The sequence below is a fragment of the Cetorhinus maximus genome, chromosome 23, assembly GCF_964194155.1.
Source record: "Cetorhinus maximus chromosome 23, sCetMax3.hap1.1, whole genome shotgun sequence".
Lineage (NCBI taxonomy): Eukaryota > Metazoa > Chordata > Chondrichthyes > Lamniformes > Cetorhinidae > Cetorhinus > Cetorhinus maximus.
This window is the reverse complement of record NC_135901.1, coordinates 20,106,866-20,166,760: the sequence shown is the minus strand read 5'-3', so window position 1 is coordinate 20,166,760 and position 59,895 is coordinate 20,106,866. Positions and strand designations below refer to the sequence as shown.

The 59,895-nt window shown below is 44.6% G+C and overlaps 3 protein-coding genes across 3 annotated transcripts in view; 2 read left to right on the top strand and 1 right to left on the bottom strand.

The window, feature by feature from the left end:
* Positions 1–8,282: 8,282 nt before the first annotated feature.
* LOC144698413 (uncharacterized) lies at positions 8,283–26,784 on the bottom strand. Its single transcript, XM_078570354.1, has 4 exons — positions 26,727–26,784; positions 19,905–21,150; positions 13,704–14,283; positions 8,283–9,577 (listed from the first exon to the last, which is right to left on the bottom strand). The coding sequence occupies exons 2-4, from the start codon at positions 20,819–20,821 to the stop codon at positions 8,951–8,953; spliced, it is 2,124 nt and encodes a 707-aa protein (XP_078426480.1). The 5' UTR covers positions 20,822–21,150; positions 26,727–26,784; the 3' UTR covers positions 8,283–8,950.
* Positions 26,785–37,944: 11,160 nt separating this feature from the next.
* Positions 37,945–42,936, top strand: LOC144697110 (uncharacterized). The gene has a single exon (XM_078568933.1). The coding sequence runs from the start codon at positions 39,008–39,010 to the stop codon at positions 39,875–39,877; it is 870 nt and encodes a 289-aa protein (XP_078425059.1). The 5' UTR covers positions 37,945–39,007; the 3' UTR covers positions 39,878–42,936.
* A 6,031-nt stretch (positions 42,937–48,967) lies between these two features.
* Positions 48,968–59,895, top strand: part of LOC144698411 (uncharacterized) — a 33,913-nt gene continuing 22,985 nt past the window's right edge. The window contains 2 exon segments of the mRNA XM_078570353.1: positions 48,968–50,129; positions 53,831–54,799. Of these exon segments, the coding sequence (XP_078426479.1) occupies positions 49,411–50,129; positions 53,831–54,799 (1,688 nt within the window). The 5' untranslated portion in view covers positions 48,968–49,410.

The following is a 59,895-nucleotide window of genomic DNA, read 5'->3' as shown; positions in this document are numbered from 1 at the left end:
ATCTACAGGCTGCCAGTAGGTGACATCATCCAAAAGCACCGTGTTAGTTTTCACATGTACACTGACAACGCCCAGCTCTACCTCACCACCATCCCTCTCCATTCCTCCACTGTTACTAAATTATCAAACTGCTCATCCGACATCCAGTACTGGATGAGCAGAGATTTCCTGCAATTAAAAATTGGGAAGACCAAAGCCATTGTCGTCGGTCACCATGACAAATTCCGTTCCCCAACGACCAAGTCCGTCCCTCTTCCTGGGAACTGTCTGAGGCTGAACCACACTCTTCACAATCTTGGTGTCAGATTTAACTCCAAGATGAGTTTCTGATGACATATCCACACCATCACTAATACCAGATATTTCAATCGCCATAACATCGCCTGTCTCCATCCCACCCCAGCTCATCTGCTGCTGAAATCCTCATCCATGCCCGTGTTACCTTTAGATTTGACCATTCCAAAACATTCCTGACTAGCCTCTCACATTCTCTCTGTCCCTACACAGAAACACGATCTCATCCAAAACTCTGCTGCCCGTGTGTTTTCTCACACCAAGTCCCATTCGCCCATCAGCCCTATGCTCACTGATCTACATTGGTTCCAGATCAAGCAATGCCTCGATTTTAAAATTCACATTCTTGTTTTCACATCCCGCCATCTATCTCTCTAATCTCCAGTTTCACAGTCCTCTGAGATATCTGCGCTCCCCTCATTCTGGCCTCTTCGAACATCCCTGATTTTAATTACCACAGCATTGGTGGCGGGGCCTAGGCTTGAAGCTCTGAATTTTTTTGGAAAAATATACTTTATTCATAAAATTTCTGGAAGAATGTTACAAAACATTTTTAAATTGCCATCACAAAAAATGCAATCAGATTCAACTTTTACACATGGATCACGAGGTGCTTCAATACAATCAATTAATATTACAATCATTTCAATGTGGTCATTACAGACAGTCAGACAGTGCAATGGTACTGAAGTTATAAACATACATCATGTTGCACTCTGAGGTGCTTCAATACAATTAGTGCAATTCAATGCATACATTTATTGTGAGCCATACAGCCCGAGGGGTTTATACCTTTCCCAGCCCCTCGGTGCACTATGGCTGAAAGGTCTTAGCGACCTTTCCCCATTGCGCCTTTGCGATGGCTGCCCCAAGCTTTAGTGTGTCCCTCAGCACATAGTCCTGGACCTTGGAATGTGCCAGTCTGCAACACTCGGTCGGGGACAATTCTTTGCACTGGAAGACCAACAAGTTTCGGGCAGACCAAAGAGCGTCTTGCACCAAGTTGATGATCCTCCAGCTGCAGTTGATGTTTGTCCTGGTATGTGTCCCTGGGAACAGCACGTAGAGCATAGAGCTCTGTGTCACTGCGCTGCTTGGGATGAACCTCGACAGAAACCATTGCATTTCTCTCCAGACCTTCTTTGCAAAGGCACAATCCACAAGGAGGTGAACAACAGTCTTGTCCCCACCACAGCCACCTCAAGGGCAACGTGCAGAGGGGACGAGACTCCTGGCATGTTGGAAGGATCTGACAGGGAGGGCCTTTCTCACCACCAGCCAAGCTACATCTTGGTGCTTGTTGGAAAGTTCTGGTGATGAGGCATTCTGCCAAATGACTTTGCCAGTCTGCTCAGGGAACCATCTGACAGGATCCACCAACTCCTTTTCCCGCAGGGCCTCTAAGACGTTACGCGCCAACCACTGCCTGATGGACTTGTGGTCAAAGGTGTTTGTCTGCATAATTTTTTCAATGAGGGACAGGTGGTATGTCATGGTCCAACTGCTTGGAGCGTTCCACAGCAGCATGGCCAGACCCATCCTTCGCCACAACAGGGATAGATAGAACCTCAGCACGTAGTGATACTTGGTGTTTGCATACCCAGGGTCTACGCACAGCTTGATGCAGCCGCACACAAAGATGGCCATCAGGATGAGGGTGATGTTGGGCATGTTTTTTCCCCCCTTATCTAGAGGCTGTACATCACGTCCCTGCGAACACGAACTATTTTCGCCCTCCAGATAAAGCAAAAGATGGCTCGGGTGATCGCCATCACGCAGGAGTGTGGAATGGGCCAGACCTGCGCCACGTACAGCATGAAGCTCTGAAATTCCTTCCCTAAACCTCTCGGCCACTCTCCTGATTAAAGATGCTTGATACAATCTGCCTCTCAAATCCAGCTTTTGGCCATCGACCTTAATATCACCATTAGTGACTTGGTCTATAATTTTGCTTTATGAAACTCCTCTGAAGCACCTTGTGAAGTTTTATTACAACAAACGTGTTCTATAAATACAAGTTGTTTCTCTTTCACGACAGTCAGTTTGCACAAAGTAAGATTCTGAAAAAAGCAATTAGATGAATAACCAATAAGTCCAGTTTCTTTGGTAGTATCAGTTAAAACATGAATGTTGGCCCCACGGCACCTGGAGAACTCCCCTGCGGACAGTATGTGGAGTTATTAAGGTCTCCTGAGCTGAGAGTGGAGCTGATTGAGCTGTTGGGCTTGGAGTGTACCTTGAAGAACTTCTGTCTGGGATCTTTCCTCTTAATTCACTGACTCCTAACTGAAGTTCTTTCTACAGTAAACTAGTTAAGTTTGAATATCAATCTCAATTTCATCTTTGGAGCAAAATCTACAACTTTAAATTAGCTGTAAAAAAGAAAGGTCTCATGTTCATTTAGCCCCTTTCATGCCCTCAAAACATCCCAAAGCGATTCACAGTCAATGATGCATTTTGGAAGGAAGAATGAGGAGAGGCAGCATAAACTAAATGGTACAATTTTAAACAGAGTGCAGGAACACGGTGATCTGGGAGCTTATGTGAACTGATCCTAGAATACGACAGGACAAGTTGACCAAGCTGTTTGAAAAAAAGTAATGGGGACCTTGGATTTATCAATAGAGGCATGGAGTACAAAAGCAAATCAGTTATCCTCAAACTTTATAGATATGTGGCTAATTCTAAACTGAAATATTGTGTTTAATTCTGTGTACCACACTTTAGGAAAGATGTTAAGGCTTTGGAGAGGGTGCAGGGAAAGTTTACCAGAATAGGAACAGGGATGAGAGGTTTCAGCTATGTGGAGGGGCTGGAGAAGCTGGGATTGTTCTCTTTAGAGCAGAGAAGGTTAAGGAGTGATTTAACAGGTGTGGACATTTTTGAAGAGTTTTCATCTACATGGGGATAAATTGTTTCCATTAGCAGGATGGTTGGTAACCACAGGACACAGATTTAAAACAATTGGCAAAAATCCAGAGTGAAGATGAGTAGAGATTATTTTACTCAGTGAGTTACGATGATCTGGAACACATTGTCTGAATAACTGGTGGAAGCAGATTCTGTTGTAACTTTCAAAACTGATTTGGACCTTGATTTAATAAGGAAAGATTTGGAGGGCTCTCGGAAAAGAGCAGGCGAGTGGGGCGGATTGATCACATTTTCAGAGACAATGCAGGCACAATGGGCTTAATGGTCACCATCCGTGCTCTGTGATTCAATCGTATGATGTTTACTATGAATCATATTGTTATAGATCATAGAATCTCCTAATACAACAGCAGAGAAGGAGGCTCAATCCAATGACCTCTCACCTGACAGCTCACAATGCACGGGTAATTGACTGCAGCTCTAGACCAATAGGAAGAGGGTGCAGGACAGAAGGATCAAGTAGCAGCCCCTGCTACTCCAGCTAGGGGAGGCAATGGTGTAGTGGTATTATCGCTAGACTAGTACTCGAGACCCAGGCTAATGTTCTGGGGGTCTGGGATTGAATCCTGCCATGGTAGCTGGTGGAATTTGAATTCAATATGTGGGCGTTGCTGACAAGGTCAGAATTTGTTGCCCATCCCTAATTGCTCTTGAGAAGAGGCTGGTGTGAACCACGTTCTTGAATGCAACTGAGTAGCTTGTTCAGACAATTCAGAGGGCAGTCAAGAGCCAACTTCATTGCAGTGGGTCTGGAGTCACATGTAGGCCAGACCAGGTAAGGATGGCAGATTTCCTTCCCTGAAGGACATTAGTGAACCAGAGGGGTTTTTTAGAACAATTTTTGATAGTTATCATGGTCACCATTACTGAGACTAGCTTTATTATCCAGGTATATTAATTCAGAGCTGAGGAAGAAGAGTCACATTGGACTCGAAACATTAACTCTGTTTCTCTCTCCACTGATACTCCCAGACTACTGAGTTTTTCCTGCACTTTCTGTAGATGAGGCTGGATACACAATTGATGCAGGTGAACAGCAAGTCCCAGGCGTGAACTCGCTGGTGTATCCAGAGACTGGATAACTGAGTCAATGCATTCCCACACACACAGCATGTTTTATTGCTTCTCAGCAGTGTGAACTCGCTGGTGTTTCTGGAGTCTGGATGATTTGATGAATCATTTCCCACACATGAAGCTGATAAATGGCTTCTCCCCTGCGTGACAGTATCGATGTGGTTCTAGCAGGAACGGACAACTGAATCGCTTCCCAAAGTCCCCACATTTCCATGGTTTCTCCGTACAGCAGGTGTCCTTGTGTCTCTACAGGTTGGATGATCAGTTGAAGCCTTACATAGGCTCTACAGCACAGAAACAGGCCATTTGGCCCAACCAGTCCATATCGGTGTTTATGTTCCACTTGAGCCTCCTCCCATCTCTGTAGATCTAAAGCTACCATCATAACCCAGTATTCTCTTCTCTGTTAAATGCTTGTCCAGCTTCCCCTTAAACACATCCAAGCTATTCACTTCACCCACTCCCTGTGGAAGTGAGTTACACATTCTCACCACTCTCTGGGTGAAGTTTCTTCTGAATTCCCCATTGGATTTCTTGGTGACTCTCTTATATTGATGGTCTCTAGTTATGTTCTTCCCCACGAGAGGAAACATCCTCTCTATCAAAACCTTTAATCATTTTAAAGACCTCAATTAGGTCACCCCTGAGCATTCATTTCTCAAGAAAGAGACCCAGTCTGTTAATCCTTTCCTGATATGTAAACCTACACATTTCACAGAATTACAGTGCAGAAGAGGCCCTTCGGCCCATCGAGTCTGCACCAACACGTGAGAAACACCTGACCTATCTACCTAATCCCATTTACCAGCACTTGGCCCATAGCCTTGAATGTTATGACGTGCCAAGTGCTCATCCAGGTACTTTTTAAAGAATGTGAGGCAACCCGCCTCCACCACCCTCCCAGGCAGTGCATTCCAGACCGTCACGACCCTCTGGGTAAAAAAGTTTTTCCTCACATCCCCCCTAAACCTCCTGCCCCTCACCTTGAACTTATGTCCCCTCATGACTGACCCTTCAACTTAGGGGAACAGCTGCTCCCTATCCACCCTGTCCATGCCCCTCATAATCTTGTACACCTTGATCAGGCGTACCCCTCAGTCTTCTCTGCTCCAACAAAAACAACCCAAGTCTATCCAATCTCTCTTCATAACTTAAAATGTTTCATCCCAGGCAACAACCTGGTGAATCTCCTCTGCACCCCCTTCAGTGCAATCACATCCTTCCTATAATGTGGCGACCGGAACTGCACACAGTACTCCGGCTTTGGCCTCACCAAGGTTCTGCACAATTCCAACATGACCTCCCTACTTTTGTAATCTATGCCTTGATTGATAATGGCAAGTGTCGCATATGCCTTTTTCACCACCCCACTAACATGCCCCTCTGCCTTCAGAGATCTATGGACACACACACCAAGGTCCCTTTGTTCTCCAGAACTTCCTAGCGTCATGCCATTCATTGGATACTTCCTTGTCAAATCACTCCATCCAAAGTGTATCACCTCACACTTTTCAGGGTTAAATTCCATCTGCCACTTATCTGCCCATTTGACTATCCCGTCTATATCTTCCTGTAGCTCAAGACACTCGACCCCACTGTTAATCACCCAGCCAATCTTTGTGTCATCTGCAAATTTACTAATCCTACCCCCCACATAGTCATCTATGTCGTTTATAGAAATGACGAATAATAGGGGACCCAGCACAGATCCCTGTGGAACGCCACAGGACACGGTCACTAATGCAGCCTTCTGTCATCACCCTCTATCTCCGACAACTAAGCCAATTATGAATCCACCTTATCAAATTGCCCTGTGTCCCATGTGCATCTGCCTTCTTTATAAGTCTCCCATGTGGGACCTTGTCAAAGGCTTTGCTGAAATCCATGTAAACTACATCAACTGCACTACCCTCATCTACACATCTGGTCACCTCCTCAAAAAATTCAATCAAATTTATTAGGCATGACCTCCCTCTGACAAAGCCATGCTGACTATCCCTGATCAAACCTTGCCTTTCCAAGTGGAGATAGATTCTCTTCTTCAGAATTTTCTCCAATAGTTTCCCTACCACTGATGTGAGACTCACTGGTCTGTAGTTCCCTGGTTTATCTCTACAACCCTTCTAAAATAGCAGAACCACATTAGCTTTTCTCCAGTCCTCTTCTGGTATCATCTTTGTAAATATTCTCTGCTCCCTCTCCAGTTTCTCTATATCCATTTTGTAATACGGGGACCAGAGAAATGGAAAGCTCAGTTTGCTGAGAAGAGGGTCCAGAGAAAACAAAGACCAGTGAATCCTGCACCTTCTCAGCTCATGGTCTTCCACTGCAGCAATTACAACAGATACTGTCCTTGTAGAGTGAGGCTCCTGAACTATACCAAGTGATGTTTAAAACAGAGTTGAACACTTAGGCTTCAAACCAAATGAGACAGAAGGCTTCTATGCCAAATGGAACTGCACACAGTAGTGTGGTCTAACCACGGTCCGATAAAGATTTAGCATAATCTACTTTAAAACCTATTTCTTGGTTTCTTTATTTTTTACAGCCTTGCTAACCTGGGGGACAACTTTTAGTGATTAATGTATTTGTACTTCGAGTTCAATTTGTTTCTCTACCCCACCCAGGATCACACCTTCCATAGAATAACTGACCTCCTTACTCTTCCTACCATACTACCTCACATTTCTCTATGTTGAATTTCATTTGCCAATTATTTGTCCATTCTGCAAGTTTATTACTATCCTGCTATAATATATTGCAGTGCTCCCCAGTACTGACTAACCCCCCCCCCCAATTTGGTGCAATCCACAAATTTAGAGATTGTGTATTCGATTCCAAAGTCCAAATGGTTAATGTAAATTGTGTTCAGCTGTTGTCCCAGCACTGATCCCAGCACTGTTTAACATAGTGTTGAATGCTTAAGATGCAAACCATCTTCTCACAAGATAGAAGGATGAGGATGACAGAGATATACTGAACAGAATTGCACGCAGTACTGTAAGTGTAGTCTAACCAAAGTCCAATAAAAAATGTGCATAACTTCCCTGTGTTTCAATTTTGTCCCTCTAGAAATAAAGCCGAGTTCTTGGTTTATTTTATTTACGGCTCTGAGATCTTTCTGTTTCTCCCCCCATCTGTAATTGCAACTTCCAAGTGATCAGTGTCCTCCCTATTCTTCCTCCCAAAATGTACTGCCTCACAGTTCTCTGTGTTGAACGTAATTTGCCAATTCTGCATTTTATAAATATCCTGTAATTTATTGCAGTCCTCCACAATACTGACCACCCACCCCACCCCCCACCATCCCCATTTGGTGCCATCTGCAGATTTTGAGATTGTGTATTAGATTCCAAAGTCCAAATGGTTAATGTAAATTGTGAACAGACGTGGTTCCAGCACTGATACTTGTGGAACATCACTTCCCACCTTCTGTCACTCAGAATAACTCCCCTTTACTCTCACTCTCTGCTTTCTGTCTTGAAGCCAGCTGGCAATCCATTCTGTCCCTTGTCCCCTGACTCCACATTCTCTGACCCTTTTCATTAATCTATTATGGGGCATCTTATCGAAGGCCTTTGGAAAATCCAGATGAATTACATTGAGAGCACTGCCATTGTCTACTCTCTTCGTTATCTCCTCAAAACATTCAATAGGGTTGGTCGGACAAGACTTTCCCTTTTGAAATCTATTCTGAATATTCATTCTCATTTCTAGATGTTCTTCAATTCCTTCCTTTCATAAGGTTTACATTATCTTTCCTGTGTTAAGCTGATTGGCCTGACATTCCCTGGGCATGTTCTGTCCCCCTTCTTAAATATAGGAATAACATTAGCTATCCACCAGTCCTCTGGATGTATGTTCATATGTTCCTCTGGCGCTACACCTTTTGTGAATGAATTATGAGCAGTACTGCCTGCACTATCTCTTCCCTAGATTCTTTTAAACTTTCTAAATTCAATCCAACTGGACCACCGTATCTCCTTTGTATTTTATTAGTTTAATAAACACATCCTTTTTTGACTTTAAATGAACTTACGTCAATACTCATCTCATCACTAAAATTATCTTTCCCTGTTCTCTCTTCCTGGGAAACAACAAGGCAAAACAATGATTGAATATTTCTGCCATCTCTCTATCATCACCAGTGGTATTACCCTGCCTGTCCCTTAATGGTCCAATTCACATCATTGGCTTCCTCTTTTATTGATGTGCCTGTAAAATATTTTACTGTTTTGTTTCATGTTCCTTGATAATTTAATTTCAGAATGGAGGTGCCATTGTGAAGAATGTGTAAGTCAGTAAGAATTGTCAGCAAGGATTAATCAGCACTTTCTAATTGGGGGTGTTCATCGGTGGAACCTTTCAGACACTGAATTGTAGATTTTCCATCAAAGATCAATTTAGGATTGAAGTAAAAGTTCATAATTTTATTGTAAGTGAGTTCCTGGTGAAAGACAATGAATTAAGGGGAAAGATCACAGCTGGTGCTTTTGAAAAGAGACACTGCGACCCTGAAAATCAGGATATTAAACTCCAGCCAACTAGTGAGAGGGAATGTTAACATCAGCAGAAAAAATCTAATATTGTCAGATGATCAGTCCTGGATATGATTAACAGCAGCAATAACAGCAGAATCCAACCCTTGTAATCACTTGTGGACTCGCTGGTGTTTCATCAGGTTAGATGACTGAGTGAATCCCTTCCCACACACAGAGCAAGTGAATGGCCTCTCCCCAGTGTGAACACGCTGATGTGACTGCAAGTTGTTTGACTGAGCGAATCCTTTCCCACACCTGAAGCAGGTGAATGGCTTCTCCCCGGTGTGAACTCGCTGGTGTGTCAGTAGGTGGGATGAATTAATGAATCCCTTCCCACACTTGGAGCAGTTGAATGGCCTCTCCCCAGTGTGAACATGCTGGTGTGTCAGCAGGGCAGTTGACTGAATGAAACCCTTCCCACATGCAGGGCAGGAGAATGGCCGCTCCCCAGTATGAATTCTCTGGTGTACAGTGAGGTTAGATGAACACCTGAACCTCTTTCCACAGTCAGTGCAGCTGAATGGTCTCTCGTCAGTGTGAGCTTGCTGGTGTGACTGGAGGGCGGAGGACTGAGTGAATCCCTTCCCACACTGGGAGCAGGTGAATGGCCTCTCCTCAGTGTGTGTGCATCGATGACTTTCCAGCTTAGTTGGGCAAGTGAATCCCTTCCCACAGTGCCCGCATTTGCATGGTTTCTCCATGCTGTGGACGTCCTTGTGATTCTCCAGGTTGGATGATCAGCTGAATACACTCTAAATCGCTGTAAATACAGGACAGAAATTCAGAACAGACAATTCTCGTTTCTATGCAACATTTTTTCCTCTCTGGTTCCCCCAAATTTGTAAATCCCCGTCCCACACACTCTCGCTCCTCCCTGAGCTGAAATCCAAACCCATCTCACCATTCCTTTCCTCCACTCCCAGTTTTCTCCCTCCCTCTCCTCTGCCTGGGTTCACTTCAATCCTGCATTGAATGTGGGGACAAATTTAGTGCTTCTGTCACCGTGGGAATGTCTCGCAGCTCGGACCGGGAGCTCCTTATTCGGGGCTGCAGGCCTCCAGCGGGTGTTCTGGAAGCTCCCTGCCCAGCCCGCTGGCTCTATTCCTCCCACAGCCAGCGGCTCCATTACTCTGCAGCTCGCACCGCCTCCAGCCCTTCCGTCTGTCCCCGGGAACAGCCCCAACTGCGCATGCGCCAGTCATTGCCCCGCATTGCGCCGACTCCACTCACTGCCCGTGCTCCACTCACTGCGCCTGCTTCGCTCACTACCCGGTACTGCGCCTGCTCAGTGATAGGTACAGATAGCCAAAAGATGTCATAGACAAAAGGACAAAGAGGTGTTGAAGGTGGTGATATTATCTAAGGAACGTGATAATAGGTGACATTAAGGGTAGAAAGCAGGACGAGCAAGGTACAGATAGCCCTAGTGGGGGTTGGGTGGGGTGAAGGAATCGAAATAGGCTAAAAGGTAGAGATAAAACAATGGATGGAAATACATTTAAAAATAATGGAAATAGGTGGGAAAAGAAAAATCTATATAAATTATTGGGAAAAAGGGGGATCGGAAAGGGGGTGGGGATGGAGGAGAGAGTTCATGATCTAAAATTGTTGAACTCAATATTCAGTCCAGAAGGCTGTAAAGTGCCTAGTCGGAAGATGAGGTGCTGTTCCTCCAGTTTGCGTTGAGCTTCACTGGAACAATGCAGCAGGCCAAGGACGGACATGTGGGCATGAGAGCAGGGTGGAGTGTTGAAATGACAAGCGACAGGGAGGTCTGGGTCATGCTTGCGGACAGACCGAAGGTGTTCCGCAAAGCGGTCACCCAGTCTGCATTTGGTTTCTCCAATGTAGAGGAAACCGCATTGGAAGCAGCAAATGCAGTAGACTAAATTGAGGGAAGTGCAAGTGAGATGCTGCTTCACTTGAAAAGAATGTTTGGGAATAAAATCCATTGCTACAGCAACCAACGTGCACTACCCTCCAGCAAGATTTCAGTCCTGGCTGTATTAAACAACTGAGCAAACCTCTACAGTTAGGTGCGAACCTAACTCTCTACAGTTAGGAGCCTCAGCAGATGGAACGATCAAGTGATTTTTTTTCCCATCCATGGAACACTTAAACTGCATTAAGAATGCACTGATGGTGGATCAAATTCTTTGAACCTTTAAAGCTGGAATATTGGCAGGTGGGGAAACTGAGTAAATCCTTTCAGTGATCTCCAGTGTGACTGTGCTGCTCTGTTATTTCCACATTCAGCTGGCAAACAATCTTTTGCCAACCAAATGCCTGTATATTGGAAGGATCAGTTCTGCAGTGGGAGAGAGGTCTGTGTTTCCAGCTATTATTCAACATCCTCCATTTCAGACATTATCCCATTAGCTGAATTTTTTTATGCATTAATGTGGTGGGCCAGCATTTATTACCCATCCTTAATTGCCCTTGTTAAGAGAGCATTTAAGAATAAACCACATTGCTGTGGTCTGGAGTCACATGTAGGCCACACCAGGTCAGGGCAGCAGATTATCTTCTTAAAGGGCATGAGTGAACCAGATGGGTTTTTACAACAATCGACAATGGTTTCATGGTCATCATTAGGCTTTTAATTCCAATTCCAATTGAATTCAAATTCCACCATCTGCCATGGGTCCCCAAAGCCTTACCCTGGGTCCCTGGATTACTCATTCAGTGACAATACCACTATGCCATCGCCTCCAAGCTGGTCTGTAACACTATGGAGCATCTGCAAAGTTGTCTCTTGCCCTTACAGAGAAGGCCGGGGCAATCTTCACTCTTAATCCACCAATGCGACATTAAACATAACATGTTGGAGAATGACTGGATTTCAGTGCAGTGACACCAGGCCAGGCTACAGTTCCATTCATAAGATTGACAAGAGCAAGAGGACAGAATTTCAAACTGTGTGTGCCTCCTCTCTGCATTTTCTAGATTAAAACTTGACTTGAATCGATTACTTTTTGTCTTGAGTATATTCAAGATGGAAATCCAAGAATATTTGGATACTAGGGGAATCAATGGATTTGGGAATAGGGCAGGAAACTGGAGTTGAGGTGTAAGATCATTTAATGATGGAGCAGGCTCAAAAGCCGTATAGTATATCCCTGCTCCTATTTCTTGTGTTCTTATGAACATCACTGTGAATCATTTCCATGTGAGCACTGCAGATGCAGCACCTGCCCTTTCACCTCCTCCCTTCCCATGTTCCAGGGCCACAAACACACTTTCCAAGTGACTCAGTGATTTACCTGTACTCCTTTCAATTCGCTGTTTTGTATTCACCCTTCACAATTTGGTCTTCTCTAAACTGAACAGACTAAATCCAGATTGGGTGATTGCCTTGCAAAACATCATCATTCCATCTGCAAGTGTGATCCTGAGCTTTTGGTCTTTTACCCTTTTAATTCTCCACCTCACTCTGACCTCTCTCTCCTCAGCTTCTTGTGCTGTTCCAATGAAGCTCGATGGAAACTCAAGGAACAGCAGCTCATCTTTGATCAGGCACTTTACAATCTTCCAGACTCCACATTCATTTCACCAATTTCAGATCATAATCACCACTCCTATTTTTTCCGAGAGTAGGTGCTGGTATTGGTTCTGCTGTTTCCATTTATACCTCCTCTGGACCAGTCTATTGTTTCTTCACTTGTCCCATTAGTTTATTTACTTGTCTCCTTATCACCCAATTTTGCTTTGAATCATCATTCCCTTTGTCATTTAATCACTCCAGCCTTCAATGCTATCATGAGACTGTTTGTTCCTTCCTCCTCTCCACCTCTATTTTCCCTGACTCTGTACTTGCCTTGTAAACTATTAAATCTCTAAATTCTTCTGGTTTGGATAAAAGGTCATCAGCGGCTTTTCTATGGAAAGATAATGTGATAACCACGACACTACAGATATCAGTGTCATAAAGTCCAGACAGAGTCCATAAATCTCTCATTCTAATTCACAAATGGGAAACGCTGGGAATACTCTGTGGTCAGACCGAGTCTGTGGATAGTGAAACATTTAACGGTTCAGGTCGCTGAACTTTCATAGAACTGGAAAAAAGTTAGAGATGTTGCTGATTTTGAGAAAGTTCACAGACAGGGAAAGGGGGAGGGGAAAGAACTGAAGAGAAGGTTTATGATTTCGTGGAAGGCAGGAGAGATTAAATAACAAAAGGATGGTGATGCAAGGTAAAAAGTGATAGTAATGGAGATAGTGAAGAAACACAAGGTGGAAGAGCCATTCTGTATCTGTCATCTATTTCTACTCTGATTGGAAATGTGTTGCTTCTCCGTTGATCCATTTCACTTCTCTCCCACACTGAAAACTCTCAATATTTCTCCACTATTACCTTTTTACAAACATCTCATTAAACAAATCCACAGATCAACAAAGGAAGTTTTGTTTTTAAACATTGCAACAATGAAGCATAGAAATATTTATGTTCCAGAATGAGGTCATTGGATCCATCATGTCATTGGATCCATGAAGCAGGTTCAAGGCTCAGACAAGGGGGAAACTCTAGTTACCATTTGTGCCAGTGGACTAATGGAAGAGTTGGAAGCAGCAGAGGCAGCTGATCGGATTGTCTCAATCTTAGTGACAAAGAAGCTCCATGAGATGAGGATGGAGAAGAAAAGGGAGAGCACTTCAAAAGGAACTAACTTGTGTCAGAGATATTAAAATGACCCGATGCACTGTGTTTTACAGAAGGCTGATTTATTTGACTTTATCTGGAATATTATCACCTATAACTGGTCTGGAGTTTATTAACATCAGCAGAAACAGACCCCAATGAACAGGGTGGATGTAATTAGCAGCAAAATCCAATCACTGTGGTTACTTGTGAACCTGCTGGTGCTTCAGCAAGTGGGATGACTGAGTGAATCCCTTCCCACACTCTGAGCAGGTGAACGGTTTCTCCCCAGTATGAATTCGCTGGTGTACAGTGAGGATAGATGATCGCCTGAACCCAGTCCCACAGTGAGAGCACCTGAATGGTCTCTCGTCAGTGTGAACACGTTGATGGTACATCAGTCCACTGGAATTTTTATAACACTTCCCACACTCTGGGCATTGAAAAGGTCTCTCGTCAGTGTGGACTCGCTGGTGTTTCAACAAATTTGATGACTGAGTGAATCTCTTCCCACAGTTGGAGCAGGTGAACGGCCTCTCTCCAGTGTGAACTCGCTGATGTGTCAGCAAAGTGGATAACTGAGTGAATTCCTTCCCACAGTCAGAGCAGGGGAACAGCCTCTCCCCAGTGTGAACTCGCTTGTGAGCCAACAGGTGTGAAGACTTAGTGAATCCCTTCTCACACATGGAGCAGGTGAATGGCCTCTCCCTGGTGTGACTGCGCTGATGAGTTTCCAGCCTGGATGGATAACTGAATCCCTTCCCACAGTCCCCACATTTCCACGGTTTCTCCCCGGTGTGGCAGTGTTTTTGTTTTGACAGCCCAGGTGATTGGCTGAAGCCTTGTCCACACACAGAACCCATGTACGGTTTCTCCCCACTATGAATGTTGCTATTTCCTTCCATGTTCAAACTCCAATTAAGCGCAGATTAGAATAAATTAGGCGACTTCATCAGATCCTGATATGATGTTGGGTGTGAGTTTCTGAATGCAAAGCCTCCCCTTCCAATACCTTGTGAAATTGATTAAAAACAGAAAAAAGGGAGTGAGAGAGAATCAGAAAAAATACAAACGCAGGTTGTGAAATGCAGCTGAATGAATCTGGTAATTTGCAGTGCCAGCACCAGGAGAAAGTGACCATGAAAACTGCTGGGCTGTCATAAAATCCCAACTGGTTCACAAATGTCCTTCAGTGAAGGGGATCTGCCACCCAGACTGGCTCTACACAAGACCCTTTGGAAGGAGAGAGAGAGAGATAGAGATGGGAGACGCAGAAGATGAAGTCGAGGGGTTATATTTACCTACAACTTAACCAGAACTTTAACAGAACATCCCAAACCACCAAACTCCTCTACCTAGAAGGACCAGAGTAGCAGGTATACACCATCACCTCTAAGTCACACATCACTCTGACTTGGCTGACATCCAGTACTGGATGAATGGAAATTTCCTCTAGCTAAATATTGGGAAGAGGGAGGCCATACTCTTCAGTCCCCGCACAACCTCCACTCCCTAGCAACCCACTCCATCCCTCTCCTTAACTACTGGAGTTGAATCAGACTTTTTACAGCTTTGGTGTAATATTTGACCCCGAGATGTGCTTCTAACCACATATCTGCTTCATCACCAAAGCTGCCTATTTCCACCTCAGGAACATCGCCCAACTCCACCCCAGTCTCAGCTCCTCTGCTGCTGAAACTCTCAACCATTCCTTTGTTCCCTCTTGACTTAACTATCCTAACACACCCCCGGCCAACTTCCCACATTCAACCTCCCTGTAATTTTGAGGTCATCAACACTCTGCTGCCCATGTCCTCATTTACACCAAATTGTGTTCACCCATCACCCCTGTGCTCACTGACCTACAAAGGCTCCAGTTCAAGAAGCACAAAAATTTTAAAGCTGTCATCCTTGTTTTCAAATCCTCCCATGGCTGGAATCATCCCTATCTCTGTAATCTCCTCCAGCAACACAACCCTCTGAGAGCTCTGCGCTCATTTAATTCCAGTGTTTTTATTTGTTCATGAGATGTGGGTGTCGTTGGCTAGGCCAGCATTTATTACCCACCCCTAACTGCCCTCATTCAGAGGGCATTTAAAAGGATTCTCAATTTTAATCATTCTGCCATTGATGGCTGCTCTATCAGTTGTCCAGGCTGCAAGCTCCGCAACTCCCAGGATGAAAACAGGACAGAATTTGGTGGTCAATATAAGCTCAGAAGTGGAAGGGGAATTATCTATGATGCAAGAAAAATGATTACTGACAATGGAAAGATAAAGCTGGTAAATCAGGAGTGAATAGCCAGGGGATGGGCAGCAGTGGAAACCTCATTTAGAAACATTGGTGGATATCATAGTCAAATACCAAGTATGGCTCAAATACACCCATTATTAGAGGTGGAGGAAGTTTGACAATGACAGTGAGGTGATTAGGGAGGGCAATGCTCAAACAGAGCAATGGATAGACATGGATTCAGATCCACAGTAAAGAACCACACCAGCCCCAGAGCCATGGAACCACAGCATAGCACTAAAATCTTTGTATTGTAAATCAATGTTCAAAAATACTCACCTTTGAAACAATTTCACTGTTTTGACATTTAAAATGTCCTGCTGGAACCTGCAGCTGGAAAGATATCAGGAGCACTGGAGTCAGAGAAAAATCTGGCAATCTTCCTATCTTCTAACACTCTGTAAAAGAACAAAAATTCAGAAGAGACAAATATTTCTCTTGATTTGAGTTTTCTGTATCCAAACCCTCCTCCAAGTCCCTGTAAAAGGAGTTTCCAAAATCCATCCCTATTAGTCCAGGATAGAAATTCGCAACATTCTCTCCTCCTGCTGCCTTATCCAGGATGGCCACGCATGCACCCGCAGCACATTGCCCCTGTAAAGATGGTGACCATAAGGCCAGGCCAGCTCCTCTGTGCAGAGTGAAAATTAAATCAATGAGTCAATTATTTTCTCTCCTGGTCACCGGAACCCTGAAGCCCCGCCCACTCTCTTTGCTCGGCTCCCGGCTGAACCAACATGGCGGCCGTTAACCTGGGCCTGTTTCCCGGGAAAAATCCCCGGACCTGTAAACGCGGGTCCTGCAGGGTCTTATTCCGGTCTTGCGGCCTACACCAGGTGTTTATGAAGCCCCCTGACCCCGACTCCCAGGTCCATTCCTCCCTCCGCCCCGCGACTCTCACCCGCTGAAAAAAGCGTCACTAAAACTCGTTCTGCTCTGATCGAAGTGACACTGCGCATGCTCCAGTACTGCGCCTGCGCAGTGGGCTCCTGTAGAGTACATAGGGCGCATTCACATCCGCAGGGAATGTTGGGTAATAGCAGCTCCATTGAAATACCAAATCGGGAATAGCAATTAATTGTTACCCAAATAAGATAAATTAATTTTAAAAATCACAGATAAATCCTACTGGATGGGTGCTCAGCCATGCTCCGCTTCTCGAATTGATTTAAATCACTGCTCTCCTCTGGGAAAACACTGAACTTTTAAAGTTTTTCTCACTATTTCCGCCCCCCCCCCCCCCCGCCCTCTCCTCCCGTGAAGATGTTGATACTGGCTGGGTTCAATCCCACAGCCACTGGTTCGTCTCTCTCCATTCCCTGATACTGAATATTTACAGTTTTATAGAATGATACAGCACAGATGGAAGTCATTTGGCCCATTATGCCTGTGCTGGCTCTTTGGAATATCTATCCAGTTAATTCCACAGCTCTGCTGGCGGAGTCAGGATAATGTATATCAGCTGGTAATCCGTGAGATGAATGGAAAAGGCTTTCCAGTTAGATACTTCTCAGACACACTCATCCATGTGAAAATATTGATTGCTGAGTGTATTAAGCAGATACCATGGGTTCATTCAGCTCTGAAGAAGAGTCACATGGATTTGAAATATTAACTGTGTTTCTCTCCACAGATGCTGCCAGACCTGCTGAGGTTCTCCAGCATTTTCTGCTTTTCTTTCACGTTTTGAGCATCTACAGTATTTTGCTTCAATCAAGGGTTCATTGGTTAGTTAAGCACACAGAGTAACTGGTAGAGTTTATTCAATAATTCTATACATCCCACATACCACCATGGCATTATTAATAAAAATGTCAAATTAAGAGAGTATCGCTGGTGTGATAAAGTAGATGAATTATAGAGTTACAAAGCAAAGGTATTAATATCCTGCACTTCACAATCACCAATTGGTTGGGATGTTGCAGTGTGAAAAAACCCCACATACTTGTCAGGTGAAAGAGGCCGTGTCCAATGGACCTGTTAAAGCCAGAGCACTGTCAGTCTCAACTAGGGGTTATGTGGATGGGTCTGAGTTTTCTGAACAAGGTCCATATCAGACTGGGTGCTGCGCCTTTTCTTCCCTGTGACAGCCATAGTATCCTTTTTAAATACCCACCACAATATTTAGTCCAGAATGCTGAGGGCAGCTTCATCACAGCCCTTCAAACTGTTACTGAGAGAATCACCGTCTATTATCAAAGCTCCTTTGGTTGTAATTACCTCACAGAAAACCTACCAACCTGGCAAAAAAAAACCACAACTTCTCCACAGCAGAAAGGAAACCACTCACCCATCATTCCAAATGATTTGGGATATTGCTGGTAAGTGTGCAGGACAAATTGCTATTTGTAAGGTGAAGGTACATCAGCAGCAGGAGTTAGTGAAGAGGGTGATGGTAATAACCAGGCAGACTGACTCACCAGGAAAGCTGCTCCAGAAGGGATTCCATGGGATCCACCCAAAACACAATCATTGACACCAATACAACAGATTCCAGTTAAACATGATTTAAAAACTTGTCAGGACCCTGACCCTGATGTGACTGTGGTCAAAGAGTCTGTACAACATAGGAAAGACTTTCCCTCATCCCTCGCAGCAAGTAAGGACTCACTCAACTTACATGATGAGGTTTTCTTTCACAAGGATGCCTTTGATTTGAATTATATCTCACTTTGATGCCTTTAAAAAGAATCAGTTTTATTCATAGATGAAATTTGGGACATGTTTCTCTTTTAAAAGTCCTCGAAAGGTTACATAATTGCTATTGGTGTCCAATGATGCACCAGGATGTCCATCACCACCTGAACATGTGTCTCATCTGTGTCCAAATTAATCCAGCCCTGCGAAATGAAAGGTCCCAGTGGACACATCCCATCTGAATGATGTTCCTTGGGAAACATTGCAGATTGATTATACAGGCCCACTACTCACAGTAAAAGGAGGGGACCGTTGGTAACTATTGAGATGTTTATATGGTGGATTGAAGCTTTCCCTTTCTGTACAAATGATGCAGTCGCAACAGCTAAAATCTTGTGGGAACAGATCTTTACCAGAAGGGGCTTTCTGAAAAGGATAGGGAGTGATAATGGTTCTCATTTCACAGCTGAAGTAGTGCAGCAGCTCTATCATCTTGTGGGTGTGGAACATTTCCACCTCCACAACCACCCAGAATCTAGTGGGATGCTCAAGATCATTAATCACCCTGGAGAAACGACACCGAGGAAAGCTATCATGGAGGGACATAATGATCTGGTCGAGCCCAATGACTGGGTCACTGCCTTGCTTGGTATCTTAATGACCATTCGCTCCACTCCTGTTCCCTCCCTCAGTCACAGCCCATTTCAGCTCATGACAGTTCGGCCAATCCAGATTGTGAATCCCCCCGGGGTCCCACTCTCCATTGCTACTCAACAGACTCAAGACCAGTTTCTCTAGAACCTCCAACCTCAGCACCCTCTTTGCTACAGGCAGTGGAGAAGATGGTGATGCCCATCTCAACACCTCCAGGGAGAACCACCCCACCCGTTACACTAACTGTTCAATGGGAGATGAAGTCATGTTAAAAACATTTTTTAATTGGTGGGTGGGAGGGCGGGGGGAGGTGTTTTTGGGGTTGGGTGGGGGCTACTTGGGAAGGTCCATATGATGATCTGGATAAATTGTGAGAAACAAGTCTTAGATTGAGTATTCAGAAGCGAGAGAAGGAAACACAATGTCTGTGTTACCATGGAGATCAGTGTAAACTGTACAAAATGAAAAGGTCAGATAACTAGATGGAAAATAAATGCTGTGTTTGATTTTATCCAACAGGGACAAGATGTGGATGGTCATCATACTCCTGGACTGTGTCCAGGCTGAAGTTCTGTTCCTGCCGTATGATCCTCCCCCAGATTGTCCTTTCTGAGCTCCAGCCAGGTGATGTTAAAAACTCAGGTGGGAAAGACAAAAATCTACACAATATGTTTAAAACAAAGCAGATTTATTTGATACAGAACCAGAATACTAAACTTCAGTTCAATTATTAACATCAGCAGAAAGAAACACTAACTTTCAGAATGAACATGGTTCAATCCTGGATGTGATTAACAGCAGCAATAACAGCAGAATCCAACCCCTGCTGTCACTTGTGTACTCGCTGGTGTCTCACCAGGTGGGATGACTGAGTAAACCCTTTCCCACACTCGGAGCAGCTAAACAACCTCTCCCCAGTGTGAATTCGCTGGTGTCTCAGCAGGTTGGACGAATGGACGAATCCCTTCCCACATTCGGAGCAAGTGAACGGCCTCTCCCCAGTGTGTGTACGTTGGTGTGCCAGAACTTCACGCCTGCTTTTAAAGCTCTTCTCACAGTCAGAACATTTAAAAGGTCTCTGATTAGTGTGAACAAGTTGGTGTGCAGTGAGGCGGGATAATCGGGAGAATTTCTTCTCACACATGGAGCAGGTGAACGGCCTCTCTCCAGTATGAATTCGCTGGTGTATCAGAAAGTCAGATGAATGAATGAATCCCTTCCCACACTCGGAGCAGGTGAACGGCCTCTCCCCAGTGTGAATGTGTTGGTGTGTCAGCAACTGGTACCTGCGTTTAAAGCTCTTCTCACAGTCAGAACATTTGAAAGGTCTCTCATCTGTGTGAACTATTTGGTGTGCAGTGAGGTGGGATGACCGAGAGAATCCCTTCCCACACTCAGAGCAGGTGAATGGCCTCTCCCCAGTGTGAACTCTCTGGTGGGCCAGCAAGTGGGCTGACTGAGTGTATCCCTTCCCACAGACGGAGCAGGTGAACGGCCTCTCTCCAGTGTGAACTCGCTGGTGTGTCCGAAGATCTGATGAATTAATGAATCCCTTCCCACACATGGAGCAGGTGAACGGTCTCTCCTCAGTGTGAGTGAGTTGGTGTCTCAGAAGGTCAGATGACCGAGTGAATCCCTTCCCACACAAGGAGCAGGGGAATGGTCTCTCCCCAGTGTGAATGTGTCCATGAGTTTCAAGCTGCGACTGGTATTTGAATCCCTTCCCACAGTCCCCACATTTCCATGGTTTCTCCATGGTGCTGGTGCCCTTCTGTCTCGCCAACTTGGAAGATCAGTTGAAGCTTCGTCCACACACAGAACATGTGTACATTTTCTCCTCGTTGTGAATGGTGTGATTTTGTTTCAGGCTGTGTACTGAAACACTGGAACACTCACAATCGGGTGTCTGTGTGTCTCTGTGCTTTCCCAGTCACGCTGATGTTGGAAATCTCTTCCCACGGACAAACATTTATCCTTCCATGTTCAGAGGCTGATGATATTCAGGCCCTGATGAATCAAGTGACTCTGTCAGATCTTGATAATTGGTTTTAGTTTCCCATCTGTAAATCTTCCCCTCCTAATACGCTGTAAAAAAAGTTGACAGAGAATTACACAGAATATATGGAATAGACACAGACCATTCAGCCCAACTAGTATCTGCTGGTCTTTATACTCCACATGCTTCTCATTCCATTCCATCTACCTCAGCTCAGTCTTTCACTTTATCTTTCAATTCCTTTTTCTCTCATGTACTCATCTAGTTTCCTTCTGAAATTATCTCAGTTTTTTGCCACAACTACTTCCTGTGATAGTGAGTTCCACTTTCTAACCACTCTGAGTAAACACATTTCTCCTTATTTCCCTATTGGATTTTTCAGTAACTATCTTGTATTTCTGGCCGCTAGTTTTGGATTCTCCCACATTCTCTCCGCATCTACAAGGTCTCACATGGCAGACTGGGCAGAAAAATAAAACCTCATGAGATCCCAGAGCAAGTTACAAGTTGGATCAAAAATTGGCTCAATGGCAGGAAGTGATGAATGACGGTCGATAGGTGTTTTTTGTGATTGGAAGGCTGTTTCCAATGGGTTTTCACAGGGCTCAGTACTGGCTCTTTTATTCATGGTTTATATTATTGATTCAGACTTAAATGTAGGGACACGAATAATAATACAAAAATTGCTGTGCGCTTTGTAGTGAGTTAGAAAGCTGGAGACTACAGGAAGATAACAATGTACTGCTCAGGTAGGCAAGATCGTAAGAGATAGGAGCTGGAGTAGGCCATTCACCCTTTGAGGCTGCACCTCCAATTAATAAGACCATGGCTGATCAGATTGTGGTCTTAACTCTACTTTCCTGTCTGTCCCCAATCCCATTAACCTTTGATTCCCTTGTAGGTTAAATATCTGTCTAACTCAGCCTTGAAATATTCAATGACACAGCCTCCACACTCTCTGTGGAAGAGAATTCCAAAGACTAATGCCCCTCTGAGAGAAAAATATTCCTCCTCATCACCATCTTAAATGGGAGACTCCTCACTTTTAAACAGTATTCCTTAATTTTCAATTACCCCACGAGAGGAAACATATTCTCAGCATCTACCCTGTCAAGACCCCTCAGAATCTTGTATGTTTCAATAAGATCACCTCTCATTCTTCTGAACTCCAATGGATACAGGCCCAACCTTTCCTCATAGGATAATACCTTCATTCCTGGAATCAGCCGAGTGAACCTTCTCTGAACTGCTTCCAGTGCAAGTATATCCATCCTTAAGTATGGAGACTAAAACTGTACACAGTATTCCAGGTGTGGTCTCACCAATGCCCTGTACAGTTGTACTTTTATACTCCATCCTCTTTGCAATAAAGGCCAGCACTCCATTTGCCTTCCTAATCACTTGCAGTACCTGAATGTTGACCTTTCATAACTCATGTACAAGGCCACTCAGATTCCTCGATGCTGCAGCATTCTGCAGTCTCTCCCTATTTCAATAATATTCTGCTTTTCTGTTCTTCCTGCCAAACTGGACATCCTCACATTTACCACATTATACTCCATCTGCCAATTTTTTACCTACTCACTTAACCTATCTATATCCCTTTGCAGACTTTTTGTATCCTCCTCACAACTTGCTTTCGTACCTATCTTTGTATCATTAGCAAATTTAGCTACAGTACAATGGTCCCTTCAGCCAAGACATCAGTATAGATCGTCAATAGTTGAGGCCCCAACACTGATCCCTGTGGCACTCCACTAGTTACAGTTTGCCAACCTGAAAATGATCCATTGATCCCAACTCACTCTTTCCTGTTAGTTAGTCAGTCCTCTATCCATGCTAATATATCACCCCCAATACCATGAGGTCTTATCTTGTGCAGTAACCTTTAATATGACAGTTCATTGAAGGCCTTTTGTGAATCCAAAGACACTCCATCTACTGGTTCCCCTTTATCCACCCTGTTTATTACATCCTCAAAGAACTCAAGGCTCCTCAGTCATTTTGAAGGTGAGGATGAGGCAGACGGAGAGAGGGCGGGCCCTTCAAAAGAAACTAACATGAATTAGAGATATTAAAAAGATCCAACACACTGTGTTTAACACAAAGCTGGTTTGACTTTTGCCCAGAATATTAATCACTGTAACTGGGCTGGATTCCATTAACATCAGAAACAGACACCAATGGACAAATGGATTAATGGCAAAATCTAATCAGAATAATTACTTGTGAACTCGCTGGTGTCTCAGCAGGTTGGATGACTGAGTGGATTTCTTCCCACAATCCAAAGCCTTGAATGTTATGACATGCCAAGTGCTCATCCAGGTACTTTTTAAAGGATGTGAGGCAACCCACCTCCATCACCCTCCCAGGCAGCACATTTCAGACCGTCACCACCCTCTGGGTAAAAAAGTTTTTCCTCACATCCTCCCTAAACCTCCTGCCCCTCACCTTGAACTTATGTCCCCTAGTGACTGACCCTTCAACTAAGGGGAAAAGCTGCTCTCTATCTATCCTGTCCATGCCCCTCATAATCTTGTACACCTTGATCAGGTCACCCCTCAGCCTTCTCTGCTCCGTGTAGGTGAACGGCCTCTTTCCAGTGTAAACTTGCTGGTGTACAGACAATTGCTTGAACCCTGTTTCACAGTGAGAGCACCTGAACAGTCTCTCATCAGAGTGAACACGTTGATGGCATATTCGTTCCCCAGAACTTTTGTACCACTTCCCGCAGTCTGGGCATTTAAAAGGTCTCTTGTCACTGTGAACTCACTGGTGATCCAACAGGTTGCATGACAGAGTGAATCCCTTTGCACACTCAGAGCAGGTGAATGGCCTCTCCCTGGTGTGGCTGTGCTGATGAGTTTCAACTGGATAATTGAATCCCTTCCCACAGTCCCCACGTTTCCAAGGCTTCTCCCCGTTGTGACTGCACTTGTGGTTCAAGAGGTCAGATGATTGGCTGAAGCCTCGTCCACACACAGAAGACATGTACGGGTCCTCTTAACTGTGAACGGTGCTTTCTCACAGAATCACACACTGCAGAAGAGGCCCTTCGGCCCATCGAGCATGCACCAACACATGAGAAACACCTGACCTACCTACCTAACCCCTTTTACCACCACTTGGCCCATAGCCTTGAATGTTATGATGTGCCAAGTGCTCATCCAGGTACTTTTTAAAAGGATGTGAGGCAACCCGCCTCATAATCTTGTACACCTCGATCAGGTCGCCCCTCAGCCTTCTCTGCTCCAATGAAAACAACCCAAGTCTATCCAACCTCTCGTTATAACTTAAATGTTTCATCCCAGGCAACATCCTGGTGAATCTCCTCTGCACCCCCTCCACTGCAATCACATCCTTCCTATAATGTGGCGACCAGAACTGCACACAGTACTCCAGCTGTAGCCTCACCAAGGTTCTATACAACTCCAACATGACCTCCCTACTTTTGTAATCTATGCCTCGATTGATAAAGGCAAGCGTCCCATATGCCTTTTTCACCACCCCACTAACATGCCCCTCCACCTTCAGAGATCTAAGGACACACACGCCAAGGTCCCTTTGTTCCTCAGAACTTCATAGTGTCATGCCATTCATTGAGTACTTCCTTGTCAAATTACTCCTTCCAAAGTGTATCACCTCACACTTTTCAGGGTTAAATTCCAACTGCTACTTATCTGCCCATTTGACCATCCCGTCTATATCTTCCTGTAGCCCAAGACACTCAACCTCACTGTTAACCGCCCGGCCAATCTTTGTGTCATCTGCAAACTTACTAATCCTACCCCCCACATAGTCATCTATGTCGTTTATATAAATGACAAATAATAGGGGACCCAGCACAGATCCCTGTGGTACATCACTGGACACTGGCTTCCAGTCACTAAAGCAGCTTTCTGTCATCACCCTCTGTCTCCAACAACTAAGCCAATTTTGAATCCACCTTATCAACTTACCCTGTATCCCATATGCATTTGCCTTCTTTATAAGCCTCCTATGTGGGACCTTGTCAAAGGCTTTGCTGAAATCCATATAAACTACATCAACTTCACTACCCTCATCTACACACCTGGTCACCTCCTCAAAAAATTCATTCAAATTTGTTCAGCATGACCTCCCTCTGACAAAGCTATGCTGACTATCCCTGATCAAACCTTGCCTCTACAAGTGGAGATAGATTCTCTCTTTCAGAATTTTCTCCAATAGTTTCCCTACCACGTGAGACTCACTGGTCTGTAGTTCCCTGGTTTATCTCTACAACCCTTCTTAAATAGCAGAACCACATTATCTGTTCTCCAGTCCTCTGGCACCTCCCCAGTGGCCAGAGAGAAATTAAAAATTTGGGTCAGAGCCCCTGCAATCTCTTCCCTTGCCTCCCTCAGCAATCTGGGACACAAATCATCTGAACCTGGAGATTTGTCCAATTTTAAGCCGGCCAACACCTCCAATACTTTGTCATTCCCTATGTCAATTTGCTCAAGAACCTCGCAATCTCTCTCTCTGAGTTTTATTCCTTCATGCTCATTCTCTGGAGTGAAGACAGATGTGAAATATTCGTTCAACACTCTACCGATGTCCTCTGGCTCCACCCATAGATTGCCCCCTTGGTCCTTCCATCCGTGTTCAAAATCTAATGATATTCAGGTTGCAATAAATTGGGCGACTGCATCAGGTCCTAATGTGATATTCAGTTTGAGTTTTGTGACTGCAAGTCCTACCCTTCCAATATCCTGTAAAATTGATTTAAAACAGAAAAAAAGGAGTGCGAGAGAATCCACAAAGGCAGGTTGCGAAATTGAGCTGAATGAATCTGGTAATTTGTGGGGCCAGCACTTGGAAAAAGTGACCATGAAAACTGTTGGATTGTCGTAAAAACCCAACTGGTTCACTAATGTCCTTCAGGGAAGGGAACCTGCCACCGAGTCACTCTACACATGACTCTGGCCTCTCTGGGAAGATTGAGAGAAAGAGGGAAAGGAAGTGGTGAAGGAGAAGGATTTTACATCCATACAACTAAGCCAGATGTTTCCCACAGTCACCACACTGAGACAGTTTCTCCCTGGTATGAATATGCTTGTTTCTCAACAGGCTAGATGATTGGCTAAATTCTCATCCACACACAGCACATGTGTACGGTTTCTCCCTGTTGTAAATACTGCTTTTTCCTTCCATGTTCACATTTCTATGATATTCAGGTTAGGATAACCTGCTGGTCAGTCTGGACCTACAAGACCCTGGCCTCCATGGAAGGAGGGAGACAGAAAGAGGGGGAGCAGAAGGGGCGGAGGTTTTATGTATCTTCAACCTGATCACAACTTTGACGAAATCTTACAAATCCTCAACCTCCACCACCTAAAAGTAAATCCTCCCCTTCTAACCCCCTGTAAAAGGAGTTTCCAAAATCCATCCCTGTCAGTCCAGGATAGAAATGCACAGCATTCTCTCCTGCTGCTGACAGGGACAGGGATGTTCGCGCATGCGCCATGATGCACATTGACCCCGATCAAGATGGCGGCTGTTAACTCGGACCTGTCATCAGGATCAGTTCTGCGGCTGCTGCCCCGCTTGGACTAAATGCGAGACTGGTACATTCTTACTTTTGTTCCCAGGCCTCCACTCGGTGTTTATGAGGCTCCCCCACCCATTCCGCCGCTTCCATTACCGTCCTATAATCAGCTGTTGTTCACCGGTTGCGGAGTTGAGATGACCGCCTCACTGTCGCTCCAGCACCTGAATTGCGCATGCGCTAGTCGGAACAATGTGCATGCGCCATTCACAACCCACCACTGCGTTTGCGCCAGGGTTTCCTATAGTGAGTATGGGGCACATTCTGTATCGTCGTGGATGCTGGGTAAGACCCGCACCATTGAAACATGACATTGTTGAATAGAAAATTATGATTTGTGATCGGATTACAATGGAGCCATGGGCCCAACCTACAAAACTATTAAATTAATTGATACAGCAAACAAATTGGCCCTCCACCATAATTGTATTCTGGGTGTAATTAACAACAGAACAAACCATGACAGTTAAATGTGAACTCACTGGAGCCTCAGCAGCTGGGGGATGAACAAGTGATTTTTCTTCCCCATACATGGAATATTTAAACCATGTCTTGCCTGTAAGTGCACCCATTGTGGATAAAATCCTTTGAATTTTTAAAGCTGGGGTGTGAACAGGCGGGCAAACTGAATAAATCCCATTGACTGCTTGGAGCATCTGAGTGGTCTCTCTCCGGAGTGACTGTGTTGCTATGTCAGCAAATGGAATAACTGAGTGAATCCATTTCCACGTTCACCTAGTGAACAATCCATTCATGGGTGTGAATTGACCCATCAGTTTCCTGCTCAGACGAGGAACTCAACCTCTTCTGGTGATGAATTCCAGATTCTCAACATGTTCTCAGTAAAAAATACTGCAGATGTTGTAAATCGGAAATTAAAACAGGCAGTTCTGGAATTTTCTGCAGATCTGATAACATCTGCAGAGGGGAAATATAATTTACATTTCAGGTCTGCAACCTTTCATCAGAACTGCACTGTGTCAGTGCTCAGAGCTGAAATGTTCATTATGTTTCCCAATCCACAGATGCTGTCAGACATGGTGAGGATTTGAAGCATTTTCTGTTTTTATCTCCTGTTGAAGACGTTTCTCCCAAATTGCACATTCGTTTTATTGATGATGAACTTATCCATCTCTCCATTCTCATCCATTTGCAACTGGAAACATCTTCCACTTGTCTGCCCTGTCAGCGCCTTTTATAATCTGAAAAGCTCGATCAGGTCATCTCTCACTCTCTTTACTAGAGAAAACATCTCCAGCTTGTTCAATCTTTCTTGATAGGTATAACCTTGCAGTTTTGGCATTATTCCAGTGCATTCCAATGCAGATGCAGCAACCACCCTTTCACCTCCTCGGTTCTGGGGCCCCAAATACACATTCCAAGTGATACAGCAAATTACTTGTACTTCTTTCAATTTAGGAACATGTATTCACTGATTATGATGTGATCCCCTCCACACTAAGGTGACTAAATCAAGATTGGGCAACTGCTTTGTGGAACATCACCATTCAATCTTCAAATATATTCCTGAGCATCTGGTCATTTGCTATTTTAATTCTCTGCCCCAAGCCCGGTCTGACCTCTATGTACTCAGCCTCCTGCACTGATCATAATCACCACTCCCATTATTTCAGGCAGTAGGTGCCGGTAATGGTTGCCTGCTATTATATTTATGCCTACTCTGGGCCTGTCTTCTATTTGTTCACTTGTGTCATTAGCTTATTGTCTCATCACAAAATTTTGTCTTGCATTATCCTCCTCTTTGTCATTTAATTACTCCTGCCTTCCATCAACAATGTTCATTCCTCCTCTTCACCTCTTTTTCCTGACTCTGTACTTGTTTATGAACTGTTAAATCTCTAAGTTCTTCAACTTTTGATAAAGGTTCACTAACCTTAAGCATTGATGCTGTTGCCCTCTCCATAGAGGCTGTTTGACTGCTGAGTGTTTCCAACAATATCTGGTTTGAGTTCAAATTTGCAGCCTCTGCAGTATTTTGTTTTTGGGTGACTGTGGATCAGTTTTCTCTCACTTAACGTGACCTGTTTAAAGAAGGAGCTATTAAAGAATGAGGCAACAGTTATTGTCACCCTGTTCGAAAACAAATGGAACAAAATGTTAATTGATCTTTTTTTTATATACCTTGATAGGATGTGGGGTCATTGTCAAAACCAGTTATGACCAAAGCCTAATTTCCATTGAACTTAGTGGCTTGATTGGCCATTTTAGAAGGCAGTTAAAAGTCAACTACATCACCGTGGGCCAGGAGTCACGTGTAGGTCAGACCAGGTAAGGACAGGAGATTTCATCCCCTAAAGGAAATTAGAGAACCAGGTGTGTTTTTATGACAATCAACGATAGCTTCATGGTCACAGTTACTGAGACCAGTTTTCAATTTCAGACTTATTGATGAATTGAATTTAAATTCCACCCACTGCCAAGGTGGGATTTGAACCTGTGTTTGCACTTCTGGATTATTAGCCCAGTGACCTGATCATTTGCCCTTAGCAATTGAAACACAAAGTTTCCACGTTGGCTCTAAGCAGGGATTTCACGTGTAAAGCAAACATTCTGCCCACTGCACTATGGAAATTAGTGTCAAGCATCCCCGACCAAGGGGAGCTGACCATTCATCTCTCACTCCAATTCACAAAAAGGAAATGCTGGGAATACTGAGCAGGTCAGACTGAGTCTGTGGAGAGAGAAACAGTTAATGGTTCAAGACACTGAACTTCCATCAGAACTGGAAAAAAAAGACACACAATAGATGTTTTAAACAAATGCACAGTCAGAGAAAGGGGGAGGGGTAAATAACTGAAGAGAAGGTTTGTGATCGGTTGTAAGGCAGGCGAGATTAAATAACAAAAGGATGATGATGCAAGGCAAAAGTGAGAGTAATGGAACTAGTGAAGAAACTAAAGGTGGGAGAGCCATTCTGTATCTGTCATCTATTTCTACTCTGGTTGGAAATGTGTTCCTTCTTTGTTGATCCATTTCACTTCTTTCATACACTGAAAACTCTCAATCTTTCTCCACCGTTACCTTTTACAATCATTTAATTGAACAAACACACACAGTCACAGAAGAAAATAATCACCATTTTGAAGCACTGAAACAATGAAAGCATAGAAATATTTTCATAACCATCTTGTTCATGGTTCATATCAATATTTTAGAGGTAATTTTTACTTTGGGGAAGGTTAAAATTGTTAGAGTAAGGTTATTAAAATTCTGGACTTTAGAAATTGCCAGGACACCTCAAGAAATGACAGTTCAAAGGCTGGTCCGTGTTTGTTCAATATGATCAGAATAGAAGAGAGAGAGAGAGAAAGAGAGAGAGAGATCTATAAAATGGCAGGGGAGCTCGTTTAGCCAGAAATCTGGAGACAGAGTGTGTGTGAGCTGTATTGTCCAGTCTTTGTTAAAGGGGTGAATTATTTAAGCAGACTTCAGGGTTAAGGGGTTTGGTTAATTAATGTAAATATCTATTGGTACTTGGGCTCTTTTTAAAAATGTCATCATACGTTGTATATTAGGCTACACCTACAAACTTGTCCCTTGCACTTCCAGTGAAGTCGAGGGCAGTTTTCACTGGCAGTTTCAGTGGATTGAAGAACAAAGTGATGCACAGGGACAGTGTGGTTCTGATGAACGGTCACAGACTTGAAATGTAAACTATGTCTCTTTCTCCGCAGACGCAAGCAGATCTGCTGAAAATTCCAGCATTTTCTGCTTTTATTTCTGATTTCCAACATAGGCAAGATTTTGCTTTTGCTTTTCCTTAACTGGAGAGGGCTGAGAATGAGGAACTCATTGCAGGAAAGCAGAAAATACTGGAAAAAAGGATAGAAAATTGGATAGAAGGGTTGATTAAAAAAAGGGGATAAAACAATGGATAAATGAATTAAAATGAAAATAAAAATGTGGAAAAAACTGAATGTAGAGAAAAGGGGATTAGAAAAAAGGGTGAGAATGGAGGTCTGAAGTTGTTGAACTCAATGTTAAGTACAGAAGGCTGTAAAGTGCCTAATCGGAAGATGAGGTGCTGTTCCTCCAGTTCGCGTTGGGCTTCACTGGAACATTGCAGCAGGCCAAGGACAGAGATGTGGGAATGAGAGCAGGATGGGGTGTTGAAATGGCAAGCAACCGGAAGTTCTGGTTCATGCTTGTGGACAGACCACAGGTGTTCTGCAAAGCGGTCACCCAATCTGTGCTTGGTCTCCCTGATGTAGAGGAGACCACATTGGGAACAGCAGATGCAGTAGACGAAATTGAAGGTGGTGCAAGTGAAGCGCTGCTTCATTTAAAAGGAGTGTTTGGGCCCTTGGACGGTGAGTAGGGAGGAGGTAAAGGGGCAGTTGTTGCACCTTCTGTGATTGCATGGGAAGGTGCCATGGGAAGGGGATAAGGTTTTGGGGATGATGGAGGAGTGGACTAGGATGTCCTGGAGGGAACGGTCCCTATGGAATGCTGACAGAGGGGAAGGGCTCCATCTGCCCCACCTCCTTTAACAGTATAAATTTCATCACATTTCCACTTCTCGTCAGCTCTGAAGAAGTGTCATACGAGCTCAAAAAGTTAACTCTGTTTCTCTCTCCACAGATGCTGCTAGATTTGCTGAGTTTTTCCAGCATTTTTTGTTTTTGTTGCAGATTTACAGCATCTGCAGTATTTTGCTTTATCATTTCAGGGAGGGTTTGAGATTCCCATCTGAGCGTAAAGTGATGGGTAAAATCACAGCATGAAAATATCATCACCAGCTGAAAGTGGAAAGGGATTCAGTTGGTCATCCCATTTACTGACACAGCAACACAGTCACAGTACAGAGAGACCTTTCACATATTTCATGAATGACAAAGGGCGCTGAGTAGAGCATGCGCAGTAGAGGCCACACCAGGAGCTGATCGAAGCTGTACAGAAATGTCGAGTAGGGCGAGTAAATGAAGCCGGTGGATGGGGAGGATTGGAGGCGGCAGGGTGGGTGGGGAGGCTTCATAAATACTCACTGGCGGCCTCAACGCCTGAATAAGGAGCTAGAGCTCCCGAGTTCTCTGCGAACGGGGCAGCAGCTGCGGGCCGCGGTTCTCAGTCACAGGCCGCCATCCTGACAGGGTCAAAGTGCAACAAGGCGCATGTACAGTCATCCTGGCCCCTGTCAACAGGAGGAGAGAATATTGTGCATTTCTACCCTGGAGGGGATGGATTTTGGAAACTCCTTTTACAGGGAATTAGAAAGGGAGGATTTACACACAGCAAACTCAAGTCAAGAACATATTTGTCTCCTCTGATATAGGTCTTTAAAACTCTGATTGGGTTGGACAGATAGATGTGGACAGAATGTTTACACTTCTTGAAACTAATAAATCCAAGAGGAAAACGGGAGATATTTCTTTCCTCAGTTGTTAGACTGTGGAACTCGCTACTACAGGAAGTGGTTGAGACAAATCTCTTAGATGCTTTCAATAGTAAACTAGATGAGAACAAGAGAAGAAAGGGATTAGAAAGATAAGCTGAAAGGCTGAGATGATGTCGGCAGAATGGGAGGAGACTCCTGTGGAGTAGAAACTCCAAGACAGACCAGATAGACCGAATGGCCTGTTTGTGTAATGGATGTTCCATTTAATTCTTTGTAAACTTATTTTACAGAAAAAAGAAGAGGAAGATTTGCAGTCAGGAAAAGTAAACCAAACTTTACATCAAAATCTGACAGTCTCTCAATTCATCGGCATCTGAAGATTTGTACATCTGAAGGATTTAATTGACTGTCTCAGTTGGAAACTGGTGAAAGGCCATTCACCTGCTCCTCCTGTGTGAAGGGATTGATACAGCTGGTAAACATGCTGACACGACAGCGAGCTCGCAATAGTGAGAGGCTGTTCACCTGCTCTGTGTGGGAAGAAATTCATGTGTTCATCCAACCTGCTGGCACACCAGCTCAATCACATTGATGAGGATCCTCTTCAATGTCTGACTCTGGGAAAAGCTTTGAAACCTCTGAGGAACTGGTCCAACACCAGCGAGTTCATACTGACGAGAGACCGTTCAGCTGCTCCCACTGTGGGAAGAGGTTCAGGCTGTCCTCCTGCCTCGCTGAGCACCAGCTCCTTCACACACACGAGAGACCATTCAGCTGCTCTCACTGTGGGGAGTCATTCAGCGAGTCAGTGCATATCACTGAGCACCAGTGAGTTCACACCAAGGACAGGCCGTTCAGCTGCTCCCAGTGTGGGAAGAGATTCGCTCAGTCCTCCCACTACACTGAGCACAAGCTCGTTCACTCCAATAAGAGACCTTTTAAGTGCTCAAAGTGTGAGAAGACCTTTAAAAGACACTGAACTGCTGAGACACCAGCGCACTCACACCAGCGAGAGGCCATTCACTTGCTCCATGTGTGGGAAGAGCTTCACCCATTCAATCTACCTTCTGAAGCACGAGGGTGTTCACAATGGGGAGAGACCCTTCATCTGCTCTGTGTGTGGGAATGTATTCACTCAGCCATCCAACCTTCTGGCACACCAATGGGTTCACACCGGGGAGAGGCCGTTCACCTGCTCTGACTGTAGGAAGACACTTACTCACTAATTCCACCCTCTAACATACCAACGAATTCACACAGGGGAGAGACCGTTCACCTGCTTGAGTGTGGGAAGGGATTCACACGGTCATCCCACCTGGTGAAACACCAGCGAGGTCACACTAGGGAGAGGCTGTTCACCTACTCCATGTATGACAAGAGAGTTTCTGAATCCACCCAATACACTGAACACCAACGTGTTCACTCTGATAAGAGAACTTTCAAATGTTCTGAATGTGAGAAGACCTTTACAAGAAGCAATGACCTGCTGAGACAGCAGCGTATTCACACTGAAGAGAGGCCATTCCTCTGCTCCGAGTGTGGGAAGACATTTGCGCATTCATCTGATCTGGTGAAACACCAGCGCACTCACTCTGGGGAGAGGTCATTCCTCTGCGACGAGTGTGGGAAGGGATTCATTCTGTTAGCCAACCTGCTGAGACACCAGCGAGTTCACAGTGGGGAGAGGACATTCCTCTGCTCCGAGCGTGGGAAGAGATTCACTCAGTCATCCCACCTGCTGAGACACCAGCGCATTCATACTGAGGAGAGACCTTTTAAATGCTCTGACTGTGGGAAGTGCTATAAACCTCCGGAGAACTGATGTACCATCAACGCGTTCACACTGAGAAAAGACCGTTCAGGTGCCCTTACTGCAGGACTGGGTTCAGGAAATCATCTCAACTCACTTTACACCAGTGAATTCACACTGGGAAGAAGCCGTTCACCTGCTCCGAGTATGGGAAGGGATTTACTTGTTCACACCACCTGCTGAGACACCAGCGAGTTCACAGGTCACCGGCAAAGTTTGATTTTCTTGAATTTGCTGCTGAGAATTACGTCCAGGATGGAACATTTTCTCCTTTCTACCTCTAGAGTATTTCAGTTCTCCTACCTTCTGTTACTCTCATGGAAAAGTCCCAGCTCCCCATACCTTCCAGAGTGTCTTTCTTAGCCTTGGGATCCAGGGAAGGCATCTGTAAGACACTCAGGATCACTAAACACAAAACTCAACCTGCTAATCAATTTCAGCTCCTGAACTTGGTGTGTATCCCACAGCATCTCTCTCACCTTCGATGTGTGAATGGAGCATCACGTCTGCAAACCTGGCTTAAATTGAAATCCACTCAGTAAGTGTATTTAATGAAACACTGTGGCTGATGAGACAATGTTAAGGTGCCAGTTTACGGCTGTATCGCTGGGTCAGCCGTGGCTCAGTGGGTAACACTCTCATCTCTCAAGCAGAAGGTTGTGGGGTCAAGTTCCACTTCAGCCACTCAGCACAAAAACTGAGGTTGACTTTCCAGTGCAATACTGAGGGAGTGCCTCACTGTCAGAGATGCTGTCTTTCAACTGAGAATATTACACCAAGGCCCTCACCTGGCTGCTCAGGTGGATGTAAAAGATCCACAGGCCTTTGTTTTGAAGAAGAGCAGGGGAGTTATTCCTAATGCCCCAGCCAATATTCATCCCTCAGCCAATGTGACAAACACAGATGATCTGGTCATTATCATGTTGCTGTGTGTGGGAGCTTGCTGTGCGCAAATTGATTGTGATGTGTTTCCTAAATTACAACAGTAACTGTACTTCAAAAGGATTTCCCTGATGAAAAGCACTTTGGGACACCCTGAGGTGGTGAAAGGTGCTATATAAATGCAAGTCTTTCTTTTCTCTGTGTTTTGCCTGTAATGGAAAATGCTTGAACCTTTGTCCCAGTGAAACCTTTGCTGTTATGAAATGTTGGTGAATATTAATGAGCCTCACATCCTGCTGCAATTGTGTAGAAAGGGGATGTATAAAGAGCTGGTCTTTGTATGGCGATGTGAACCAAGGAAACGGTATTTGTGAGTGATAGTGACACAGCCTTGTGCTCACACTCAGAGCAATGCACTGATATCCTTGTGGTTACGGTTTGAGCAGAGTCATCACGAATGTAGTGAACAAGTTAAATATAAATATCTCCAGTGTAGCTGCAGCTTGTTAGATCAGAGGTGGGGAGAATGGGGCAAATGAAATTGAACACAGATAAATGTGAGGTAGCAGATTTTGGTCAGAAGTATAAGCAGGTCACTTATTACTTGGAAGGTCTGAGTCTGGGTGGGGTAGAGGAACAAAGAGATCTCCGAGTATAAATACAGCAATCAGAGCAAGGCCATAAAAAGAGAAAACCAAGTACTAGGTTTTATTTTGCAAGAAATGGAATCGGAAAGTTGGGAGGTTCTGCTAAAGCTGTCAGGAACCTTGGTTAGACCACACTGAGAATAAAGAGTGCAATCTGGTCACCATTTTATAAAAAAGGAGAGACACTGGAGAGGGAGCAGAGAAGATTTACGAGGATGATTACTGAAATACATATAAATCAGAATCACAGTGCAAAGAGGCCCTACAGCCCATCGACTCTGCACCGACACATGAGAAACACCTGACCTACCTACCTAATCCCATTTACCAGCACTTGGCCCATAGCCTTGAATGTTATGATGTACCAAGTGCTCATGCAGGTACTTTTTAAAGGATGCGAGCCAACCCACCTCCGCCACCCTCCCAGGCAGTGCATTCCAGACCGTCACCACCCTCTGGGTAAAAAAGCTTTTACATTCCCCCTAAACCTTCTGCCCCTCACCTTGAACTTATGCCCCCTTGTGACTGACCCTTCAACTAAGGGGAACAGATGCTCCCTATCCACCCTGTCCATGCCCCTCATAATCTTGTACACCTCGATCAGGTTGCCTCTCAGTCTTCTCTGTTCCAACGAAAACAACCCAAGTCTATCCAACCTCTCTTCATAACTTAAATGTTTCATCCCAGGCAACATCCTGGTGAATCTCCTCTGCATCCCCTCCAGTGCAATCACATCCTTTGCATAATATGGTGACCAGAACTGCACACAGTACTCCACCTGTGGCCTCCTTGTTAAATTACTCCTTCCAAAGTGTATCACCTCACACTTTTCAGGGTTAAATTCCATCTGCTACTTATCTGCCCATCCCGTCTATATCTTCCTGTAGCCCAAGACACTCAACCTCACTGTTAATCACCCGGCCCATCTTTGTGTCATCCATAAACTTACTAATCCTACCCCCCACATAGTCATCTATGTCATTTCTATAAATGACGAATAATAGGGGACCCAGCACAGATCCCTGTGGTACGACACTGGCTTCCAGTCACGAAAGCAACCTTCTGTCATCATCCTCTGTCTCCTACAACTAAGCCAATTCTGAAACCACCTTATCAAATTACCCTGTATCCGATGTGCATTTGCCTTCTTTATAAGTCTCCCATGTGGGGCCTTGTCATAGGCTTTACTGAAATCTATATAAACGACATAAACTGCACTACCCTCATCTACACATCTGGTCATCTCCTCAATAAGTTCAATCAAATTTTTTAGGCATGACTTCCCTCTGACAAAGCCATGCTGACTGTCCCTGATCAAACCTTGCCTGATTAGGTGTTGATTACTATTTGAAGCTTAACTAGTGTGAGTCATCTCAGCTCACCTCAGCTCTATTTCAGAAAGGGACTATTAGAAGCACACGAGCAGGGGAGAGACCTCATCCTGAGTGAGACACAGCCAGAGTGAGTGTGGGTCTTGGCAATTTGCTGCACAGTGGGAATTGAACTGGTAAGTATTTCTCTTTAATTTCTCTGAGTTCAGTAGTCTAGTTAAAAGGTTGCTCAGGTAGCTGACTTACCTGACTGTGTGACAGTCAACTATCAATCACCTGAAGCCTGATTAGGGCCTGAATAGGTGTTGATATCTTTTTGAAGCTATATTCAAGACATTACTGCAGTCGATCCTCTCTGATTATCACCAGACTTGACCATGTCTCTATTTATATTGTACATGACCCTGTTATTTGTGCCCTTGATGCTGTCTCAGTTACAAACTAGACCATGTTTCTGTTTCTGTTTCATTAGACCCTGTCTCAGTTATTTGACCATGTCTCTAATTATATCTATCTGTATTACATGAGGCCCTGTATTAGTAACATTACTAACAATTCGAAAGTACTTAATTAGGTGTAAAGTGTTTTGACACATTTGGTGATCATGAAATGAGCTATATAAATGCAAGTATTTCTTAATATTATTTTGAACTGTACTAGACCCTGTCCTGGTTTATAGTACACTAGACCCGGTGTACTGATTACTGCACTAGACCCTGTCTCTGTTTATAATGCATTCGGCCCTGTTTTGCTTTTAACTTACCTTGAGCATAGCTCAGTTATTGCCACATAAGACCAGCCCAATATTTGCACTACACTAGGCCCTGTCAAAGCAGCTACTGCAGTCGACTGTACCACTGTAATTTGGGCCCTCTGTCTGTTACATTACAGTGGGCCATATCACAATATATCTTAGTTATTATTGCACTAGAGTCAGACCATGTCTTGCTTAATATTCCATTAGGCACCATCCTTTTCATTACTGCACTGGATCAGGTCTTGGTTTATTTTACTCCTCCTGCTGATTTGTAATCACTGCACTGGACCCTGTCTCAGTTGAGATTAACTTGGGCCCTGTCTCAGTCATCCCTACGCTAGACCCTGTCTCAGTTTATATTAACCTAGACCCTGTATCAATAATCAATTGCAGGGTTATGGAGAAAAGGCGAGAGAGTGTGATCAACTAAGTGATGCTAGAAGATCAGACGGGCCAATTGTCGTCCTCCTCTGTTGGAACCATTGTTTGATTCTTATGCTAATGGCGGCCCCAGTTCCCACAATCCACCGCGTCCCAGAAACCGCTCTATCCAACTCGCTCCTTTCCCCAGGCGCTGAGAGTGCGCATGCTCCCCAGGACCAGCCGCGGGGCATTCTGGGCGGTTCCTTTGTTGTGAGTTGGACTCGGTGGAAACGGGAGAAGAAACCGGGAAGCGGCGGCGAGGATGGGGGAGGCGCTGCAGCATCGCTTTAATGGGCAGCCCCGACCCCCAGTCCCCCAGCCCGGGGAGATCACCGCACGGCCGCCGGGCACGGCCGCTCTCATTCGGCCTCTGAGAGCCGCACTCGCTGTTCCTGAGGCTGCGCTCGCCCCCGGCTCAGTTTCTCCATTGAATCCTGTTTCTCTCCTTGTTTCTCCCAACTCAGATTCACCGCCTCATTTTCTTTTCTTCCTCTGAGCCCCTGAACTCCATCTGACAGGGTCATGTTGGAGAGCGGGCATTGACTGTCCTGGGAAACAACAGCAAGAGGAGCTCAGAGGCCGGAGGAGCAAAGGAGCAGCGAGTTGTCACCAATCGGGGGGATTGAGTACTGGACCCTGAGTCAGTCAGTCAGGGGAGTCAGAGTGAACCCCTGGGAAATCAGTCATCTCTGAAAAATTAAATGAGTATCTCTTTTATCAACAACACAATTTAACATTTATCAGTTTAATTTTTTTTTATTCTTTGTTATCTCGATCCTAGGACATCACTGCTGGAGGATATCAGGTCAGTATCCTAGGCCAAACCATCTTCAGCTGCTTTATCAATAACCTTTCTTCCATCATAAGTCAGACTTGGGAATATATTGTCGTTCCTTCATTGTCGCTGGGTCGAAATCCTGGAACTCCTTTCCTAACAGCGCCGACACCACATGGACTACAGCAGTTCAAGGAAGTGAACAGGAAGATTTGCTCACAGGAAACTCAAACCAAAAATCACATCAAAATCTGACAGATTCAGTCAATACATCAGGTGCTGGATATCAATGAACCTTTAATGAGAAATGTTTTAACCAATTGCACAGCCTGAAAAAACATCTAATCATTCACAGCAGGGATAAACTGTGTACGAGGTTTGGTCTGACCATCCAACATGGACAGGCACGAGGACACCGGCACTATGGAGAAACCATGGAAATGTGGGGACTGTGGGAAGGGATTTGGTTCCCCGTCAAAGCTGGAAATTCATCAACGCAGTCACACTGGGGAGAGGCCGTTCACCTGCTCCGTGTGTGGGAAGGGATTCACTAATTCATCCAACCTTCTGAGACACCAGCAATTTCACACTGAGCAGAGTTCAGTCATCTGCTCTGTGTGTGGGAAGGCAATCGGTCATTCATCAAACTTTCAGAGGCACCAGCAAACTCACAGTGGAGAGAGGCTGTTCACCTGCTCCGTGTGCGGGAAAGGATTCACTCAGTCATCCTACCTGCTGACACACCAGCGCATTCACACGAGGGAGAGTCTGTTTATCTGTTCCTTGTGTGGAGAAGGATTTAATCAATTATCCAGGCTTCTGAATCACCAGAGAATTCACACTGGGGAAAGTCCATACACCTGCTTTATCTGTGGCAAGGGATTTAATCGACCATCCAAACTACTGACGCACCAGCGAATTCACACTGGGGAGAGGCCATTCACCTGCTCCATGTGCGGGAAGGGATTCACCAATTCATCTGACCTGTTGACACATCAGCGAGTTCACACTGGCGAGAGGCCATTCACATGTTCCATGTGTGGAAAGGGATTCATTCGGTCATCCCACCTTCTGACACATCAACTTGTTCATACTGATCAGAGACCTTTTAAATGTTCTGAGTGTGAGAAGACCTTTAAAAGTAAAAAGGATCTGATTACACACCAGCGAGTTCACACTGGGGAGAGGCCATTCACCTGCTCCGTGTGTGGGAAGGGATTCACTCAGTCATCCACCCTGCTGACACATCAGCGAGTTCACAAGTGACTATGGGGATTGAAATCTGTGGTTACTGTTGCTGTTAATCCTGTTCAGGATTGAATTCTTTCATTCTGACAGCTGGAGTTTGTTTCTGCTGAAATATAATTGTGCAAAGATGGGTGGCAGTTCAGAAGACTGGACAGAATTTAAAAAAAGAAAAGAATGACTGAAAGATTAATAAAGAGTATGAGAGAAAGTGAGGTAGAAATATAAAGACAGATAGTAAAAGTAAATATTGATATTTAAAAATGAAAAGAGTTAACAAAGTGAGGGTTGCTCCTATAGAAAGTGAGTCTGGGGAGTTAATAATGGAAAATAAGGAGATGGCAGATGAATTGAACAGATATTTTGCATCGTCTTCACGATAGAGGATACAAGTAACATGCCAGGAATGGCTATGAATAAGGAATTGGAAAAGAGGGAGGAGCTCAAGAAAATTACAATCACCAGGGAAGTGGTACTGAGCAAATTGTTGGAGCTGCAGGCTGACAAGTCCCCCTGTCCTGATGGATTTCATCCTTGGGTCTTAAAAGAAGTGGCTGGTGAGATAGTTGATGCATTGGTTTTAATTTTCCAAAATCCGCTAGATTCGGAGAAGGATAGGAAAATCAGATAGGAAAATAGGAAATGTAACTCCTTTATTCAAAAAGGGAGGGAGACAGAGAGCAGGAAACTATAGGCCAGTTAGCTTAACATCTGTCATAGGGAAAATGTTAGAAACGTTATTACAGAGTAGTTAGATAACTTCAAGTTTAATCAGGCAGAGTCAACAAGGTTTTGTGAGAGGGAGATCATGCTGAACCAATTTATTGGGGCTCTTTGAAGAAGTAATATGTGCTGTGGATCAAGGAGAACTGGTGGATGTACTGTACCTATATTTCCAGAAGGCATTTGATAAGGTGCCTCATTAAAGGTTATTGCGGAAAATGAAATCTCATGGTGTAGGGGGTAACATATTGACATGAATAGAAAATTAGCTAGCTAACAGGAAACAGACAGTAGACATAAATGGGTATTTTTCTGATTAGCAGGATGTGACGATTGGTGTGCCACAAGGATCAGTGCTGGGACCTCAACTCTTTTTAATTTATATAAATGATTTGGATGAAGGAACCAATGGCGTGATTGCTAAATTTTCTGATGACACATAGGTAGGAAAATAAATTGTGAAGAGGACATAAGGAGGCTACAAAAGGATACAAATAGGTTAGGTGAGTGGGCAAAAATCTGGCAAATGGAGTATAATATGGGAAAATGTGACATTGTCCATGTTGGCAGGACGAATAAAAAAGAGGCATATTATTTAAATGGTGAGAGATTGCAGAGCTCTGAGATTCAGAGGGATCTGGGTGTCCTAGTGCAAAAGGTTAGTGTGCAGGTACAGCAAGTAATTAGCAAAGCTGAAAGAATGTTATCGTTCATTGCAAGTGAAATTGAATACAAGAGTAGGGAGGTTATTCTTCTGTTATACAGGGCACTGGTGAGCCCACATCTGGAGTACTATGTGTAGTATTTAAGGAAAGATGTAAATGCATTGGAAGCAGTTCAGCGAAGGTTTAGTTGATCAATACCAGGAATGGGTGGGTTGTCTTATGAGGAAAGATTGGACAGACTAGGCTTGTATCTACTGGAGTTTAGAAGGGTAAGAGGCAACTTGATTGAAACACATAAGATATTGAGTGGTCTTGTCAAGGTGGATGTGGAAAGGATGTTTTCTCTTCTGAGAGAATCTTGAACTAGGGGCCACTGTTTAAGGGGTCGCCCATTTTCTCTTGTAGGGTTGTGAGACTTTGGAATTCTCTTCCTCAAAAGGCAGTTGAGACAGAGTCTTTGAATATATTTAAGGCAGAGGTAGATAGATTCTTGATAAGCAAGGGGTGAAAGGTTATCGGGGTTGGCAGGAATGTGTAGTTGAGATTACAATCAGATCAGCCATGATCTTATTGAATGGCGGAACAAGCCCAAGGGGCTGAGTGGCCTACTCCTGCTCCTAATTCGTATGTTTGTATATAAGTTAATAAACCATTTCAATGGGCTGCTGTTTAATATTCTGGATAAATGTCACATAGCATGTCAAACTTTGTTTTTCACACATTGTTGTAGATTTTTGTCTTTCCCATCTGAGTGTTTAACATCACCTGGCTGGAGCTCAGAAAGGACAATCTGGGGGAGGATCATACGGCAGGAACAGAACTTCAGCCTGGATGCAGTCCTTTAGGGTCATACTGAAAGGGACAAATGACACTTTGGTCTTTCTCATATTTCTTCAGTGACAGCAAAACCCACATGTGGGTTACTCCTGAGGTGTGTGAGAAATGTGTCACAGCCACTTCTATGCAGTACGTACAGCCTAAAGATGACCAAGGTCAGGCTGTGGAGTCCAAGGCCACATAGAAAAATGGATGGAAAAATACAAACTCCCTGCAAATCTAACCCTCTGATTTCTGTTTTGTAACCATCGTGTTTCAGAGCTGCTAGGCAGAGAGCAGAAGGCTCCTTTACAACTGTGGTTGTACAACCTGAGTCAGGCAGTCTGGAAACGTGCTGTTAAGTCAGAGATTGGTGTAAAACTGTGCTCTGTTCCTGACTGAAACTGAAATGGCAGGAATAAGCCTCCAGTTTAAAAATGACTGTGGTGATTATTCTGTGAAGTTTTTAAGGTTTATTGGTGACAGTCCTGAGTCCACTACTTTAAGCCAATGTCAACAACAACTTGTATTGACATAGCACCTTTAACATAGTAAAATGTAGCTAAAAATAAATAGTGTGAAGTCTGTATTAAATAACACAAGGAGGAATTCACAGGATCCTTTTAACTCCTGGGACAATTATACAACAGACATTTGATCTCCAGATAAAGAAGGACCTGCACTGTGTTTCCAAGAATTCCCTGCTATATTGATGTGTCTGTGTTAGATCCCAGGATTTTGTTGCAGTCTTCCTCCGTATTAACTGTACTTCCCAATTTGGTAATCAATTAATTCATAAATAAATCAGTTCATCACTTCCTCATGTCATTGTTCACTCTGCTACTGAATTAAAGATTTAATGAACTGTACAACAAAGTTTTATTAACTGGGAATTCTTATCTGTGATTTGCTGTAATTCTGCTCCCAAATTTTAAAATTGGGTTTCTGATTTCTGAGTCCAAATCGTTTATATAAATTTGAATAACAGTGGTCCCAGCATTGCTCCCTGTGGAACATCAATTCCCACCTTTTACCAGTCTGAGTCACTACTCTTAACCTCTTCTCTCTGTTTTCTGTTTTGTAACCCGCTTGTTATCCATAACAGTGTGTACAAGGTGACCAAGATCAGCCTGTGTGAAGTGAAGGGCCAGGCAGCAGATGGATGGAAAGATGGCTACAAAACCGAAATCAGAGGATTAGATTTACAGGGAGTTTGGAGCCATCTTTTCATCCATTCTGCTCTGTGGCCTGACCTTCACCGAGACCATCAATATAAGGGGAATTATCTGTAATACCAATAGGAAAGTAGAGGCTGCAATTATGCAAAGATGTTCTGTATTGTCTAAAATCTCCCACCAGGGCTGATCACCAGAGTGGCCATAGACCACCTAATATCTATTGGTGGCTTAGCTTTTTATCATTATGTCTGTTCAAGATGTTGTCCATTATAGATTAGGGTTCAGAGAAAGTGCTGGAATTAGATAGTCAAAACTGCTTTGAGTCCCTGGAGGGTGATGTTTACTTGAATTTCTATAACTTTTTAGTCCTTACAGACACTGATACTTTATCGCCAGTCTTAGTCAGTATTCGGGTTGGCGGTGTGAGGCAAAACCTGGTCCACCTGATCGATAGGAAGTGTACCCATGTGGGTTTGTGTATGTGTGTGTTGTGTCAAACCAAGTGGAAGGTCCCACTTCCTTTCTAACAACATGGAGAGTCTGTTTTCTTTCAAGATCCCATCCTTTCCCCTCACTATTATCCTCAGTTCAGAAAACCCTTGTGTACATCATCCTCCAGCATGCAACTGTCTCCACTAAATACTTCCATCGGTCTTACTAACAGATAGGAATGGGATCACTGATATCACAGGAATAATTTCTGACATGCTGTCATTCTGATTTTAAAGCTTCCTGGAGTAAGACATTGATCCAGACCTTCCCACCTACCACCAATCCTTATCCCCATCTGAGTTCCAGATTTTAATGTGATTGTCCCATATGTTTAGCATCTGTCCATCTGTGAGAGATGATGGGAATGCAGCCTCAGAACTTTGGTGAGATCAGATGAGATGATCTGCTACACTTCATCTGATGGCTGAACAAGCCGATTCTATAAAGGCAAAAGTGCCTCGTATGAAGGTATTCCTGACTCGTGTTGTGGGATGATCTCTGCTGACACCTTGTTTGTCTGTGTTGGAGTTTCTGAAACCACATGTCGCTGTGGTGGTGAACTCCTGCCCACAGCTGGTGTTTGCAATTGCATCAATCATCAGTTAGCTTCCCACTTGTCATGATTAATGTCGAAGGCTTTCATGTCTCATCTTTGAAGCTTTGATGTGATTGTGCAATATAGAAAACATGTTTAACCTCTTTCAACCTGATTCAGCACATCCCCTCCACATTACAACAAATTGTCTTTGAGACCAGTTTTTCCTTTACATTCTGTGTTGTTCTGAATATTAACCTTCTCCCTGACCTGTCCGAACCCTCCTGCCGGTTCATTTAATGAAACCAAGGACTCCCCTTGTTGTGGTGACATTCCCTGTCTGCCCAGTTATTCCTTTAAGTTTGTGCCTTGTTTCATCATGTTCCCACATTTCAGTGACAAATGTTGAAATATTTGCCACACACCCACAGGATTTCATCTGTTCAAAGCCACAAACAGAAAGGTCCAGTTTTCTCCTGGAGTTTGAGACAAATCATTTTTCAAAATGATGCAGAGTTTCAGCCAATGAGGGAGATCCTCGTTCAGCCCCGCCCCTCATTCACTTCGATTGGTTGGAGAGCCAGCCGCACCCCTTTGGTTCTGCACCTCTTCCTATTGGTCCAGTCAATCACCCGGGCATTGTGACGGAACCATACGCAATAGTTGCTGGAGCTAGACATCAGTACGCAAATGCAATCCCGGCTCGAGTTTGGAGCATGCGTAGTGTGAGTGAGGACGAAGGAAAGCTGCTTGTTTGTCAGGTCCGCAGCCGGTAAGATAAAGGGCGGAATTGAGGGAGAGATGCAGCCGGCGGGTGGACGGGCAGGTTTCGTAAACACCTTGAGACATTCTGAAGCCAGAATAACAAGCTATCGGTTCCTCGCTGGTATCTGTGGGCGGCAGTTGCCCCGATCCGCGTCCCTCGGTGAGAGGCCCGGATTAACGGCCGCCATCTTGTGCAGCAGGGCGCATGCGCGGTCATCCCTGTCCCTGGTAGCAGGAGGAGAGAATGTTATGAATTTCTATCCTGGACTGAGAGGGATGGATTTTGGAAGCTCCTTTTACAGGGGGTTAGAAGGGGAGGATTTACACACAGCAAACTCAAACCAAGAGAAATGTTTGTCCCTTCTCAGTTTCCATCCTGGATTTATAGTGATGGTTATTGTAAACTTACAGGACACTGGAAGTGGAGGATTGACAGACGGGAAACTCAAACCAAACATCTGACAGTCATTCGATTCATCAGAACCTGAATATCACCAAAGTTTGAATGTAGAAGTGAAACAGCTTGTCTGTAGGCAAAGATTTCAGGTAAGCATGAGAATAATGAACTTCAGTGGGGTAAGAATGGATCTGACCCAGTTAAGTTGGAATCAAAGGTTGGCAGGTGAAACTGAAACTGAAAAATTGGCTACCTTGAAAAAAGAGATAGTTTGGACACAGTCAAGGTACATTCCCACGAGGCAAAAGATAGGGGAAAGAAATCCAGAGCTCTTGCGATGACAAAAACAACAGAGATTAAGATGAAGAAGAAAAAGTGTGCTCTATTGCAGATGCCAGGTGTAAAATAGAACCAAAATGAGTAAGAAATGTTCAGAACAGAATTGGAAAAACAATTAAGAGAAGCAAAGAGAGAGTATGAAAAGAGATTGATGGCTAACATAGGAAGAAATTAAAATGTCTTCTATAGACATACAAATAGGTAAAGGATGATAAAGGGATGGGTGAGGCTGATTAGGAACCACAAAGTGATTTACACATAGAGGCAGGGGGTATGGCTGAGGTATTAAATTTATACTTTGCACCTGTATTTACTAAAGAAAAAGACGTTGCACAGGTCATGGTGAAAGAGGAGGTAGATGAGACCCCTGAATGGTTTAAATTTGATGAGATATTGGATAGGCTGTCTGTACTTCAAATGGACAATGTACCAGGATGTTTTGCATCCATGGATACTGAGGGAAGTGAGAGTGGGAAGTGCGAAGGCACTGGCCAGAACTTTTCAGTATTCCTTATACTCGGGTGATGCCAGAGGACTGGAGAATTCCAAAGGTTCCACCCTTGTTCAGAAAGGGTCTAAAGATAAGCTCAGCAACTACAGGTCTATCAGTTTAACTTCTGTGGTGTGGAAGCTTCTAGAAACGATAATTCAGGACAAAATTAATAACGGCAAATCATGTTTATCTAAAATAAAAACAGAAAATTCTGTAAAAACTCTGCAAGTCAGGCAGCATCTGTAGAGAGAGAAACAGAGTTAATGTTTCGAGTCTGATATGACTCTTTCTCAGAACTGGCTTATCTAACTTGCTTGAGTTTTTTGATGAGGCATCAGAGAGGGGTGATGAGGGTAATTCTGTTTATGTGGTGTAGATGGACTTCCAAAAGGCATTTGATAAAGTGCCGCACAACAGACTTGTGAGAAAAGTTATAGCTCATGTGATCAAAGGGACAGTAACAACATGGATACGGAATTGGCTGAGTGCCTGGAAACAAAGAGTCGTGGTTAATGGTTCTTTTTCGGACTGGATGAAGATTTATAGTGGAGTTCCCAAGGGATCAGCATTAGGAGCTCTGCTATTCCTGAAAAAATATTAATGATCTACACCTTGGTATACAGGGCTCAGTTTCAAAATTCACAAACATTACAAAACTTGGAAGCATTGTGAACTGTGAGGACAATAGTGTGGAACTTCAAAAGGACGTAGACAGGTTGGTAGATAGGGTGGACAAGTGGCAGATGAAATGTAATGCAGAGAAGTGTGATGTGATTCATTTTGGTCAGAAGAACGCTGGGAGACAATAGAAAAGAAAGAATACAAGTCTAAAGTGGGTATAGGAGCAGAGGGTCCTGGATGTATATGTGTATATGTTGAAGGTGGCAGGGCAGGTTGAGAAAGCAGTTCGTAAAGCACACAGTATCCTGGGGTTTATTAATGGGGACGTTGAGTACAAGAGCAAAGTTGTTATGTTAAACTTGGATACAAGACTGGTTCGGCCTCAACTGGGGTATTGTGTCTATTTCTGGGCACCACACTTTGGGAAGGATGTGAAGGCATGAGAGAGAGTGCAGAAAAGATTCATGAGAATGAAGTCCCTCATCTCTGGAACCAGTTACAAGTATAAATTAGAGAAGTCTGGACTGTTCTCCTTGGAGAAGAGAAGGTTGAGAGGAGATTTGATAGAGGTGTTCAAAGTAATGAGGGGCCTGGACAGAGTGAACAGGGAAAAGCTGCTGTCATTGGTGGGAGGATGAAGATTCAGAGGGCACAGATTGAAGGGGATTGGGGAAAGAAGTAATGGTCGTATGAGAAAAACTTTATCACACAGCCAGTGTTTAGACTCTGGAATGCACTGCCTGAGAGTGTGATGGAGGCAGATTCCATCGAGGCATTCGAGAGGAAATGATAGTATTGTTTGAAAAAGAAGGATATGAGGGGCTACAGAGAGAAGGCAGGGGAGTGGCACAGATGGATATCTCCTTTAGGGAGCCAGAATAGACACAAGGGGCCGAATGGCCTCCTTCTGTGCTGTAATTATTCTGTGATCCTGAAGCAGTGTGACTGGAAAAGCACCGACACACACAAATCCTGGTTAGAGCACACCTGGAGAACTGTGTTCAGTTCTGGGCAGCAAAGCTTAGGAAGGATAGAATGGCCTTGGAGGGAGTGTAGCACAGATTTACCTGAATAATATCCGAACCCGAAGGGTTAAATTACAAGGCGAGATTGCACACAAGAGTCAGAGACATTATGACATAGAGGAGGCCATTCGGCCCATTGAGTCCATGCCAGCTCTCCAGAGCAATCCAGTCAGTCCCATTGCCCTGCTCTATCCCTGTATTCTTGCAGATTTATTTCCCTCAAGTGTTTATCCAATTTCCTTTTGAGATCAATCACCACGTTCATTGCCACCCACCTCATAGGCAGCAAGTTCCAGCTCATTATCACACGTTGTCAGAGGGCCAATAGGCTGTGGAATTCTCTTCCCCTGAGACCAGTGGGGCTGGGTCATTGAATATATTCAAGGCTGAGCTATATCGATTGTCGATTGACAAAGGAGTCGCAGGTTATAGGGGATAAATAGGAAAATAGAGTTGAGGCCACAATCAGATCAGCCATGATCTTATCAAATGGTGGAGCAGGTTTGAAGGACCGAATGGCCTACTGTTGCTCCTAATTCCAATGTTCGTATGTATGGAAACTCAGTACAGTCAAGCCAGGGAGAGGGTTCAGCAATTGAAATCAGTGAGGACTCTGATCTCTGGGACGGAAGGAAACCCTGGGAGGTGGGCGTGGAGGATTCAGAAACACCCATTGAAGACCCCAAACCCCCAGTAAGAGCCTGCAGGTCCTGCGTTTGCAGCTCTGGGGCTTCTTCCCAGGTGCAGGCCCAGGTTAACGGCTGGCATCTTGGTTCATCTGGGAGCAGACGCATGTTTGGCCACCTTGATGATGCAACAGAGAGTGGATGGGGCTTGAGGGTGTCTGTGACCAGGAGGGAAAATGATTAATTCATTGATTTTATTGTCAGTCTGCAGACAGGAGCTGGAGAACTGAACCCAGGCAGAGGAGAGGGAGGGAGAAAACTGGGAGTGGAGGAAAGAAATGGTGGAGATGGTGAGATGGGTTTGGATTTCAGCCCAGGAAAGAGGGAGAGTGTGTGGGACGGGGATTTACAGCTTTGTGGGGAACAAGAGAGAAAACAATATTCCATTAAAATTAGAATTGTCTGTTCTGAATTTCCATCCTGGACTGACAGTGATGACTTTTATAAACTCGTTTTCCCGGGTATTAGAAGGGAAGGATTTGCAGATGTGAAACTCAAACCAAACATCTTCTGACAGAGTCACTCGATTCACCAGAACCTGAATATCCTCAGACTTTGAATGTGGAAGGAGAAATGTTTGTCTGTTCTGTCAGTGGGGAAAGATTTTGAACTTCAGTGTCACTGGAAAAACACCGAGACACACACTCACACCTGAGTGAGAGTGTTCAGTGAACTGACTGTGGAAAGAGCTTTAACCAGTTAAACAGCCTGAAAAAGCATCACATCGTTCACAGTAAGGAGAAACTGTACACGTGTTCTGTGTTTGGACAAGGCTTCAACTGATCATTCAACCTGGAGAGAGACAAGGACACCCACGCTATGGAGAAGCCGTGGAAATGTGAGGACTGTGGGAAAGGATTCAGTTACCCATCCCTGCTGGAAAACCATCGACGCAGTCACACAGGGGAAAGGCCATTCACCTGCTCTGTGTGTGGGAAGGGATTTACTCAGTCATCTGGCCTTTGGTCACACCAACGAATTCACACTGAGGAGAAGCTATTCAGCTGCACTTCCTGTGGAAAGAGGTTCAGGCACTCTTCAGCACTCACTGTACACCAACGCACTCACACTGGGGAGAGGCCATTCACCTGCTCCGAATGTGGGAAGGGATTTACTCAGTCATTCCACCTTCTGACACACCAGAGAGTTCACACTGGAGAGAGGCTGTTCACTTGCTCTGTGTGTGGGAAAGGATTCACTGGGTCATTCCACCTGCTGTCACACCAGCAAATCCACATTGAGGAGAAGCCATTTAGCTGCACTTCCTGTGGGAAGAGTTTCAGGCAGTCATCCAACCTCACTGCTCACCAACACACTCACACTGCAGAGAAACCGTTCACATGCTCTGTATGTGGGAAAGGATTCAGTCGGTCATCCAACCTCACCGCACACCAGCGAGTTCACACTGGGGAGAGGCCGTTCACTTGCTCGCTGTGTGGGAAGGGATTTGCAAAGTCTTTCAACCTGCTGACCCACCAACGCACTCACACTGAGAAGAGGTTATTCAACTCTTGGTGTGTGGGAAGGGATTCACTCAGGCACAATGCCTCCTGAGACATCAGCAAGTTCATAAGTGACTGCAGGGGTTGGATCCTGCTGTTCTTGCCGCTTGTAAGCTGGTTTAGTATTGATAGTCTGGCAATATTTTGTTTCTGCTGATGTTAACAACCCTATAACTGGCTGGAGTTTAATATTATGGAGATGTCACTGATTTTCAGGACTGCAGTGTCCCTTTTAAAAAGCACCATCTGTGATCCTTCCCCTTAATTTCAAAAACTTTCAGTAGGAACCCCTTGACAATAAAATTATGAACTTTTACTACAATTGTAAATTGATATTTGGTGAAAAATCTACAATTCAGTGTCTGAAAGATTTAACTGCAGGGATCTAAATTTTTTTTTCAATGCCAATGGGAAGAGGATAACCAGGGAAAGAGTAGGGCCCATTAGGGACCAATGGGCCTTGACATCTTGACCAACATTCAAGGCTATGGGCCAAGTGCTTATAAATGGGATTAGGTAGGTAAGTCAGGTGTTGCTCATGTGTTGGTGCAGACTCGATGGGCCGAAGGGCCTCTTCTGCACTGTGTGATTCTGAGAAGATTTCAGGTGTGACTGGAAAACTGCTGAGACACACAAACCCTGGTTAGAGCCCACCTGAAGAACAGTGTTCAGTTCTGGGCAACAAACATCAGGAAGGATAGAATGGCCTTGGAGGGAGTGTAGCACAGATTTACCTGAGTGATCTGAGCTCCAAGGGTTAAATTACAGAATGAGATTACACAAGAAAGTCACAGAGTCATTATGGCACAGAGGAGGCCATTAGGCTTATTGAGTCCATGCCAGTTATGTAGAGCAATCCATTCAGTCCCATTCCCCTGCTCTATCCCCATATCCTTGCAAGTTTATTTTCCTCATGCTTCTGTCCAATTTCCTTTTGAAATCGCTACCATGTCCATTTTCACCCCCTCATAGGCAGTAACCTCCAGGTCATTACCACTCACTGTAAAAATATTCTTCCTCACATCTCCCGCACCTTTTACCCAAAATTTTAAACCTCTGTCCTCGAGTCCTTGTACGATCAGCTGATGGGAATAGCTTTTCTTTGTCCACCATATCTAAACCTGTCATAATCTCGTACACCTCTACCAATCTCCCCTTATCCTCCTTTGCAGGAACCATTCTGGTAAATCTCCTCTGCACCTTCTAAATGACCTTCACATCCTCCCTAAAGTGAGGTGACCAGAACTGGATGCAATTCTCAAATTGTGGCCTAACCAGAGCTTTATAAAGAAGTCAGCATAACTTCCCTGTTTTTGTTCTCAATATCACTATTTATAAAGCTCAAGATCCAATCAGCTTTGCTAACCACTCTCGTAATACATTCTGTCACCTTCAGAGATCAAAGCCATGAAGCCCCAGGTCCCTCTGTCCCTGCTCACTCTTTAGAGCTGTGCCATGAATAATATTTTCCCTCTCCCTATTCCTCCTGATAAAATACATCACCTCACTGTGAAAGTTGTAATCCTTGGAATTTATAAGATTAAGAGCTGATTTGATCAAAGTTTTTGGGATATTAATTGGAACTGACAGGATAGATAGAGAGGAACTATTTCCACTGGTTGGGGAATCTAGGATGAGTGGGTGGAGGCTAAACATAGAATCAGGTTCTAGCACCTTTTCAGGGAGCGAGTTCCCGATCAGAACAACTCTCTGTTGGTGCACTTCCCTGTATTTGTACTCAGTACCACTATTTATGAAGCCCAAGACCCCATATGCTTCACTGATACCCCCTCAATCTGTCCTGCCACACAAAATTGGTTCCATAAATGGTTTAATCATCACTCGTACTCACAAAGCCTACAGAATGATACAAGACTTAAAATAGTTCCTGTACTATGTGCCCTGAATACCACACACCCGTCCCCAAGGTTATGTCATCCCATCTACAAGGACCTTGATGTTTGGATGATAAGGGAATTATCCAGGAATTTCATAAGTCAGAATGCAGGGAGAGAGATGGGTGGACTATGACCACCCAGTAGCCAAGACCCCGGTGTTAAGGCAGTTTTGGGAAAACACCGCGATCGTCTCTGTGATAGTGACACCAGTAAAAAGGGTGGAGGGAAGAGAGGGATCAGTGACTGGGCTGGAATAGGGGCCACGGCTGGCGCGGCCGCTGGGAAGCACTTAGACATGGAGAATATGTGGGAACAGGATGAGGCATTGAGGCAGCAATGGACAGGAATCTTCAGTAAAAGAAATAAAAGGCAGAGAGATGAAATCCTGGAACAACAAGAAGGAGTGAAATCCAGAAAAGAGATGGTGGACGGACTGATTGAGAGAAAGGGAACGGTCAGTGAGATCATTCAGCAGAATAAGATTGAGGTGAAAAGTCAGAACATGTCTAAAGCTGTTCCCTGTGTGATGTAAGGAGGGTTTTTATTGGATCAGGTACAAGGCCAGGAGGACTTTGAAAAACAATAGAGAGTCCAACAATAGAGAGCCCAAAGGGTCTGGAGGGGGAGAGTTAATAAACCCGGGGAATCAAAGGGCCAGTAGGACATTGAGAAACAATCGAGAGCCCAAAGGGTCTGGAGGGGGAGAGTTAATAAACTCAGAGAATCACAGGCTGCACAAACTTCAAGTGTGAGCCCAGACCCATTTTAAAACAGTGAACAAATAAATCCCTGATTTTACTGAGATTCTTTTCCGTGTCCCAGCTCCTGTAAATACTGACGGGAAAGGGACCGGAATCTCTGGAGGCTCCACTCCGCTGGCTGCTCGTGAGGAAGTGATCTCCAACCAGATTAATGTGCTTCTGCTGTGAGTATTTAATAAAGTGTCCGAACCTCTCATTGTGCTTCCAGTCCAATATCCCCCTCATCCATGGATCTTCCATTTTACCAATGGGGAAAAAAAAATGCCCGTTCACAGATTGGTCTCGGCTGGTTTACCCAGAATCCCCATGGGTCAGAAAGTCCCCTGTCAATGAGAACAGGAACCCATAGCGCCGGAATGAGGGCCGGGCTGTGCTCTGAGGCAGGGGCACAGCTGGGCGATGTTACTGAGGTGGAAATGGGTGGTTTTAGTGATCTGTAGTCAGAAGCTCAGTTTGGGCTGAAATATGACAACAAGATTGCGAATATTCTGGTTCAGCTTCAGAGAGCTGGTTAGGGAGTGGAGACAATGGCTTTCATTTTCCCAACGTTTAAATGGAGGGAATTTCTGCTCATCCAGTACTGGATGTCAGACAAGTTAGGACGTTGTGTGAGTTGGAGGTGATGGTGTTCATTGACACCTGTTACCTTCGTCCTTCTAGGTGGAGGAGGTTGAGGGTGTGGGAGATTCTGCCAAAGTTCTGGTCGAGCTGAAGATGTATTAAACACATCTTCACCCACTGAATCGCCCACCTCTCTCTCTCCTCCCATGGAGGCCAGAATCTTGTATAGGCCCAGACTGGATGGCAGGTTCCCTTCTCTGAAGGACATTAGTGAACCAGTTGAGTTTTTATGACAATCCAGCAGTTTTCATGGTCACTTTTTCCTAGTGCCGGCCCCACAAATTACTAGATTCATTCAGCTCAGTTTCACAACCTGTTTTTGTGGGTTCTCTCTCACTCCCTTTTTTCTGTTTTAAATCAGTTTCACAGGGGATTAGAAGGAGAGGATTTGCAGTCAGGAAACAGAAACAAAACATCACAGCAGAATCTGACAGTCACCCAATTTATCATAACCTGAATATCATTTGATTTTGAACATGGAAAGAAAAAGCACCGTTCACATCGCGGAGAAACCGTACACGTGCTCTGTGTGTGGACGAGGCTTCAACCAATCATCTGGCCTGTCAAGACACAAGCGCAGCCACACCAGGGAAAAACCGTGGAAATGTGGGGACTGTGGGAAGGGATTCAGATTCCCGTCTGAGTTGGAAATTCATCGGCGCAGTCACACTGGGGAGAGGCCGTTCACCTGCTCCACGTGTGGGAAGGGATTTACTCTTTCATCCAACCTGCTGAGCCACCAGCGAGTTCACACTGACGTGAGACCTTTTAAATGCCCAGACTGTGGGAAGTGCTTTAAAAGTTCCTGGGAGCTGATGTACCATCAGTGTGTTCACACTGACAAGAGACCATTTAAATGCTCTCACTGCAGGACTGGGTTCAGGCGATCATCTCAACTCATTGTACACCAGCGAATTCACACTGGGGAGAGGCCATTCACCTGCTCCACTTGTGGGAAGGGATTCACTCATTCACCCCACCTGCTGAGACATCAGCGAGTTCACACGGGGGAGAGACCGTTCATCTGCTCTGAGTGTGGGAAGGGATTCACTCGGTCATCCCACCTGCTGACACACCAGCGAGTTCACACTGGGGAGAGGCCATTTAGCTGCCCCCAGTGTCAGAAGGGATTCACTCAGTTATCTAGCCTGCTGAGACACCAGCAAATTCACACTGGAAAGAGGCCATTTTCCTGCCCTCAGTGTGGGAAGAGATTCACTACCTCATCCAACCTGCTGACACACCAACGAATTCACACTGGAGAGAGGCCATTCACCTGCCCTCAGTGTGGGAAGAGATTCACTACCTCATCCAACCTGCTGACACACCAGCGAGTTCACACTGAGGAGAGACCATTCATCTGCACCCAGTGTGGGAAGAGATTCACTCATTCACCCCACCTGCTGAGACACCAGCGAATTCACAAGTAACGACAGTGATGGGATTTTGCTGTTCATCACATCTAGGACTGAATCATGTTCATTGGGGTCAGTTTCTGCTGATGTTAATAAACTACAGCCCACTTACAGGGTCTAATCTGGCGAAAAGTCAAATAAATTAGTTTTGTGTTAAAGACACAGTGTGTTGAATCTTTTTAATATCACTAACACAAGTTAGTTCCTTTTGAAGGGCTCTCCATCTCCCCGTCTCCTCCATCCTCACCTCCAACAAGTGTGAGGAGCTCATGGAGCTTCTTTGTCACTAAGATTGAGACAATCCGATCAGCTGCCTCTGCTGCTTCCCTCCCTTCCACTCGCCCTCCCTAAAGCTCCCCCTTACCCGAGCCCTGAACTCACATCTTTCTGTCGTTTCCCTCCCATCTCCCCTCCTGCCCTCTCAGAGCTCATCTTGTCCATGAAACCCACCTCCTGCTCCATCAACCCTACTCCCACTAAACTGCTGATCACTCAACTTCCCAATGTCCACTGATTATGTTAATAGTTTTCTCTCTCAGGTATTGTCCCTCTCTCCTTCAGATTTCCCATCATTATACCCTTCTCAAAAAACAAATGCTTGACCCTACTGTCTTTCCAAACTATTGCCCCATCTCCAGCCTCCCTTTCCTCTCAGCCTCCCTTTCCTCTCAAGTGCTTGAACATATCACCTCCCAAATCTGTGCCCATTTTTCCCAGAACCCCATGTTTGAATCCCTCCAATCAGGTTTCCGCCCCTGCCACAGCACTGAAACAGCTCTTATCAAAGTCACAAATGACACCCTATGTGACTGTGACAAAGATAAACTCTTCCTTCTCATCCTCGACCTGTCTGCAGCCTTTGACAATGTTGACCACATCATTCTGCACCTTCGCCTCTCCCCTGTCGTCCAGCTGGGTGGGGCCGCTCTCTCCTGGTTCCATTCTTCTCTATCTAACCATAGCCAGAGACTCACTTGTAATGTCTTCCTTTTCCAATCCCACAGTTACCTCTGGTGTCCCCAAAGGATCCAGCCGTGGTCTCTTATTTCTCATTAACCTGCTCCACACAATGACATCATCTGAAAACACTGTCAGTTCTCACATTTACATTGACAGCTCCCAGCTCTGCCTCACCACCACCTCTCTCAACCTTTCCACTCTTGGTAAATTATCAGACTGTTTGATATCTGGTGGTGGATGTTCAGAAATTTCTTCAAATTAAACATTGGGAAGACTGAAGTCATTGTCTGAATGACTGGTAGAAGCAGATTCAGTAGTAACTTTGAAAAGTGATTTTAATTTCAACTTAATAAGTAAAGATTTCGAGGGCGATCGGAAAAGGGCAGGGGAGTGCGACAGATTGGTAACATTTTCAGAGACAGGACAGGCACAATGGGCTGAATGGCCACCATCCGTGCTCTATGAGATTCTATCATATGTTTATTATGAATCGTTCCATTATTATAGATGACAGAATGTCATCAAACCACAGCAGAGAAGGAGGCCATTTGGCCAATCGAATCTGTGCTGGCAAATTCAACAAGTGACCCAGTTAGTCCCACTCCCCCATTCTTTACCGCATCCCAGCGTCATTTCTCCTTCAAGAATTTATCCGATTCCATTTGAAGGTCACTCTTGAATCTGTATCCATCCGATTGTGAATTCCAAATTCTTACCACTTGTTACTGAAAAGATTTCCTCATGATGCTAGCATAAAAGCAAAATACTGCAGATGTTGGCTGTCTGAAATAAAACAGGAAATGCTGGAAAAACTCAGCAGGTCTGACAGCGCCTGTGGAGAGAGAGAAACAGAGTTAACATTTTGAGTCCGTGTATGACTCTCCTTCATTGCACAATACCAAATATAGAATAGCCTGTTCCCTAGTCGGTTCCTCGACTTTCGAGTCTAAAAAAAAGCTTGTACACTCCAGGAATTCATCCACCACAGTAATATTGCTAATTTGGTTTGCCCAACTCATATGCAGCTTAAAATCACCCCTGAATACCATAGCACCCTTGTTACATGCATCTCTAATTTCCTGTTTAATACTGTCCCCCACCTGATCACTACTGTTTGGAAGCCTACAGACAACACCCAATAATGTTTTCTTCCCATTGTTGCTTCTTAGCTCCACCCAGCCTGATTCTACATCTAGATTTTCTGAGCCAATTTCCTCTCTCATTATCACACTGAATTTGTCCTTAACTAACAATGCCACACCACCTCCTTTTCCATTTTTCCTGTCTGTCCCTAATATCGAGTATGCTTGGACATTCAGTTCCCAGCCTTGGTCACCCTGCAGCCATGTCTCTTTAATCACAATCATATTGTATCTGTTTATATCTACTTGCACTGTTAATCCATCTACCTTATTTCGAATGTTCTGTGCTTTAGACTTTTTAACATTTTTTTTGTACTGTGGCTATTTACTGTTAGCCCTTGTTTCCTCTGCCTTCCACTTTTGCTTTCTACTTTTCTGTCTCTCATTCCAATCTTTGTTTCCCTCTCTTGTGTCTCCCCGCTCAGTTTCCCATCTCCCTGTCAGTCTAGTTTAAACCCTCCCCCACAGTACTAGCAAACACCCCAGTGAAGATATTGGTTGCAGTCCTACTGGGGTGCAACCATCCACCTTGTACAGGTCCCATCTTCCCCAAAATCAGTCCCAATGTCTCAGCAATCTAGATCCCTCCCTCCTGCACCATCTTTCAGCCATGAATTAATCTGGTATATTCTCCTATTCCTGATCTTTCCAGCACGTAGCACTTGTAGTAATCCTGATTCCAGGGGAATCCTGGGGGTCTTGCTTTTTAATTTATTTCCCAGCTCCCTATATTCTGCTTTCAGGACCTCATCCCTCTTTTTCCCTACATCATCGGTACCTATATGGATAATGACCTCTTGCTGTTCACTCATCGCTCCAGAATGTCCTGCGGCCACTCAGTGACATCCTTGATGCTGGCGCCAGGGAGACAACATACCATCCTGGTGTCACTTCTGCGGCCGCAGAAACGTCTATCTGTTCCCCTTATGATTGAATCCCGTGTCAATATTTCACTTGCGCTCTCCCCACCTTGTGCAGCCGAGCTACTCGTCATGCCACAGACTTTTTAAAATTCATTCATGGGATGTGGGCGTCGCTGGCTGGGTCAGCATTTATTGCCCATCCCTAATTGCCCTTTTCAGAGGGCATTTAAGAGTCAACCACATTGCTGTGGGTCTGGAGTCACATGTAGGCCAGACCAGGTAAGGATGACAGATTTTCTTCCCTAAAGGGACATTAGTGAACCAAATGGGTTTTCACAACAATCGACAATGGTTTCATGGTCTTTAGACTTTTTAAATTCTATATTGTTTATTAAATTCAAATTCTGTGGTGGGATTCAAACCCAGGACCCCAGAGCATTACCCTGGGTGTCTGGATTATTCGTCCAGCGACAATACCACTACGCCATTGCATCCCCTTTGCTTGGACCCAGGGACCCCTGCACTACCTGCCTCATGCTTTTACTCTGTCTGGCAGTCACCCAATCACTACTCTTTACCTGTGGTATGACCACCTTACTGTATGTGATATCCACGAAGATCTCTCCTTTGCTTTTGCTCCACAGTGACCCCAGCCACAGTTCCAGCTCTGAAACGTGGATTTTAAGTAGCTGCAACTGGAGACATTTCATGCATACTTGGTCACCTGGATACTGGAAGTGTCCCTGACTTCCCACATCTCACAGGAGGAGCATTCCACTTGGCCGAGCTGCCCTGCCATGACTTAACTGTATAAGCCAGTTAACTAATGGACTAGCTGCAGCTGCAAGCAGAGCCTGTATAATCTTGGTTTTAAAGCTGGACTAAAACTCACTTTCTCCCAACCCAAAGAGTAACTTTTAGCAATACTTAGAAGGACAAGGGCAGCAGACAGAGGGGAACACCACCACCTGGAAGTTCCCCTCCAAGCCACTCACAATCTTAACTTGGAAATATGTTGCCATTCCTTCACTGTTGCTGGATAAAAATCCTGGAATTCCTCCCTAATAGCACTGTGGGTGTACCTACACCATGTGGACGACAGTGGTTCAAGAAGGCAGTTCACCGCCACCTTCTCAAGGGCAACTAGGGATAGGCAATAAATGCTGGCCTAGCCAGCGATTCCCACATCCCATAAATGAACAAAAAATTTAAAGAATGGTTAGACTTTAGAAAGAAATTAATCCTTAAAAGTCCCTCTCTTACCAAACGCCAACTTAAGCACTCAAATGCAACCTAAAGCAACACTCCAGTGAAGATAAAAGCATAACTATCGATGGCTTGCTTTTATGCTGCCTGAATCTAGCTTCCGAAAACCTGTTCAAGCCAGTTAACTAATTAACTAGCTGCAGCTGCAAGCAGAGCCTGTATAACCCCTGTTTTAAAGCTGGACTAAAACTCAACTTCTCCCAACCCAAAGAACAACTTTTAGTTAGTTGTTAAATTAAAGAAAGATTATACTTTAGATAGAATTAACCCTTAAAAGTCCCTCTCTCATCAAACTCTAGCTGAAGCACTCTGATGCAGCCCAAAGCAGCCCTCCTGTGCAGACCAGTGAGGGTGATAATGGAACATTTTTATATAAAAGTGCAGTGATACCTGATCACCTATTGAGTGAGTGAGCCTATGACAGTGTTATTCAAATAATCACAGCTACTGCAGGTGATTCTCTGGCTACAATTTGATAAGAAAGGAATCAGGAGCGTGATGTCCCATCTAGCTGGGCCCCAGTGGAGGGGCATTGGGGGAGGATGGTTTGGTTCATGGTGTCAATTACTGCAGAGGCCGAGAAGGACATGGAGGGAGAGTTCATCTTGGTGACATGGAACGTAAGTTGTGATTCTAAGAGCTCCTTCAACACTGTGACAGGGGCAACAATCATATTGGGGGGATTTAAAAATGGAATTCCTGGAAAGATGGGCATGGATTTGGGAAGTGATAAGGACTTTGGATGCAAAAGGGAGGTTGGAGATGGGGTGGGAGTTTGTAAATATGCTGTGGTCAAGGGTTGGTTTTATTGAGGAGGGGGTGATGATTGCAGATTTGAAGGACAGAACCTGAAGCGAGAGAACCATTAACAATGTC

What these genes read in the sequence shown, in the direction of transcription:
- LOC144698413 (XM_078570354.1), bottom strand. Translation starts at nt 20,821, where the DNA reads ATGGAGAAACCATGGAAATGTGGGGACTGTGGGAAGGGATTCAAATAC. An exon ending in CTGGTGAGACACCAGCGAGT is followed by an intron (nt 14,284 to 19,904) that starts ACACAAGTGACA and finishes ACAAAAACACTG; the next exon opens with CCACACCGGGGAGAAACCGT. An exon ending in CATCCCACTTGCTGAAGCAC is followed by an intron (nt 9,578 to 13,703) that starts CAGCAGGTTCAC and finishes GTATTCAGCTGA; the next exon opens with TCATCCAACCTGGAGAATCA.
- LOC144697110 (XM_078568933.1), top strand. Translation starts at nt 39,008, where the DNA reads ATGGACAGGCACGAGGACACCGGCACTATGGAGAAACCATGGAAATGT.